This window comes from Oncorhynchus tshawytscha, linkage group LG03 (assembly GCF_018296145.1).
Source record: "Oncorhynchus tshawytscha isolate Ot180627B linkage group LG03, Otsh_v2.0, whole genome shotgun sequence".
NCBI classification, from domain to species: domain Eukaryota; kingdom Metazoa; phylum Chordata; class Actinopteri; order Salmoniformes; family Salmonidae; genus Oncorhynchus; species Oncorhynchus tshawytscha.
The window spans coordinates 63,357,518-63,429,606 of NC_056431.1; the positions used below are offsets into that span (position 1 = coordinate 63,357,518).

General features: G+C 41.7%; 3 protein-coding genes and 1 long non-coding RNA gene across 7 annotated transcripts in view; 2 read left to right on the forward strand and 2 right to left on the reverse strand.

Moving 5' to 3' along the window:
* Positions 1 to 2,372: 2,372 nt before the first annotated feature.
* Positions 2,373 to 20,732, reverse strand: nr1i2 (nuclear receptor subfamily 1, group I, member 2). 3 transcript variants are annotated; one of them, XM_042319819.1, is made up of 9 exons: positions 20,485 to 20,732; positions 15,257 to 15,429; positions 13,427 to 13,557; positions 11,590 to 11,777; positions 11,096 to 11,475; positions 10,866 to 11,011; positions 4,122 to 4,238; positions 3,359 to 3,464; positions 2,373 to 3,213 (listed from the first exon to the last, which is right to left on the reverse strand). In XM_042319819.1, exons 2-9 carry the CDS (start codon positions 15,421 to 15,423, stop codon positions 3,066 to 3,068), a joined length of 1,383 nt encoding a protein of 460 aa, XP_042175753.1. In that variant the 5' UTR covers positions 15,424 to 15,429; positions 20,485 to 20,732; the 3' UTR covers positions 2,373 to 3,065. The 3 variants fall into 3 exon arrangements, with proteins under 3 accessions (XP_042175753.1, XP_024265105.1, XP_042175754.1); XM_024409337.2 differs by having other exon boundaries at positions 11,590 to 11,756; positions 20,485 to 20,731; XM_042319820.1 differs by having other exon boundaries at positions 20,364 to 20,496.
* A 2,035-nt stretch (positions 20,733 to 22,767) lies between these two features.
* On the forward strand, positions 22,768 to 25,856 carry LOC112245957. The gene is made up of 3 exons (XR_002952837.2): positions 22,768 to 23,097; positions 23,202 to 23,266; positions 25,512 to 25,856. It is a non-coding gene; the product is annotated as an uncharacterized LOC112245957 (long non-coding RNA).
* Positions 25,857 to 48,228: 22,372 nt separating this feature from the next.
* On the forward strand, positions 48,229 to 52,010 carry si:ch211-214p13.9 (cell surface glycoprotein CD200 receptor 1-A). Of its 2 annotated transcripts, XM_024409351.2 has the most exons (7): positions 48,229 to 48,719; positions 49,883 to 49,963; positions 50,335 to 50,640; positions 50,802 to 51,089; positions 51,479 to 51,587; positions 51,693 to 51,726; positions 51,821 to 52,010. In XM_024409351.2, the coding sequence occupies exons 1-7, from the start codon at positions 48,602 to 48,604 to the stop codon at positions 51,911 to 51,913; spliced, it is 1,029 nt and encodes a 342-aa protein (XP_024265119.1). In that variant the 5' UTR covers positions 48,229 to 48,601; the 3' UTR covers positions 51,914 to 52,010. The 2 variants fall into 2 exon arrangements, with proteins under 2 accessions (XP_024265119.1, XP_024265126.1); XM_024409358.2 differs by lacking the exon at positions 49,883 to 49,963.
* A 19,877-nt stretch (positions 52,011 to 71,887) lies between these two features.
* si:ch211-214p13.7 overlaps positions 71,888 to 72,089 on the reverse strand; it is a 2,793-nt gene continuing 2,591 nt past the window's right edge. Inside the window, exon 4 of the mRNA XM_042319822.1 lies at positions 71,888 to 72,089. This exon is cut by the window's right edge and continues 350 nt beyond it. The gene's annotated coding sequence lies outside the window, so the exon portion shown is untranslated.

The following is a 72,089-nucleotide window of genomic DNA, read 5'->3' on the forward strand; positions in this document are numbered from 1 at the left end:
TTTGTTTGTTCTGTGAAGGTATCCTAAATGTTCGCCCCTGTAAATACTTCCCCCTGCGTGCCCTGAGGAATAGTTCCCTGGTACTGTCATTTGCATTAAATAAAGAGTAGGATAGCCTGGAAATGAACAAGCCTTGACCTCTGTGTGTGGGTGTGGGTGTGTGTGTGTGGGTGGGTGGGTGTGTGTGTGTGTTCTTGCCCTGTTATGACATCTGTCGTAGAGCTAAGTATGTACAGTAGAACAGCAGGCTATGACTAACAGTAGATGACTAGCCACATGAGGCCACAGCCCATACACTTCATCCAGCCACACAATCTACACCAGGGATGGGCAATTAAGGGATTTCAAAATTCAGAGGATTGCTTTCGGATCGATTTGTTCGTCAAAAGCCATTTGCGGGCCAGGAAAAGGGCAGTTATTTAAAAACGTATAGGTCCATTATAATTTCAACATACTTTTTTTATGTAGTTTTAGGTGTTCCAAGAGTAGCCTGGAGTGTTTTTTTAACCCAAAATACTAATATTCCAAATGACTCAAACCTCCCGTGGGACAGACTGAATGGTCTCCGGCCCATGGGCCGTATGTTGCCCAGCCCTGTTCTACATGGTTCTGTTATAGTCAAACTTAGATTCCTCTTTATCTGAGGGTTTGATAGAAGAGAGCAATTCAGCCTAACATAATTTAAATGTATAACTTTTATTTTAACATACAAAAGAGCTTAAAAATAACTGTCCAGTGTTTCCAGATTTCTATGAAATATGACCTATAATTAATTACAATGAGTGAAATAGTTTTCTTTCCCACAAATGGTAATTACTTACGTTAAAAAGCATATTTTCTGTGTTGGAATGGAGTGGGTGTATACCGGTCATTCAGAAAGTGCATGTGAGTAGACTGCTGATAATATAACATTTCATCAGACTTTTTAATCGAAAGCGACTTAGTCATGCGTGCATACATTTTACATATGGGTGGCCCCAGCGGGAATCAAACCCACAACCCTTGTAAACACCATACTCTATTGACTGAGACACATAGGACCACCTCAAACAAACACTGTTTGAGATACAAGTTTGAGGTGGGGTGTTTGAAGTGTTCTCCAATTTATGCTTTGTATAGGATGAGTCAACAACATTATTTGGGTATGACGCATGAGTTAACAGAATATGAACTTTTAAAAAGTGAGATTTTCAGTTGAGACATGAAAATGCAAATGCATTCACCATTCTACTCAACTGTTTTCTGGATGAGTTACATACACATGCAAGGCAGACATCTTGTGTGTGTTTTTATTTTTTATTTTTTTTACAGATTATCATCCATTATCCAACCTGGTCGCAAAGCATTTCCTATTATTCTGTACGTAAATCTGAGACTCTCCATTTAGTATGATATGTATTCATTTGTGGTTGTCCATCACCCATTTCGTATAATATGTTACAAATTAGAAAAACGTACAATGTGCTGCGAATTTGCATGCTGTAGAATATGTTACGAATTCTAGGTAGTTGGCTAACGTTAGCTAGCTGGCTAATATTAGCTAGGCTAGGTGTTAGGGTTAAGGTTAAGTTTATGAGTTAGGTTAAAGGGTTAGGGGAAGGGTTAAGATTAGGGATAGGGGAAGGGTTAGCTAACATGCTAAGTAGTTGCATAGTAGCTAAAAAGTAGTAAGTAGTTGAAAGGTTGATAATTAGCTAAAATTGTCCGTGATGAGATTCGAACTCGCAACCTTTGGGTTACTAGACTGTTGCGATATACACCAATCACCCTACTTTTGTTTTTGCCTGAAGTATCCATCTGTCTTATGTAACCATACCAAATGTAACCTATCATACTCATTTGAGTGTCCCGTATTTGCTTTTAATATGTTACATCTAGTCTACGAGACCAGGCTGCATTATCTGATGACGTCCATTGAAAAACTATTGTCTCAATCCATACATTTCAGACACCAAATCTTTGTGTGGCCGTACACTAATAGAAGGAGGAAAGCCTAAGGAATTGTAGACCTGAGCTCATGGGAGGTAGGACTAGTAGGTCAAAACAAAGTTCAAAGGTCATAAAGTTCTAGCCATGGAGGTCCTGTGTGTCTACTAGTGTTACAGCACACAGAAAAATAAATATTTAAGGCAGAAAACACCAACGACAACCATGACCCAACGCTCACACAGCCAAACACACGTCTGTACATGTCTAGAAAAAAACAACCAAACATTCACGTAACAAGGCAAAAACACAAATACACTAAAACACAGAATACAGGTACCTGCATCATTTGTAACGTTAACAATACATATAAGATGATGTATATCACATGTAGATTCTGATTGTACTGTTCTTTTCACCTGTGACATGTCTGTGATGAGGATAAATTGATATGTACAAGATTTATTTTGTGTCACACTTGACCAGCTTTAGGAAATACAGCAGCCCAGTTCTGTTTTTCACAGAAAACACAACCACTCCTTAAACCTCTGTAGAACCATAGGGGACATCCCCTCGTTCAGTCCTGTAAGATGATTTTGCATTAGTGCTTTAAACACAATTGTCTGAGTCTCTGACAATCATTTTGCGTTGGCAATATGCATAATTGAATGATGAAAGAAAAAAACATACAACCAAGCACACATTAAAAAACTACGTATAGCTCTTTTGATATATTTTGAATAAAATAAAATAAAAGCTACATACTTGAGAGGGAAAATGATTCAATCACCCCATAGGCAGTTTTACATGTCTCTGTTGAAGCCTGTCACAATTATTTAGGCATCCGTTCTGTATATCGGGCTGAGGAAAGTGGATTAACCTGTCTGAAAGTGATTTAGGTCCTTTTCTCAATTACATACTCCTTGCGTCCTTTCTTCTCGCCTCCTTCTCAAAATCCATAGGAAGAGAAGGTCGGAAGGGAGGGACCTCTGGCTCTTTCATCCAATGGGTTTTGAGAAGGAGTCGAGGAGAGAGGACACAAGGAGCATGTAATTAAGATTCTCCCTCAATGTCCTTGTTGAAACCTGACAGAAAGTGATTTAGGCATCCCTGCTGCTGCCTGTCTGGGTGTGTCTGTCTCAGGGGTCCTTGCTGACCACCTCCAGGATGAGTGGGTCAAATGAGTTGCCTGGCTGGATGTCCTGAATCTGCAGAACCTGTTTGGTATACTCCTCATTCATAGTCCTCATCTCCGTCAGACACGCCAGAATCTTAGGGTACAGCAGGCTGGGGGGACAGGGAGGACAGGGACAGGGGGACAAGAGAGACAGGGATATAGGGCCCAAGAGGTCACTATGAAGACAGTATTCCTAGGCACATTATCCAACGTCATGCCTTACGACAATGAAATTCAATATTTAGACAGACTCACTGTTTCTCAGGCTTGGCCCTCTTGGAGTCGATGTGGACCTTCAGCGCAATAGCCAGCTTCTCCTGCAGACTATCAATCACACCATGATTGATCACACCCGGACGATCTGCCAATCAGGACTCAACATTTTCAACCACATAAGCATTTGGGGAGCCAACTACCACTGTCTCACGAAGTCATTTAACACTAATTTCAACAGTCTTTCTTCAGAAGTGCGGATGTATTTAAAGGTCTAATGTAGCTGTTTTTATCTCAATATCAAATAATTTATTGGTAACAATTACGGACCATACTGTAATTGTTTTGAAATGAATGGTCAAAAATAAACAAAAATAGCTTCTGGGTAAAGAGACATTTATCAAGCAGTACTTTTGCTAGGACTGTCTGGGAGTGGTCTTAGTGGGGAGGGGAAAACTGAAAACTAACTAACTAACTAAAACTAACTGGCAGAAAGGTTTGGAATTCTTTCTTATTGGTCTATTAACTCATTTATGGCCTGGTGATGTCACCAGGCAGGCCAAAACTCCATCCCACCAAAACCAGCTGAACATTTCAGGCTATCTTCAAACAGCTCTTACACTATAAGGGCATTATCATCATTTTCACAATTTCACAGTATTATTCCAATCTCATAGTGTGGAAATATAAAACACAGGAATATCACGTTTTGACAGCACTGGGCCTTTAAATGTATTGAAAGCAGGAAGAATGAAGCAAAGTCAGAGCGTGGTATGGAGTCTGTGTGTGTGTGGCATAATGTTACCTGGAGAGAAGAGGGAGATGGCCTGCATGAGAACATACTCCACCTCCTGCAGCTGTAGGTTCCTCAGGGTGTAGTGGAACCGCATCAGAGGGTCCAACAGGTGGCGCTGAAACCCAGCTACAACAGAGAGGGGGATGAGGGGAGGGAGTAAGAGAGAGAGAGAGAGAGAGAGAGAGGGAGGGAGGGAGGAAGGGAAAAAAATAGAGGAAGATATGATATGGGAATGGGTGGGAGTGAGGAGGGGGAGAGGGGGAGAGAGGAGAGAAGTGCGGTATATAGAATTGAGAGGGTGTTGTGTCTAAGGAGATAGAGAAAAGTGTGGGGGATGGGGTAAAAGGGAGAGACGAGAGAGAGACAGGGTGATGACAAGAGAGAGACAGGGTGATGACGAGAGAGACAGGGTGATGACGAGAGAGAGACAGGGTGATGACGAGAGAGAGACAGGGTGATGACGAGAGAGAGACAGGGTGATGACTAGAGAGAGACAGGGTGATGACTAGAGAGAGACAGGGTGATGACTAGAGAGAGACAGTGTGATGACGAGAGAGAGACAGGGTGATGACGAGAGAGATAGGGTGATGATGATCGTCTACAGTCATGTGATGTGATAAAGGAACTAAATAAATCTAATAACCCTCACGTACAGGGAAAACAACAGGGAACACAGTTTTATACCAACATCCATTAACAGCTAGGTCAAGGACGAGTCTACACGGAACCATAGAAACATCCAGTAATAACAGCACAACACACTGGAATGAAAGTTGACCATTGTGTAACCTCACCAGGCTGTTCATCTACCTTGATTATATCTAACTTGACACTACTTATTTGATTACATGAGAAACCTTCATCACATTATCCTGACAGTATCCTTACTCTGACAGGGGTCACTGATTGGCCAATTATTTCCTTTCAAGTGGACACCACTTTTCCAGATTGGAAAACATAAGATATCATACAGCTGCTCCTCCAGCTGGTCGTCAATGGCAACAGTAACAGGAAGGCTGATGCCCTAATCACAGCATTCTATCTATAATGTAACGATGGTTCTTTTGACCAATCAGATCAGATATTTTGCAAATAATTGGGCAATATATCAGAATTTGGCTGCCTGTGTAAACACAGCCACAGAGACATAAACAAACAGATGGGCAACACCTGTTGAAATGGGAGGGGCTCATTAAGGTCCCCCAGGGCTTAGTGAAAATAAAACATAAAGCTCTTATATTCTTATTACCAGCTTTTATTAGCGACGGCTATAAATTAGCAGCAGCAATGAGGCTGCTAGTCAGGTGAGTAACGATCTGGCTACATGTAGCTTCGTCAGTTGTAGAGCTCAGAGACTAGTCTCTATTGAACAATGACTACCAGTGCAGGTAAACTGTGTCTTGGGTGGGCCAGTCAGCCTAATGATATACAACTGTAGACAGACAAACATTTGATTCAAGTACAAGACATTGGGATTGAATCCACTTCAACGGAAAGCAGACACAGCAGAAGCTGTGAATGCCTGAGTCCAATTTGAGCTTCATCTAGTTACAACACTGGTTGGTAATAAGAACGGGTTTGGGCACATTCTGATTCGAACAGCAGCATTCATAGAAAGTATGTCAACTCTGTCATGCAACTGTCTGTCTCTCTGACCCCATTAGCATTACATCTGGTATTAACATACAGTTCATCCTGGGATCCACATGAACATATTCATATTCTGGATATAGTGCACAATGTGGCTTAGCCAACAGTAGTTCACTTTATAGGCAAAAGTGCGATTTGATTTTCCTTCTACAGTTACTATATCCTCACAATGTAGATTACAATGTGTAAAGAGCATTACTACTTTGTGTGTGTGTGTGTGTGTGTGTGTGTGTGTGTGTGTGTGTGTGTGATATATCAGCCCGATTAACCGGTGCCCCCGCACATTAGCAACCTGGACTGTTTGAATTGTGTCCCGCCCCCCCCCGGCAACCTCTTTTACGCTGCTGCTACTCTCTGTTTGTCATCTATGCATAGTCACTTTAACTATACCTACATGTACATATTACCTCAATTACCCCGACTAACTGGTGCCCCCGTACATTGACTCTGTACAGGTACAAACTGTATGCCGGGAGAACGCTACCTGCCTGAATGCATGGTGCAAACTGTACAGTTTGGTGGAGGAGGAATAATGATATATATATATAATAGTTTTTCTGTAGCTGCATATAAAACAGGACTATGATAGCTATTACTTCCATAATAAACTAAATAGATTTGTTGAGGACTGAAAAAAGCCAAAGGTTGTGTCCAGGGCCAGATTTTTTTTTAAATGGCCCTGGAGATCTCACCTTTTTACCACAGCAGCAGTTAGCTCTCATCTCGCCTTGGCACTGCTTCAAACAGGTGAAGCAACTGCACATCTAGCTAATCTCCTTCCCTAACCCCTCTTGTCTTGATTCTACAGGGAGCTCGCCTGTTCTTCTCAAAATATTATTAGCAAGCTAGCTAACATTAGCCAATTTGAGAAGCGAGCTCAGCTGGCTAACATTCAAAGCCAACCAACTACACACCACATATACATAGAGCAAATCATTATTTTCTAAACTGTTAGTCTCAACCAAATAACAAGTACATAGCTAGACTAATTCCTCTGTTACACAATGTAAGAACCACTAGATACAGGCTAACCAGACCGGAACCCTGTGAAACGTGAAAGCACGTTCAAGAAGGATAACACCTCACCTGATTGGTCAGAATAATCCCTGTCCACCAGAGCTTGTGTTTTTCTCTGCTGCTTGCTCGCAAAATTGTTTTTTACAACTACAAAACTATTGGCAGAGGTTAGCCGCTAAATTAGTGGCAAAACTCTGAGCACACAGATTTGACATCGGCAAATATAGTTTTGATTCGCAGAAAAAGATTAAACAATCGCAATTTTAGTAAATGAGTTGCATTCATTCTCAAATGATGTTGCATGCTTGCAAATCTTATTGAATTTATTCACATATCAACTTACATGTTTGCAAGTGTTGTATTTATTAACACATCAAGTTATGCGCTTGCAAGTGATGTTGCATTTATTCTCAAAATAAATTACAAAACTCATTATTCAGGTGCAACTCATATTTGACATTTGCAAATCATACTTTACATGGTTGTAAACTTAAGTCACTATTTTACCTCCATAGTAGAATATGTTGTATGGCTGGCATTGTATTAGAGGGTGTTGAATTATTAGAATAAAAGTATAATAATCTATTTGAAAAAATAAATAATATGCATCTTGTGATCAGTTTTGTGCCTATATCTGGTGACACCCAATCATTCTACCCCACAACATTCTGCCTTACTGCACGTGGCATGTGATATGAACTTGTGGTTGTAACATGGCAATGTAATCCAATCACAATGCATACGTAGGATATACATTTGATGCATTTTACTGCCAGGTGCAGACACGAGGTGCACAGACAACGATCCAACCACATGTGCTTGGTCTTTAAAGAAACAACTATTTCACCTTTATTTAATTAGGCAAGTCAGTTAAGAACACATTCTTATTTTCAACGACGACCTAGGAACGGTGGGTTAACTGCCTTGTTCAGGGGCAGAACGACAGATCTTTACCTTGTCAGCTCTGGGATTCAATCTTGCAACCTTACGGTTAACTAGTCCAACGCTCTAACCACCTGCCTTACATTGCACTCCATGAGGAGCCTGCCTGTTACGCGAATGCAGTAAGAAGCCAAGGTAAGTTGCTAGCTAGCATTAAACTTATCTTATAAATAACAATCAATCAATCATAATCACTAGTCAACACATGGTTGATGATATTACTAGTTTATCTAGCGTGTCCTGCACTGCATATAATCGATGTGGTGCGCAGTTGCAAAAAAGGACTGTCGTTGCTCCAACGTGTACCTAACCATAAACATCAATGCTTTTCTTAAAATCAATACACAAGTATATATTTTTAAACCTGCATATTTAGTTAATATTGCCTGCTAACATGAATTTCTTTTAACTAGGAAAATTGTATCACTTCTCTTGCAGCAGAGTCAGGGTATATGCAGCAGTTTGGGCCGCCTGGCTCGTTGCGAACTGTGTGAAGACTATTTCTTCCTAACAAAGACAGCCAACTTCGCCAAACGGGGGATGATTTAACAAAAGCGCATTTGCGAAAAAAGCACAATCGTTGCACGACTGTACCTAACCATAAACATCAATGCCTTTCTTAAAATCAATACACAGAAGTATATATTTTTAAACCTGCATATTTAGTTAACTTCTTGGATATAGGGGGCGCTCTTTTATTTTATGGATAAAAAACGTGCCCGTTTTAAGCGCAATATTTTGTCACGAAAAGATGCTTGACTATGCATATAATTGACAGCTTTGGAAAGAAAACACTGACGTTTCCAAAACTGCAAAGATATTATCTGTGAGTGCCACAGAACTCATGCTACAGGCGAAACCAAGATGAAACTTCAAACAGGAAATGAGCAGAATTTTTGACACTGTTTTCCATTGTCTCCTTATATGGCTGTGAATGCGCCAGGACTGAGCCTGCCCTTTCTGTCGTTTCTCCAAGGTGTCTGCAGCATTGTGACGTATTTGTAGGCATATCATTGGAAGATTGGCCATAAGAGACTACATTTACCAGGGGTCCGCCCGGTGTCCTTTGTCTAAATTGGTGCGTAATCTACAAGCTGCACGCAGTCATCCAGTGATTGAGAGGAGAGAGGAGGCTTTCAACGAATGATATATCATGAAGAGATATGTGAAAAACACCTTGAGGATTGATTCTAAACAACGTTTACCATGTTTCAGTCGATATTATGGAGTTAATTTGGAAAAAAGTTTGGCGTTTTGATGACTGAATTTTCGTTTTTTTTTTTTTTGGTAGCCAAACGTGACGCACCAAACGGAGCGATTTCTCCTAAACAAATAATCTTTCAGGAAAAACTGAGCATTTGCTATCTAACTGAGAGTCTCCTCATTGAAAACATCCGAAGTTCTTCAAAGGTAAATGATTTATTTGAATGCTTTTCTGTTTTTGTGAAAATGTTGCCTGCTGATGCTAACGCTAAATGCTACGCTAGCTACGCTAGCTGTTACACAAATGCTTGTTTTGCTATGGTTGAGAAGCATATTTTGAAAATCTGAGATGACCGTGTTGTTAACAAAAGGCTAAGCTTGAGAGCTAGCATATTAATTTCATTTCATTTCATTTGCGATTTTCATGAATAGTTAACGTTGCGTTATGGTAATGAGCTTGAGGCTGTATTCACGATCCCGGATCCGGGATGGCTAGAATCAAGAGGTTAAAGAAATCCAGGTTAGCAGGCAATATTAACCAGGTGAAATTGTGTCACTTCTCTTGCGTTCATTGCACGCAGAGTCAGGGTATATAAAACAGTTTGGGCCGCCTGGCTCGTTGCGAACTAATTTGCCAGAATTTTACGTAATTATGACATAACATTGAAGGTTGTGCAATGTAACAGCAATATTTAGACTTGGGGATACCACCCGTTAGATAAAATACGGAACAGTTCCGTATTTCACTGAAAGAATATAAACGTTTTGTTTTCGAGATGATAGTTTCTGGATTGGACCATATTAATGACGTAAGGCTCGTATTTCTGTGTGTTATTATGTTATAACTAAGTCTATGATTTGATAGAGCAGTCTGACTGAGCGGTGGTAGGCACCAGCAGACTCATAAGCATTCATTCAAACAGCACTTTTGTGCGTTTTGCAAGCAGCTCTTCGCAATGCTTCAAGCATTGCGCTGTTTATGACTTCAGGTCTACCAACTCCCGAGATGAGGATGGTGTAACCGATGTGAAATGGCTGGCTAGTTAGCGGGATGTGCGCTAATAGCGTTTCAAACGTCACTCGCTCTAAGACTTGGAGTAGTTGTTCCCCTTGCTCTGCATGGATAACGCTGCTTCGATGGTGGCTGTTGTCGTTGTGTTGCTGTTTCGAGCCAGGTAGGAGCGAGGAGAGTGATGGAAGCTATACTGTTACACTGGCAATACTAAAGTGCCTATAAGAACATTCAATAGTCAAAGGTATATGAAATACAAATCGTATAGAGAGAAATAGTCCTATAATTCCTATAATAACTACAACCTAAAACTTCTTATCTGAATATTGAAGACTCGTGTTAAAAGGAACCACCAGCTTTCATATGTTCTCATGTTCTGAGCAAGGAACCTAAACGTTAGCTTTCTTACATGGCACAAATTGCACTTTTACATTCTTCTCCAACACTTTGTTTTTGCATTATTTAAACCAAATTGAACATGTTTCATTATTTATTTGAGGCTAAATTTATTTTATTGATGCATTATACTGTATTAAGTTAAAATAAGTGTTCATTCAGTATTGTTGTAATTGTCATTATTACAAATAAAAATACAAATAAATCAGCCGATTAATCGGTATCGGCTTTTTTGGCCCTCCAATAATCGGCATTGGCGGTGAAAAATCATAATCGGCCGACCTCTACCAGAGAGAACTAAACCTGCTGACACACCTCCCTCTCCCTCTCCTCCACCTCACACCAGAGATAACTAAACCTGCTGACACACCTCCCTCTCCCTCTCCTCCAACTCCCACCAGAGATAACTAAACCTGCCGACAGACCTCCCTCTCCTCCACCTCCTATATTCTCCTCGTACCTGCATATCCATTCAGCATGGCTATGTATGCTATGTATGTAGGTTTGGCTATGTAGTATGAAGGTTCACTCACCCCGGACAGCGTCGTCCATGCAGTACGTCAGGGGACCACACTCCCAGATGCCCGTCTTGACATTGAACATCATGTTGAAGCGGATCTGCATCATCTCAAACATGGCCCCCTTCAACAGAGAGATCTGGTCGTCTATGGCCAGGGCCCTGTCAGACACACCCACACACCCTCACAGGTAAGAGAGCGATAGAGAGAAGGGGGGACATACACAAATATGCAAACAGACACACCTGAAGGAGGGGAGTCCTTTGGCAAAGTTGATGATGTTTTGGATCATGTAGGTGGTGAGGTCAGCTATGTGGGGCAGAGTGGTGAAAACCGTATTCTTCCCCCCATCACTCCTGTCCTCCTTCTTCTCCTCCTCCTTCTTCTCCTCCATGTTGGTGGTAAGGTCAGCTACATCGGGCAGAGTGGTGAAAACCGTATTCTTCCCTCCATCACTCCTGTCCTTCTCCTCATCCTCTAAAGAACAGGAGGAAGAGGAGAAGCTGGTGGAGGTGGATGTGGAGTAAGATGATGACAAGTTATCCATTCTTCTAGTCTGTTTTACACTTTGTCCACTGGCAGTCTGGTTCCACACAGACATGGGATTGAGGTCTCTGTCGATGGGCTGAAACAGACACAAACTCAATCAAATATCATCCACCCAATATGCAACACAGGACACAAAACACAAATGCACGGACGCACACACACACACACACACACACACACACACACACACCCTGAACTGGAAGTGGGAAAAGGTGATGTCGAAGGTCTTTTCATGGGCGTTGAACAGTTCCTGTATGACAGCTTCCTGTTGTGGCGAGAGGACCGGGGGCTCTTCAACCATCCTGTTCCTCCTGATCTGACTCCTCCTCTTCTCCACAGCCTCCTTTGACATTATCACTATGGCAACAGAGACAAACGCTTTGCCACCACGGCAGACCTGGGTTCAAATACTACTTCAATTACTTTTACCTACATTTTTAAGTTCAAAGAAGAAGTTTAATATATTGGAATACTGAGTATATAAAAAACATTAAGAACACCTGCTCTTTCCATGACATAGACTGACCAGGTGAATCCAGGTGAAAGCTATGATCTTGTCACGCCCTGACCGTAGATTGCTTTGTATGTTTCTATTTTTAGTTTTGTTAGTATTCTATGTTGTAGGTCTAGGTTTTCTTTTTCTATGTGTTTGGCCTGGTATGGTTCTCAATCAGAGGCAGCTGTCTATGTCTACTTAGGTAGCCTGTTTTCCCATTTTGGTTGTGGGTGATTGTTTTCTGTCTCTGTCTCTGTACCAGACAGGACTGTTTCATTTGTTCCGTTTGTTATTTTTGTTCTAGTGTTCAGTGTATTAAAAGATCATGAACACGTACCACGCTGCACCTTGGTCCTCTCCTTCTTCCACCTACGACAATCGTTACAGAACTACCCACCACCAAAGGACCAAGCAGCGTGGTAAGGAGGAGCAGTGCTATAAGGAGGAATGGACATGGGAGGACATTCTGGACGGCAAGTGTTGCTACACATGGGAGGAGATCCTGGCTGGAAGGGGGAAAGGGGGAACAGGTGGAGGCGGAGGCAGCAGGAGAGGTGAACCAGCGGTACAAGGAAACACGGCTGGCAAGGAAGCCCGAGAGGCAGCCTCAAAAATGTAGTGGGGGGGGCACACGGGAAGTGTGGCTAAGTCAGGTAGGAGACCTGAGCCAACTCCCCGTGCTTACCGTGGAGATAGGTTGACCGGGCAGGCACCGTGTTATGTGATGAGGTGCACGGTGTCCCCAGTGCGCAGGCATAGCCCGGTACGCTACATCGTACGCTACACTGGTGCGCTACATAGCTCCTCGTATCGGCCGGGATAGAGTGGGCATCGAGCCAGGAGGAATGAAGCCGGCGTCTCCCGCCTGCCCGGCGCTGCCAGAGTCTCCCGTCTATTCGGGGAACGCTGCAAGGGTCCCCACTCCAAAGGCGCCACTTAAGTGGGCCAAGACTATGGTGGAGTGGGGTCCACGTCCCGCGCCAGAACCGCCACCGCGGACAGATGCCCACCCAGACCCTCCCCTATGGGTTTAGGTTTTGCGGCCGGAGTCCGCACCTTTGGGGGGGGGGTCACGCCCTGACTGTAGATTGCTTTGTATGTTTCTATTTTTAGTTTGGTCAAGGTGTGATGTGACAAAATATTAGGAAGGTGTTTCTAAAGTTGTGTACACACAGTATATATGGAAATACACTTGGAATGTATTGGCATGTATTTAAACACAAATATTGAAATACTCTGGTCTGATTGGTCCTAGGGTTATTTGAAATAATGTATTTGGAAGTACGTCTTAGAAAATATTTTCAAATAGCAGTCTATTTATAGGAAATTATTAGAAAATACGTTCAAATACTTGTAGTAGAAGTAGTTGATTCAGCATCGCATTATTTGAAAATACTCAAATACAAAGAATATGAGTATTTAAATAACACGTATTTGAACCCAGGTCTGCATGTCACTACAGAAAGATTAAAAAGCCAACGGTAACCCAGTGTATGGGCGTAAGTGTGTTTGTGTTAGTGTGTGAACTCACACTCTTTCAGCATGCCTATGGACTGGCATTTGTGGAGTCGACAGGCCTGGCACTGGCGGCGGTTGTTCTTGGTGATGACACAGACACCCTGCCGCGGGCAGCAGAACTTAGTGGGGTGCTTCATGGCACGCCTGGCACAACATCAGAGGCACATGATACACATACTATAAATATACTGTAAATATACTAAATATACTATACTGTATGTGGAAGAGGTGAGTTTCAGCCACAGATTTAAACATAATTGCTGTCAGGTTTCAGGTATGACCCAGATGCAGACAGTGTTGAAGAAACAACTGTTTATTTCTAGTACAGGGCCAGGCAAACGACAGGTCAAAGGCAGGCAGAGGTCAGTAATCCAGAGAGGGTGCAAAAGGTCCAGAACTGTAGGCAGTCTCAGGGTCAGGGCAGGCAGGGGTCAATAATCCAGTGCAGGCAGTCTCAGGGTCAGGGCAGGCAGGCTCAGGGTCAGGGCAGGCAGGCTCAGGGTCAGGTCAGGGCAGTCTCAGGGTCAGGGCAGGCAGTCTCAGGGTCAGGGCAGGCAGTCTCAGGGTCAGGGCAGGCAGTCTCAGGGTCAGGGCAGGCAGTCTCAGGGTCAGGGCAGGCAGTCTCAGGGTCAGGGCAGGCAGGCTCAGGGTCAGGGCAGGCAGTCTCAGGGTCAGGGCAGGCAGGCTCAGGGTCAGGGCAGGCAGAACAGTCAAAACCGGGAAGGACTAGAAAACAGGCGCAGGGGAACAAACTCTGGTAGGTTTTACAAAATGAACTGGCAACTGACAAACAGAGAACACAGGTGTAAATACACAGGGGATAATGGTGAAGATGAGCGACACCTGGAGGAGGGTGGAGACAAGCACAAAGACAGCTGAAACAGATCAGGGTGTGACAATTACATGGATTCAGCTATTATCTTAACTATGCTTTTTAAGAAAATACATGTGCGTGCGTGTTAATAAGAGAGAGATTGTGTGTGTGTGTGTGTGTGTGTATTTTAATGAGCTAATTTGACGTCTGCTTATCTTCATCGCCAATGGATACCACTGATAGACATGCCTATTTACCGCTAATGAGTACTTGGAGCATATAGAATACAGAGCTCAGATAGCCAGCCCATAGAGAGTCTCAAACAAGCAACACTGCCCAGCAACAAAGAGCAATCAAGTCAACCAGCAACAAAGAGAGTATATATGAAGTGAGTCAGAGTAATATACAGATCCAAATGTGGAAAATGCAAGGAAATGCAAAGGCACAGAGAAGGTTTAAAGGTGCACTATGCAGAAATCGCTCCGCCATTTCTCGGTTGTTAGAATTCTAGTAGTACGCCTAATTTCAGTTTATGTGACAAAACAAGCAGGTATAGTGTAAAGAATCATTGTGCCATCTAAACTGCTGTGAAATATATTTTTCATAACCCAAAATATTGTATTTTGAGCTATTTGAAGTTGGTGTACAAAACCAAAAGGTGCAAAAACAAAACATTTTAACAACATCTTAGACTTGCTTTCGATGAGAATGACAGATCTATAACTCACATTTCTATGTGAATTTTGTCAGGTCCCCCAAAAAGTTACATATTGCAGCTTTAAAAGAGCTCTAAAAGTTTGTAATTTCCACTTTAAAATGTCAGACTAGATTTGCCCAAATGAAAACTATATCAACCATTAATTATATTCCACATAATTCCGGAGATGTATCTACTGCTCTCACCTGTGAGAACCTATTGGCCACAATGTATTAACCACATGATTTGTAAAACACAAACGTTCTCAAACACTCAGTTCCTTGTTTATGCTAACACAGCACTGAATTATTGAGTGTGTGTGTTTCACTTACCTGAAGAATCCCTTGCAGCCCTCACATGTCATGGCGTTGAAGTGATAGCCTGTAGCCTGATCTCCACACACCTGACACACCTTGGGCTCCCCATCATCTTCCTCCTCCTCTTCCTCCTCTGTAGAGGTCTGGGAAGGGGGCCAGTCGCTGAGGTTCTCCTTACTCATTCTGACCTGAGGGAGGTGTTATAACAGAGCCCTCAGCAATGGTACTAATGACAGTGGAATAGATTTGATACACTACTGCTAATAAATCCTATCCAATCTATTCCAATTAGACCAACTACTGACTATTCAATTTGAGATGAATATCATTTTTAAGTAATTGAAGTAAATATTTTTTTCAAATATTAAATTTCAGGTAAACATCACAGTCTTATCAGGTCAAAACAGATCAACATTTCTATTATAAGAGCTTTGGTGTGATCTTATTTACAAATTTAAGGGTCAGTCGGTTTATCTAAATATAGCAGTCATTAGATCTATGATGGAAAATAAAATTGTCTCCTGCTTCTTAGAAGGTCAGGCATTAAACAGGTGGTTCATGGGTTTCTGTCTTGAAAGAGTCGGTCCTACATGTCTGTTACATAATATTCTGAATTATATATAATAATAGAATGAACAGACATGCACTTCTTTGTCAGTTCTATAGAATGCATTTCTATTAATTGCAGCATGCAGAACAGGGACACAGCTTCACATTAGATGGGGCAAATGAACAATTACACAAAACCAATCATTTAATAAACTGAAAGTCACATCAAAATCAGACAGACTGACAATACGTCTAAATGTCTAAAGAAAACTGAACATTTGAAATCAACTAACAATCAAACTGGAGATAACTAATCCATCCACTGACCCTGTCAAAAAAATACACAGCTGACAACTACTGAAACCAACACAATCCCAGTCCCACACAATACCTTTGTTATTGGGTCTTTAGTTTGGGCATGCCTTTTTGTATTTTTACTTTATGTACATATTTATGTTTCGTCACCATCTGAACACATCTGTTTGGACTGACCGACCAAGTGGTCAAGACGGAGCTGGCCCTGGACCTAAGTTAAGGTGGCTGTCTCCTGGGCACACATTCAACACCTAGTGATCACACACACTTACTTCCCACATTTATGCACACATCACATCAGGTTACATACAGTTGAAGTCGGAAGTTTACATACACGTAGGTTGGAGTCATTAAAACTCGTTTTTTAACCACTTGACAAATTTCTTGTTAACAAACTATAGTTTTGGCAAGTCGGTTAGGATTTCTACTTTGTGCATGTGTAACAGTATAACTTTAGACCGTCCCCTCGCCCATACCCGGGCACGAACCAGGGACCCTCTGCACACATCAATAACAGTCACCCTCGAAGCATCGTTACCCATCGCTCCACAAAAGCCGGGGCCCTTGCAGAGCAAGGGGAACCACTACTTCAAGGTCTCAGAGCAAGTGACGTCACCGATTGAAACGCTATTTACACATGACACAAGTAATTTTTCACATGACACAAGTAATTTTTCCAACAATTGTTTACAGGCAGATTATTTCACTTATAATTCACTGTATCACAATTCCAGTGGGTCAGAAGTTTACATACATTTAGTTGACTGTGCCTTTAAACATCTATGAAAATTCTAGAAATGATGTCATGGCTTTAGAAGCTTCTGATAGGCTAATTGACATAATTTGAGTCAATAGGAGGTGTACCTGTGGATGTATTTCAAGGCCTACCTTCAAACTCAGTGCCTCTTTGCTTGACATCATGGGGAAATCAAAAGAAATCAGCCAAGACCTCAGAAAAAAAATGTGGACCTCCACAAGTCTGGTTCATCCTTGGGAGCAATTTCCAAATGCCTGATGGTAGCACGTAAGTATAAAAAAATTGCAAATCAATCCCAGAACTACATCAAAGGACCTTGTGGAGATGCTGGACAAAACCGGTACAAAATATTCTATATTCACAGTAAAACGAGTCCTACATCTACACAACCTGAAAGGCCGCTCAGCAAGAAAGAAGCAACTGCTCCAAAACCGCCATAAAAAAGCCAGACTATGGTTTGCAACTGCACATGGGGACAAATATTGTACTTTTTGGAGAAATGTCCTCTGTTCTGATGAAACAAAAATAGAACTGTTTGGCCATAATGACCCTCGTTATGTTTGGAGGAAAAAGGAGGAGGCTTGCAAGCCGAAGAACACCATCACAACCGTGAAACACGGGGGTGGCAGGATCATGTTGTGGGGGTGCTTTGCTGCACGAGGGACTGGTGCACTTCACAAAATAGATGGCATCATGAAGGAGGAAAATTATGTGGATATATTGAAGCAATATCTCAAGACATCAGTCAGGAAGTTAAAGCTTGGTCGCAAATGGGTCTTCCAAATGGACAATGACCCCAAGCATACTTCCAAAGTTGTTGCAAAATGGCTTAAGGACAACAAAGTCAAGGTATTGGAGTGGCCATCACAAAGCCCTGACCTCAATCCTATAGAACATTTTTGGCCAGTACTGAAAAAGTGTGTGCGAGCAAGGAGGCCTACAAACCTGACTCAGTTACACCAGCTCTGTCAGGAGGTATGGGCCAAAATTCACCCAACTTATTGTGGGAACCTTGTGGAAGACTACCCGAAACATTTAACCCAAGTTAAACAATGTAAAGGCAATGCTACCAAATACTAATTTTGTATGTAGACTTCTGACCCACTGGGAATGTGATGAAAGAAATAAAAGCTGAAATAAATCATTCTCTCTACTATTATTCTGACATTTAACATTCTTAAAATAAAGTGGTGATCCTAACTGACCTAAGACAGGGAATTTGTACTCGGATTAAATGTCAGGAATTGTGAAAAACTGAGTTTAAATGTATTTGGCTAAGGTGTATGTAAACTGTACCATGTAGCTAGGCCTACAACCCCTAGCCATAAGGAGAGAAGAAAAATCAATAGGCTAGTTATTGGTTTTGTAACGACACACACATGTACACACAGTCAAATTCAGACAAACACACAACAGGAGTGGGAAGATCAAAGATATATGTAGAGAAAGTGTTTTTATTTTAATTTCACCAGATTATGTTTTGCTTCTGATTCAGTTCTCTTCCTTCTCAATCTCTCTCATAGTTGTTGTCCGAAGGACAGAGAGCTCCAATGTCAGGCAAAATGAAGAGCTGGAGAGATGGAGAAAAACTCTCACTCTTTGCATGAGAGTACCTATATGTTGCACCACGGATGACTCTCTGACACAGAATTATTTTATTGCTTTGTAACAAAACTGTAATAGCAATATATTAGGGAATGTAATGACATGTAATTGATATTGTGTAATAACCTGAGGTTAATGACATTATGTTGGTGTCCAGTGTGTGTGGGTGAGTGAGTGCGAGAAACAGAGATTGAAGTGGGGTACACTTGGTTTCAGAGCATTTTGTAATATTCTGTATGTAAATCCAATGTGTTACATTTTGTATGGTATCGTTGGGTTCTGAGAATAGGAAATATACTTATTCATGTCACTGAGGGAGAGAGGGTAATGTATAACGTTTCATTATGTTAGGATATGTTATTGTTAGCCATCAGGGATCCTCTGGGAGGAGAAGAGACACAGTCTGGTACCAGTCACCATGACAGCTGTGAGTTGGGGAGGAGTGAACACTTTGGGGCAGAGGTCAGGTCAGATGAAGTGAGGAACAACAGATATCACTAGAGTTTCTGTCTAGCAACAGAGATGCATTGGCTGTACAGATGTGTAGGAGACTCAGCATAGGAGAAAGGGTTAAATACTGGTGCTCGTGTGAATATGTTTTCGTTGATTCAGCTGTTCGATCCTTTGGGAAGAATAAACTTGAGTTCTTACTATTATTATTAGAACCTAACAGTAAGTATTAATTTGTGAATGTCCATTACCCATTTCGTATCATATGTTACAAATTAAAATGTATGATATGTTAGGTTAAAGGGTTTAGGTAAGGGTTAACTAAAAGAGTTAAGGTTAGGGGAAGGGTTCGCTTAAAGGGTTAAGATTAGGTTTAGCTAACATATTAAATAGTTTCAAAGTAGATAAAAAGTAGTAGCTAATTAGCTGAAATGCCAAAGTTGTCTGTGTGAGATTTGAACTCGTAACCTTTAGGTTGCTAGACGTTCGGATTATACGCCTAGCCATCCACCTCGAACAACCCCCCCACCTCGAACAACCATACATTTTACATTAAGTAACCATCTGTCTTACGTAACCATGCCAAACGTAACATATCATACTAATTTGGGTATTGAGGATTTAAGTTTACTATGTTACGTCTAGTCTATGAGACCAGGCTGGTGGGGGTGGTCTGCCCAAGACCTGCTGCCAATCACAACCCTTTTAGTGCCTTTGTTTAATGTACTTTAATTACATAGTACCATTACCAACACATTATGGGGACATGTCACTCAAAGAGTGTAATTTAACTTTCACTGGTTCTCTACTTGGCCTTCAGTGCTCTCCCTATCTAGGACTTCATTCATGTTGAAAAATGTCAGTGTGCCACCTTGTGATATGATTCAAATTACATGTAGACAGGAAATAAATTAGTGTTCTGAATAACAGCACACACAGAGGGAGAGAGAGAGAGAGAGAGAGAGAGAGAGAGAGAGAGAACAGCAACTGGAATCTGGACTCGTAATCCAGGTCATACCATTGTGAGAATAACAATGGTATAACTATGACACAATTGCCACACACACAGATACAAAGACAAAGCACATGTGCGTACACACACACTTCTATGCCAAGGCTCGGGTCCAAAGTTCTGTGTAAACTTTTGAAACAGTTCTCTGAACAGAGACAAGCAGGTGGTATAGCAGCCTACGGTACTTTGGCATGAACACTGATTGCAGTGACACAAAATGGTCCACTTCACAAACGTAGCAATAGCCAAAACATTGCATTTTACCAGTGAATGAATGTTGCAAAAAATATGACAATTACTACTGCAGCCGTGAGCGATCCAAGCTGTGAATTTCACTACAAAGTATCCTGTGTATACACGGAGTAGAGCACGAGCCTATCCTACGGTGTTTCTTTTTAAAGGCAACATGAAGCATGAAAGACTGATTTACTTACAAATACATTACAGCACTAATATCATAATCCCCGGGTCTTGGAAGGCGACTTCCCGTGGGACTATTTTCAAGAAAACATAGCTGCGACTTTCAAGTGAAAGTGTTTATCAAGAATCACTCACTGAGAAGCGCACTCCTCCACACCAAAGATCCCCTCGTCTCCACGCTCCCACTCACTTCCTGGTTACGCTCTAGGTTGAAGATGACAATAATAATGTTTTTTAAACCTATGTTTAATTGACATTAACGCCTCAAAAGTTGAATACAACAAAAGCACTGTATTAGTAATTCAGGTTTATTAGTTATGCTGTCTACAGTATCAAGGCTAAATGCCGAGCTCGCTCAACATGAGACGGACTGATTTCTCAGCCAATGGCCTATCCACATGCAGGCTTTCCCACACACTATACTCGTGATAGGAGGATGACGTGTTGTACATATGTAGGATCACCCTGTTGCAGGAGAAATTTCCTGCAAAACAGGATATTTTAAACCTGTAGTGTATTTGAAGTTTAATAGTCTTCTGAAGATTGTAATTTCCATTTTGAAATTTCAGTCTTGATTTTCATTCACCCCTACAAACATGTCCATTAATTATAATCCACATAATATTTCACATTTCCTTTTTTGCAGGATTTAATCCCTGCTGTAGCAAACTGGCTCGAATTAAGATCCTACATCTGTAGCAGCCTGTAATTAGTAACTGTAGTAACACGACCTATACAAGAAAGATCGTAAATCTACTCAACCATAGACCCCTGAAATCTCAGAATGTATAGAATTCGAATCAATTCACTTCAATTTCAAGCACAGCACGAGAAAAACAAGCCAACCCCAATGATCTGCTGAGCTGCCTGGAGGTTATTTAAAAACATTTTTTTTTAATTATTATTATTCATAATACAAAATGATCAACAATTTACATCACTACATCAAACGTCTAACAAAACTAAACACAGGTATAAACATGAAAATACTAAATACATACAACAACAAAATATATATATATATATATATATATATATATATTAATAATAATAAATAAATACAATTTGGGTGCAATTGTATTCACTCTGAAAAAATCTCATTAATGATTTAGGAAGATGTTATTCTTAGTGTTATTCATTCATAATGTCTTAACAAGATGATTAAATTCAATCAAAAATAATTGTAATATTGGTATGGAATTATGGAATTGTTGTTTGTGTATAAAGTTTTTGGCAACAAGAAATAAAAACATTCGCAATAATTTCAATGGTCTTGTTATCATTGCAATATTAACATACTATTATACTATATCCTTCATGTCAAAAACATGGGTAGTGTTCAAAATGGTAAATAAGTATTCTGCAAGGTTTTTCCCAAATTTCTAACACAAATGTACATTCATAGATCAAGTGAGTCAGATTTTCACCTTTTTCACAAAAAAACGCAGATATCATCAATAGCCACAAATTTGGACAACAGAATTATATGGATATATCTTATGTAGAATTTTAAAGTGCACTTCCTTCAATTTGTTAGGTATACAATATTTGTAAGGCATTAATTAACACAGTTTTTTTCCAAACAATGTTAGGAATAAGCAAGTTCCAGAAAAATGTTCCTCTAATTAAAGTTGGTACCGTGAATGGAAAATTTGTGTTATGTATTTATTACAACTAGATTTCTCAAGTAAGCCCACGCCTCCCAAACTGAGTTCTGGATAAGCTCTGTGAACATCACCAAAGCTGTAGTTAGACCACTGGGAATGGCTTTGATCACAGAAATAAACTCTCTTAAAGTTATTGGAAACTCATTCAATGTTAGAAATTGTTCATATTCAAGAATATTACCCCTGTTGTCAAAAATATCAAGAACAAAGTGAATATTCCTCTCATGCCAGCTGGGGTAGAACAATGACTGATTCCTTACAATTATGTCTGAATTATTCCACAAAAGAGCTTTATGTGGGCGACAATTGTACAGGAAACATATTTTCTGGACAATTAAAGCAACAAGCTTGGTGAAACCAAGCCAATTTAGCTGGTGATCTTTCAGGAATATAATTACAGTAAAAACTGAAGACCTCCCAACCTATTAAACACATTGTTTGGAATGAAATACAAATTGATTCTGTATTGGACCAAACATCTTTTCAACCAATTGATCTTGAAAGTGTTATTTATGTCAATAAAATCCAACAGCTTCAGAACTCCTTCAGCGCTTTTATTTGAGAGGACTGACTTCTTTAGTTTGTGAGACTTATTTTTCAAGATGAAGTCAAAGGCCTTGTTGATCTCTTTACAGGCAGAGATATTTACAAATAAAGATAACGAGGTGTACACAAAGCGAGACAGTTCCTCTGCCTTGGACAGATGCACTCTCCCAAGTATATAAAGATCCCTTTGTTTTTTACTGTCTAGTGAACCATGAGCAGCAGACCAATGCAGCAGTTGCTATGGCTACTCACACGCAGAGCGGGGGACAGACAGACGAGCAACTAACATAATACATTATTTCTGATTTCTGCGAATAAAAATGAGCACGGGAGGGGAGTGATTCTTATCGGGACAGGACTGGAATGTTATAGAACTGTTTCAGGATCAGGACAATACGGGGAAAAACTGACAGGACAAGACAAGACATGAATTGATTTTAACTCCCGTGTCAACTTCTAGCAGCGATGGAGGGAGAGGGCGAGAGAGAAGAAAATGGGAGGGGAGGGGAGAGAGAAGGAAAGAGAGAGAGGGAAGGTAATATTATGTTATTACTGTGTTACTGTGCTATGATGTATTATTATTGTGTGGTGGGGATAGACAACCCACCCCTGTCTCTGACTTTAATCTTTTGGAAACAGGTTCCGCTCAGGTAAGCCCAACCATAAATGATCCGCGTTATCATCATACTGCAAGCCCGCAACAGGTAACCCTCATTGACTCTTGTTTAAATCTACATCTTCGTTCAAAGCGTAGGCCCAATGGTACAGTTTTAGCCTATTTTGTATCTGAACCAATTCAACCTATCCCTTTGGTATTTTCAAATAAGGTGTATTCAACGGAGCATAGTATGCTTGTATTACAGACTGAAATCCTGCAGCTGCGTCATTGATTCATGTCAATGCCAGAAGTTTGATCTCGAAAATCTTTAAAAAAAAATTTAAACTCTGACCTCTCAAATCAACATGGACATTCTGTTAATATCTGAAACTTGGCTAAATAAGACTGCTGGATACAATTCGTCAAATTCGTCATACTTCTTGAACTGTGTATCTGAGAATGGTGGGAATCCAGCTGCCTTCTGGAATGTAGTCAAATCTCTGTCCGTTCATTATCCCAGCAGGTTATGACAACCTCTGGTCTCATAACAGATAAGATGGACATTTGTGGTGCTTTTAATAACCACTTTGCCTCAGCGGGCCACCTATTTGATAAAATAGCTTCTTAAAACGTTGATTGCAGCAGAGGAAGTCCTTTATTCACCCCAAACCAGGTTGCAGGGAACAATACATTCCCAACACATTCCTCATTTTCATTCCAAGCATTTGATGTCTATGATGTACTAAGTGCCTTATTGAAGATCAATGTAAAACAATCCACTGGGTCTAACTCAATTGATCAATTTTTTGTTGCAGCTTTCTGCCCCACTAGTTGCAGAATCATTGATTGTCAAGTAAAACATGTTTGTTTTTTTACTTGACAACTGTTTCTGGGGTTATCCCTAAGATCTGTAAAACGTCAGCAGTCCTCCCCCTAAACAAATGCGAAGATCCTTCTGACTTTGACGACTACCGTCTAATATCCAAGCAATCTTACCTCGCCAAAGTTTCGAGTCCCTGGCGAACTCTCAGTTTAGAACTTTTTTTACTTCTCATTCTATTCTTAATGAGCACCAGTCTGGTTTAAGACCTGGACACAGCACTGTTTCAGCAGCTACACTTGTCTTAGATGATGTGTTATATTGTTTAGAGAATACAAATCATTGTGCTGCCTTATTTATTGACCTGTCGAAGGCATTTGATATGGTTGACCATTTCTTACTTCTTCAAAGGTTGTCTGAAATAGGCCTAGATCAGGCATCTTGCAATTGGTTCAATAACTACTGAACAGGCAGAACACAATGTGACGATATCAAATCAAGTTTCCTCGATATTACATAATGTGTGTCACAGGGGTAGATTTTAGGCACTGTTCTCTTCACTATTTATATAAATAATATTGGTCTATCTGTTAAAACCTGTAACATTCATCTCTGTGCGGATGATACAGTTATTTACTCATGTGCCCACTCAGTACAGCAGGCCATTTATGACTTTCAGCATAGTTTTGACTGAATTAAACAATTGCTTACTGATCTTAAACTAGTGCTAAATGCTAATAAAACCATGTTTATGTTGTTCTCTAGGTCTCGTAATATTGACCCTGATGACCTGCATATTTGCACATTGATCTCAAAATGAGCAAGTTTCCCATTATACAGTTGAAGTAAGAAGTTAACATACACTTAAGTTGGAGTCATTACAACTCATTTTTCAACCACTCCACAAATTTCTTATTAAAAACCCCTCTAGGGTATGTGGGACGCTAGCGTCCCACCTCGCCAACATCCAGTGAGATTGCAGAGCGCCAAATTCAAATACAGAAATACTCATTATAAAAATGTAAAAAAGATACAACTATTTTACATAGGTTTAAAGATTAACTTCTTGTGAATCCAACCACAGTGTCAGATTTTTAAAATGCTTTACGGTGAAAGCATACTTTACAATTATTTGAGAACATAGCCCAGCAGACAAATCATTACAAACAGTAACCAGCCAAGTAGAAGAGTTACACAAGTCAGAAATAGAGATAAAATTAATCACTTATCTTTGATGATCTTCATATGGTTGCACTCAGAAGACAATGCCAACTGTATATGTTTGTGTGCATGTCTGGCACTATTATATGTATGTGTGTGTGCTTGTATGTGTTTATTTGAATGAGAGTGTGTATATATGCAAGTGTACAAACACCTGCACTGCATCAGCCTCAAGGAAAACCGGCATTAGTTGTAAAAACACTGCCACTTAGTGTAATTCAAATGTACTTTTTATTATGTTAAAATATATATATATATATATTTACATTTTTACTTTTATCTTTTGACAATCATTCTCTCTCTCACACAGCAACTCTACTCCCACTTGTCTACAATTCCACATACCAACCCTCAGCTTCCCTCAGCACATCCCATCTATCTCTGCTGGCCACCCACTTCGGGATTCTACGCAACACATACCTTTCAACTATGCTGTGATGTTTAACGTACAATTTCAATCTATCTAATCTAACAGTATCCACAGATTGCGAGTTGAAGATAAATACTTTTACTAAGAGTATTGGTATATTTGTAATTGACTGACCCGGTCTCTCTAGATCTCATAACAGTACTTCTGGGTCAATTTTAGATCAATGCTATGCATTTTCAGTGATTCCTGAACCTGAGACCAGAAACAGGCTACCTGAGGGCAATACCAAAATAAATGGTCTGTTGATTCTGTATTATCACAACAAAATCTGCAGAGCTTCGATGATTTTATGCCCCAAATATTCAACATTTTGTTGGTGGCAAGAATTCTACGTAATACTTTTAACCGAAAAGCACAAAGTCTTGAATCTTGCGTTGTTTTATATATCAACTCATACACCCTGTACCATGGAATCAGTACATCAAACATCTCTTCACAACTATTTTGCAATCTGTATGGCAAATGAAACTGGTATACTTTCCTATTTATGCTATTTTTATTCCTCCACCAGTTTTGATCCTTTATATTGGGCAGACAGACCAGTTCCCTACCTCCCCCTACCTACCTGTAATATTTGTTCTATCTTTTCAGGGAGATTACATTTAAATTATAGCCAGCTCTGCAATGCTTGTTTGAAAAAAAGTATCATTTTAAATTAATCGAAAATGAGACATGGCAATCTGCACAAAGGCAAAAGGCCATTTTTAAACAATGGATGAGCTTTTCTTAGTAATCTACTTGAGAACCATTTAGGGTTCAAATAAAACTGTTGAATGAGTGAAGCTTTTAGAGAGAGGTTTAGTGCTTTTATATTTAATTATCTCAACCCACCCTATTCATTAAATCAATATGTCACGACTTCCGCCGAAGTTGGCTCTCCTGCCTGTTTGGGCGGTGCTCGGCGGTCGTCGTCACCGTCCTACTAGCCACTACCGATCCCTTTTTCGTTTGTCTGTTGGTTTTGTCTTATTAGTTTCACCTGTGTGTATTTTAGTTTAATTAACATCCTTATATGTAGTAGGTTGTCCCGCCCTTGTTTTGTGCGGGATTGTTTTTGTATTCATGTCATTTGGTGTAGTACTTGTGTTTTATTGTCCGGTCTATTTTGATCCTGTGTTGGATTATTCACCCTGTGTGTTGGGTTGACCGTGTTTTTTGTGCGCCGGAGAATAAACTGTCGAATCACTGAAACCTGCTCTCTGCGCCTGATTCCACCCACCTTGATAAAACGTGACAGAATCCCGCACCCTCCATGGAATCAGCAGGAGCAGCCGCTTCTCCTCTCCCATCGATGGAAGAGAGGGTCCTCCATCACACCAGCATGCTTCACCGGATTGGTTCTGCCATGGACCAAATGATGGAGAGGATGGATCGATGGGGGAGGAGTGGCCTAGCACGCCATTCTCCAGCACCTCCTGTTCCTGCGACCACATCTGGCTCCGGGGCTCTTCGGTTGACACTCCCACGGGAGTATGACGGAACGGAGGCTGGGTGCCAGGGTTTCCTCCTTCAACTGGAACTATACCTGGCTACCGTGCGTCCTGCTCCCTCCGGAGAGGAGAGCGTGAGTGCCCTCGTCTCCTGCTTGACTGGGCGAGCCCTCGAGTGGGCCAACGCAGTGTGGAATGGTCCGGACTCGGCGAGGGATAATTACCCAGAGTTCACCCGCGATTCCGAGCTGTTTTTGACCATCCACCAGAGGGTCGGGCGGCGGGTGAACGGCTGTTCCACCTGCATCAGGAGACGAGGAGCGTACAGGACTTTGCTCTGGAGTTCAGGACCTTGGCCACAGGAGCAGGATGGAACGACAGGGCCTTGATCGATCATTTCAGATGCAGTCTCACCACACACCACATTCACACGGATGAACTCATTGACTTGGCTATCCGTCTCGACAACCTGCTGGCTGCCCGCGGGCGTTCGGATCAGGCCCTGTCGTTTCCACTTCCCAGCCCTCCTGCCCCTATCCCTATGGAATTAGGAGGGGCGGCTTCGAGGGGGAACAGAGGAGGAGTGTCCTCCTGCACCAGTTGTGGTCGACGAGGGCACACGTCCGACCGGTGCTGGAGGAACTCTTCTGGGAGTCGGGAGGGCAGGCGGAGCACTGCTCGATCACCCCAGGTGAGTAAGCACCAGACTCACTCAGAGCTTCCTGTCGGTCATGTGTATGTGTTGACTTCTTTCCCTGGGTTTTTTCCCTCTCTACAGCATAAGGCGCTAGTCGATTCAGGCGCAGCTGGGAATTTCATGGATCGTGGGCTTGCGATAAGGCTAGGGATTCCCCTGGTGTCGTTAGACCTACCTTTCCCCGTGCACTCCTTAGATTGCCGACCATTAGGGTCAGGAGTAATTAGGGAGGCTACGGTGCCGCTGGACATGGTAACGCAGGGGGATCATAAGGAGCAGATTAGTCTGTTCCTTATAGATTCACCTGCGTTTCCAGTGGTGTTGGGGGTTCCCTGGTTAGCTCAACACAACCCGGTGATTTCCTGGCGACAGGGGGCTCTTAAGGGGTGGTCAGAGGAGTGTTCAGGTAGGTGTATAGGAGTTGCCGTTGGTGCGACTACGGTGGAGAGTCCAGAGCAAGTTTCCACCGTGCGCATTCCCTCTGAATATGCCGATTTGGCTATCGCCTTCAGTAAGAAGAAGGCGACCCAATTACCACCTCATCGTCGAGAGGACTACGTGATAAACCTTCTGGAGAACGCTGCACTTCCTAGGAGTCACGTGTATCCATTGTCCCAGGAGGAGACGGTAGCGATGGAAACATATGTTGCTGAATTGCTGGGACAGGGGTACATTCGGCCCTCCGCATCACCCGTATAATCTGGTGCGTATCCGGGGAGGAGATGAGTGGAAAACCGCATTTAGTACTACATCTGGTCATTATGAGTACCGCGTCATGCCATACGGGTTGAAGAATGCTCCAGCCATCTTCCAATCCTTCGTAGATGAGATTCTCCGAGACCTGCTCGGGCAGGGAGTGGTAGTGTACATCGATGACATCTTGATCTATTCTGCCACACGCGCGGCGCATGTGTCTCTGGTGCGTAAGGTACTTGGGCAACTGCTGGAGCATGACCTGTATTGCAAGGCGGAGAAATGTGAGTTTTTCAAACAGTCCGTTTCCTTCCTGGGGTATCGTATTTCCACCTCCGGGGTGGTGATGGAGGATGACCGCGTTACAGCCGTGCATAATTGGCCGACTCCGACCACGGTGAAAGAGGTGCAGCGGTTTTTAGGGTTTGCCAATTACTACCGGAGGTTTATCTGGGGTTTTGGTCAGGTGGCTGCTCCCATCACCTCACTGCTGAAGGGAGGACCGGTGCGCTTGCGCTGGTCAGCAGAGGCGGGCAGAGCCTTCAGTCGTTTGAAGGAGCTGTTCACCAATGCGCCCGTGTTGGCGCATCCGGACCCCTCTTTAGCGTTCATAGTGGAGGTGGATGCGTCCGAGGCTGGGGTCGGAGCCGTGCTGTCCCAACGCTCGGGCGTGCCACCCAAGCTTCGCCCGTGTGCTTTCTTTTCGAGCAAGCTCAGCCCAGCGGAGCGAAACTATGATGTGGGGGACCGGGAGTTGTTAGCTGTAGTCAAGGCTCTGAAGGTGTGGAGGCATTGGCTTGAGGGGGCTAAACACCCTTTTCTCATCTGGACTGACCATCGTAATCTCGAGTATATCTGGGCAGCGAAGAGCCTAAATCCACGTCAGGCTAGATGGGCCATGTTTTTTACCAGGTTCCAGTTTACCCTCTCATACCGGCCAGGCTCCCAAAACACCAAAGCCGACGCGCTGTCCCGCCTCTATGATACCCAGGAGCGGTCCGTTGAGCCAACTCCCATCATTTCACCGTCATGTCTCGTGGCACCGGTGGTATGGGAGGTGGACGCGGAGATAGAGGAGGCCTCACGGTCAGAGCCGGCCCCCCCCTAACTGTCCAGTGGGGACTCAGTACGTGCCGAGGGGGGTCCGGGACAAGCTGATCCGGTGGGCTCATACTCTCCCCTCCTCGGGTCATCCTGGCATCGAGAGGACAGTGCGGAGTCTGAGAGGGAGATACTGGTGGCCCACGCTGGCTAAAGACGTGAGATTTTATGTCTCCTCCTGCTCAGTGTGTGCTCAGAGCAAGGCTCCTCAGCACACTGCCTAGAGGGAAGTTACAACCCCTCCCCGTTCCACAACGGCCGTGGACACACTTATCGGTGGACTTTCTTACCGACCTTCCCCCGTCCCAGGGAAGTACTACGATCCTGGTCATTGTGGATCGGTTTTCTAAGTCCTGTCGTCTCATCCCGTTGCCCGGTCTCCCTACGGCCCTGCAGACTGCGGAGGCCTTGTTTACCCATGTCTTCCGGCACTATGGGGTGCCTGAGGACATCGTTTCTGATCGGGGTCCCCAATTCACGTCCAGAATGTGGAGGGCGTTTATGGAGAGACTGGGGGTCTCGGTCAGCTTAACCTCAGGTTTTCACCCCGAGAGTAATGGGCAGGTGGAGCGCGTAAACCAGGATGTGGGCAGGTTTCTGCGGTCCTATTGCCGAGACCGGCCTGGTGAGTGGGCAAGGTATGTTCCCTGGGCTGAACTAGCTCAGAACTCCCTACGCCACTCCTCAACTAACTTGTCCCCTTTTGAGTGTGTGTTAGGTTACCAGCCGGTCCTGGCCCCATGGCATCAGAGCCAGACCGAGGCTCCTGCGGTGGAGGAATGGGTACAGCTCTCCAATGACACCTGGAAAGCCGTTCAGGACTCACTACGGTTAGCGGGTGAACGGCAGAAGAGGAGCGCTGACCAGCACCGCAGTGAGGCCCCCGTGTTTGCACCGGGGGACAGGGTCTGGCTCTCGACCTGAAACCTGCCCCTCCGCCTGACCTGTCGGAAGCTGGGGCCACAGTGTGTGGGGCCGTTCAAAGTCGTCCTGAGGAGAATAAACGAGATGTGTTACAGGTTACAACTTCCTAGGTATTACCGTATTAACCCCTCGTTTCATGTGTCTCTCCTCAGGTTGGTGGTGGCTGGTCCCCTGCAAGAAGGTGAGAGGCCTGAGGTCCCTCCGCCCCCTCTGGACATCGAGGGGTCCCCGGCGTACACAGTTCGGGGCATTCTGGATTCGAGACGCCGGGTGGGGGGCCTACAGTACCTCGTGGACTGGAAGGGGTACGGTCCGGAGGAGAGATGCTGGGTTCCGGTGGGGGACATTTTGGACCCTTCTCTCCTGAGAGATTTCCACCGCCTCCACCCGGATCGCCCAGCACCTCGTCCTCCGGGTCGTCCTCGAGGACGGTGGTGGCACACTGCGGGGGCCGCGCGTCAGGGGGGGGGGGGTACTGTCACGACTTCCGCCGAAGTTGGCTCTCCTGCCTGTTTGGGCGGTGCTCGGCGGTCGTTGTCACCGTCTTACTAGCCACTACCGATCCCTTTTTCGTTTGTCTGTTGGTTTTGTCTTATTTTAGTTTTTTTAGTTTAATTAACGTCCTTATATGTAGTAGGTTGTCCCGCCCTTGTTTTGTGCGGGATTGTTTTTGTATTCATGTCATTTGGTGTAGTACTTGTGTTTTATTCTCCGGTCTATTTTGATCCTGTGTTGGATTATTCACCCTGTGTGTTGGGTTGACCGTGTTTTTTGTGCGCCGGAGAATAAACTGTCGAATCACTGAAACCTGCTCTCTGCGCCTGATTCCACCCACCTTGATAAAACGTGACACAATAGGTATGTTTTATTTTGTCTGGTTTAGCATCCCAGATAAAGCAAAATATTTTTTGCTCATATGATTTGAAAAACGAATAATCAGGAGTAGGCAGCGCCATAAGTAAGTGAGTAAACTGAGATATGACTAAGGAGTTAATCAGGGCAATTTTTCCATAAATAGACAGGTATTTACCTCTCCATGGTTGCAGGATCTTGTCTATTTATACACGTTTTCTATTGAAATTCATTGCGGAGAGCTTATTTATATCTTTTGGGATATGAATACAGAGTATGTCTACTTCACCATCAGCCCATTTTATAGGTAAACTGCAGGGTAATGTAAAATTTTAATTTTTTAAGGATCCAATACAAAATATTGTACACTTATAAGTAGGTTTTAGTCCAGAGAGTCCAGAAAAGTCATCTAGATCTTTAATGAGACATTGCAGGGATCTAGCGTTCGGACTTAATATAAAACTTGAGTCATCGACATACATGGACACCTTTGTTTTTAAGCCTTGGATTTCTAATCCTCTAATGTTATTAATGGATCTGATTTTAATAGCTAGCATTTCGATGGCCATTACTAATAGATATGGTGACAGCGGACACACTTTAACTCTGCTTGACAATTCAAAACTCTCTGAGTTTTGACTATCTCTGAGTATTTTCCACCTGGGGTTGCTATACATTACAGAAATTGAAATTGAAAAAGTCCAGGCATTTATAAATAAAATCCAGTCTTAATTCATCAAATGCCTTTTCAAAATCCGCTATAAATACCATTCCTGGCTTCTTATGTTTCATGATGTTCTACTTTTCTAGTAGTTGTCGTATATTATCATCGATGTAAAAAACATCTCTCTGATCAGGATGAACAATACCTGGTAAAACCCTTTTAATTCTGAGTGCTACGCATTTTGCTAGTATTTTTGCTGACAACACTGACGTGTAAGGGGCCTCCAGTTTTTTAGATAGACTGGGTCTTTATATTTGCCATCTAGGTCTTTTTTAACAATAGAGAAATCAAACCTTCCTGCTGACTACCTGGCAGACAACCATTTCTATAGTAGTTAAAACAGTCTAACAATGGAGCTTTTAGTATATCAAAAAAGGCTTGATATACATCGACCGGTAAGCCATCAAGCCTTGGGGTTTTTCCAGACTGAAAGGATTTAATAGCCTCAAAAAGTTGTAATTGGGCCTTCGCACTGATCTTTCTGTACATTTGTTAATTTTCCATTTTTTATATTATTTGGAAAGAATTCCTTAGAGGATGAGACGGAAAAGAGAACATCTGCCTAAAATAATTAGCTTCCTCTTTTAAAATATCATTCGGAGAATCATAGATGACTCTGTCTTCAGTAACGAGTTTCTGCAAGTACTTTTTGTTAGCGTTGCTGTATTGGAGATTCAGGAAGAATTTTGTGCATTTTTCTCCATATTCCATCCAGTTCGCTTTATTTTTGTAGTAGATTACATTAGATCATTCTTGAATTAAGTTCCTCATGTTCTTTTTGTTTTTCCTCTAACTTCTTCTCTATCTCTGTAGTATCGTTTTTATTGCTCTCTACCTGTACTGTTAGTTCATGGATTCTCCTTGTTAGTCTTGTCTCCTTAGCCAGAAACGGCTTTTTTAAAATTATTGATGAATATTGAATTGAATGACCCCTGAAGGTACATTTAAAGGTATCCCAAACAATAAGGGGATTTGCAGAACCTATATTATACTGGAAAAATTCAGTTACAATTTTTTTTTTGTCTTAGTTAAAAATAGTTGTCCTCCAATAAACTTTGATTAAATTTCCAATATCCCTGTCCACGTGGAAAATCTATAATAATTATGTGAATTCCAATTAGATGATGATCCAATCGCATTCTGTCTCCTATTAAAACTTTTTAAACCTTTGATGCAAGAGAGAAAGAGACAAGAAAGTAGTCAAGACGACTAGCCCACTGTTATGTCTCCTCCATGTATATCTCACTCGGTCGGGTTTTTTTAGTCTCCAAATATCCACTATTTCTAATGTGTCAATAGTATTTGTGATTTCCTTAAGGGCACGGTGATGATAGTCTGTAGAGTGATTACCTTCACGGTCCATTGAGGTCCTTAACACTGTGTTGTAGTCTTTTACCATAATGATTAGATCATTTGTTGCCTGAAAGTTCAATTAATTGGTATAATTGTTTTTGAAGAAGTGTGGATCATCCTGATTTGGACCATATAGATTAATGAGCCAAATCTTTTTTTCGTCCACTTTCATATTCAAAAGGATCCACCTTCCTTGCTGATCATTCCTGACTATTTGCACATTCAGATCAAAATATTTGTTAATTAATATCATCACACCCTTTGAGATCCTTTGTCCAAGACAGAAAACTATTTCACCACCCCATTCTTTTTTCCATGCAACTTCTTCTAAGGACGTAGAGTGAGTTTCCTGTAAACCGTATATTTTACTGATCTTTTTTATAATCTGCTAAACCGTTACAATTAGAACTGGCTATACTTATTTCACCCCTTACCATAACTTGATACGTGTATGATATGTGTATGATGTTGGATGTGATATAGTGAGAGTGTGTATGATGTCTGTATAAGAGTAAGACTATAATATGTGATGTCCAAATAAATAATAACTCCGCCAATTTTAATGGTTGAGTGTCTATGTATGTAACATGTAGTCCGTATAGCCTTAATATTCATGATGATAATTGTAATCCAGATCGTATCACCATCATAGTTGCAACAAAATTACCTTTAACATAATTGAAAAACATAACCAAGCAATTCCATAGCAAATGACGTTTCACATGATCATGAAAGAGACCTTGCATTACTCTAGAGACGGCTTCACTACAGTGCAAATGTATTCTGTACAATATTGTTATGTTATTATTCCCCAATGCCCCTATTATGATTTATTCCCCTTGCTTGTCATAAACATCTGAAAACTTGTAGACAAATACATAAAAAAGATAGACAAACAATAAACACATTCAATTATAAAACTGTTCTCGACAATAGAGAGAGAGGGAGAGAAGAGAAAAGAGAGAAAGAAAGAGTGAGAGAAGAGAGCGAGATCAGGTGTGTGTGTGTGTGTGTGTATGTATAAGTTCGCATATGTAAGCAATCATGTAAATGAGTACGTGTGTGTTCATATCCAAGTCATAATGTTCAGATATTTTTACAGTTCCCATATCTTCTTTTTTTTCGTAACCTGAAGTCCCTGTAGAATTTTGTACAGCCACGGTGTAATGGAGCTGTCTTGGAATAGCTGTCCATCTATAAAGAGTTTGTCCACATGATAAAGGCACGCTTACCATTCCCTCTTTGTTGTCTTTGTACCAGATACAGTCTCTTACGACGTTTGTTTATCTCCGTTGGAAATTGGTCATTGAGACCTAATTTGGTCCCTTTAAGCTCCTTTCCCCTGCTTTTGATCAGCTCCTTTTGTTGGCAGTGTTCAAATTTTGCTATGATCGGTTGGGGACCGTTGGTCTTGTCGCTCCTAGCTCCAAGTCTGTGTACTGGGTGGAAAGCCACCTTGTTTACAGTCTCTGTAGGAAGTTTCAAGGTGGATTGCATGAATTCTCTGATCTCTCCCTCTGGATTATTGAATGCGTCCTCAGGAATCCCAGAAAACATTTTTTTTCACACACGCTACGACCTTGTAGGTCTTGTAGAGACTCCTTCATCACCCTGTTTTCTCTGAGTAGACAATCCATGTTGGAATTGTGGATTTTTACCTTGGTGTGAGTGTCTTGTTTTCTCTTTGGAGCGTGAGAATTTCAGTCTGGCTGAACTCCAAACTCCCCTCAGCCCTGCTACCTCCTCACACAACTTGTCCAGTGTTGCATGGATTCTAGCCAGAGCACTAGCCTCTATCTCAATGGTAAGTAAATCGTCCGTGTCTGTAGATTAATCTGTTTTTCTTTTTTTGTCAGGTTAAAGTTATTTTGTGAAGTGGTCGGATCTTTCCATGATAGACTATGTTGTTCCTCCATAGCGTAAAGCTGTTGGTACTCGTCGATTTCCCTCAGGATGTCCTTAGTATCCAGGTTGGCTCTTTACTGCAACCAGTTGTTTTACAAAAAGATGACAATGAGTCTTTCCCACGACGATGACAGGTGTCTGTAGTACAGCCAACTAGCACTCACGGAATCCATGCAAAAAAAGGAACACAAACTTGCAGTCCCAGCCGTAAAGGTTAATCGCGTCGTGGAATCCTTAGCAACAAAACTTTCATTTGGATTAAAATCGATTTAATGAATTTTTAAAAATATAAACAACAGAGTGTAGACAGAAAAATGTTCTGTTGCGTGCTATGATGACATATCTCGCTCTCAGTCAATCATCACTGATTTGTGTAAGTCTGTGACAGTGTTTCCTAAGTCTGTGACAGTGATTCCTAGCCTCAGTGCAGTTGGCAGCAGGGAGGAGGTGCTCTTTTCCTCCATGGACTTCACAGTGTCCCAAAACGTTTTGGAATTAGTGCTACAGGATGCAAATTTCAGTTTGAATAAGTTAGCCTTTGCTTTCCTAACTGACTGTGTATATTGGTTCCTGACTTCCCTGAAAAGTTGCATATTGCGGGGGCTATTTCATGCTATTGCAGTATGCCACAAGATGTTTTTGTGCTGGTCAAGGGCAGTCAAGTCTGGGGTGAACCAAGGGCTATATCTGTTCTTAGTTCTACATTTTTTGAACGGGGCCCGCTTATTTAAGATGGTGAGGAAAGCACTTTTAAAGAGCATCCAGGCATCCTCTACTGATGGGCTGAGGTCAATATCCTTCCAGGATACCCGGGCCAGGTTGATTAGAAAGGCCTGCTCGCTGAAGTGTTTTAGGGAGTGTTTGACAGTGATGAGGGGTGGTCGTTTGACCGCAGACCCATTACGGACGCAGGCAATGAGGCAGTGATTTCTGAGATCCTGGTTGAAGACAGCAGAGGTGTATTTAGAGGGCAAGTTAGTCAGGATAATATCTATGAGGGTGCCCATGGTTACGGATTTAGGGTTGTACCTGGTAGGCTCCTTGATAATTTGTGTGAGATTGAGGGCATCTAGCTTAGATTGTAGGACGGCCGGCGTGTTAAGCATATCCCAGTTTAGGTCATCTAATAGTACGAACTCTGAAGATAGATGGGGGGCAATCAATTCACATATGGTGTACATGGGGGCTGAGAGGTCATCTATACCATGTGGCGACAGTGGAGACTTATTTCTGGAAAGGTGGATTTTTGAAAGTAGAAGCTCAAATTGTTTGGGCACAGACCTGGATAGTATGACAGAACTCTGCAGGCTATCTCTGCACTAGGATTGCAACTCTGTCCCCTCTGGCCGTTCTATCTTGTCGGAAAATGTTGTCGTTGGGAATGGAAATTTCAGAATTTTTGGTGGCCTTCCTAGCCAGGATTCAGACACGTCTAGGACAACGGGGTTGGCCGAGTGTGCTAAAGCAGTAAATAAAACAAACTTAGGGAGCAAGCATCTGATGTTAACATTCATGAAACCAAGGCTTTTATGGTTACAGAAGTCAACAAATGAGAGCGCCTGGGGAATAGGCGTGGTGCTGGGGGCTACAGGGCCTGGATTAGGATAACGGTGCGACTAAAGGCTATAAGAACTGGTCAATGGTGACCAACCCTTTATAAATAAAAATGCAACCTAAAACAAAGTGTGCTAAGGTGCAGATAATCATAGCAAGGGGTGAAGCAAGTTCAAGTGTTCAGCAGTCTTATGGCTTGATAGATACTGTCTCTGAGCCTGTTGGTATCGGACCTCATGGTATGGGAATTGCTCCTGGTATGTGGCATGCCGCCCCAGGTCCTCACCAGATACTACAGCTGCACCATTGAGAGCGTCCTGACCAGTTGCATCACAGCATGGTATGGGAATATGAGCAATTCCCATACCATGCTGTGATGCAACTGGTCAGGATGCTCTCGATGGTGCAGCTGTAGTATCTGGTGAGGACCTGGGGCGGCATGCCACATTTCTTCAGCCACCTTAGGAAGTAGAGACGCTGTTGTGCCTTCTTGATAAGAGTGGTAGTGTTGTTGGTACATGACAAGTCCCCTGTGATGTGGACGCAGAGGATCTTAAAACTCGACCCACTGCTACATTTCCATTGATGTGGATCGGGGCATGTTTCCTCCTCTGCTTCCTGAAGTCAACACTCAACTCCTTTGTCTTGCTGACATTGAGGAAGAGGCTGTTGTCATAATATCACAATGCCAGTTCACTTACATCCTCCCTATAGGCTGACTCGTCATTTTTGGTTATCAGGCCTTCAACCATGGTGTCTTCAGCAAACTTGATGATGGAGTTGGTGTTATGCAAAGCCACGCAGTGGGTGAACAGGGAGTACAGCAGAGGACTGAGGACACACCCCTGGGTGGCTTTGGTGTTAAGAGTCAGTGTGGAGGAGGTTATGTTGCCAATCCTCACCGCCTGGGGTCTGCCGTTTAGGAAGTCCAGGATCCAGTTGCACAGGAAGGTGTCCTCCATGGATCTGTTGGAGCGGTAGGCAAATTGGAGTGGATCCAGTGTGCCTGGCATGCTGGCCTTGATGTGGGCTTTGACCAACCTCTCCAAGCACTTCATGATGACCGAGGTGAGTGTGACCGGGCTATAGTCATTTGGACATGACACGTTTTTCTTGAGCACTGCGACGATGGTGGTCTCCTTGAAGCAGGTTGGGACTACAGCCTGGGACAGAGACAGGTTGAATATGTCAGAGAAGATGCCCGCCAGCATGCATACGTGTGTGTGTGTGTTGTTCTCTCTGTCTCTGCAGAGCTAGTGTGAGCTGTGTGTCTGCTTTTTTGAGCTCCTGGTCTTCTCTCTGTAGGACGTGAGTGGTTCTCAGCTCCAGACACTTCTCCTTCCCCTCAAACATCTGAACACACACACACAGATAGACAGAGATGGACAGAGATAGGATGGAAATGAATGGTTTGTCATAGAGGTTGCTCTTCAGTGCAGATCTATGATCAGCTTATCCTTCTCTTCATAAAAACACACCTGGTTCAGAAAAGTCTTCCTCTCTGCAAGTAGATGACAGCCAGCTCTCTCTCCTCGTCCCCTGGAGACCGAGGAAAGACAGGGTGAAGTCATACGCTACTGATTACATAGGGAGAGATACGGGGTCCATCTCCAGATAGTGTGTTGAGACAGACAGTGCTGTACCTCAGGTGGCTCGTCCACCACGGGGGTCTGTCTGGTCGAGGAACAAGTTTCTCTTTCTTGAAGAGGACATGCATGGTCTTCTTCTCCTTCTGCAGATGGAGGCACAAACAGAGTTATAGACTGGCCCACTGAGGAAGTAAACTTGGCCAGTGAGTGTATGTGTGTGTGTGTGTGTGTTATTTGGTGTGTCCTCATTAGCTCCATCTCTCTGCATGTGTAGCGTTTGACAAAGCCCTTGTCGGCTTTGGGTAAGTGGACCTTGATACGTACGTAGCTCTGTCAATGAGACAGGAAGTCCCGCCTCCAACTCCAGCAGACCTGTGATTGATAGGTAGACAAGTGGGAGCTAACTGCCTTTTATCTTAGAAACACGTGATACTCTAGCACTATTAATATGTCATCACTTTGAGGACATCAGGAAGAATAGCTGTTGCTTCTGCAAAAGCTAATGAGGATTCAAATAAACAAATAAAGATTCAGGGCCCATATTCACAAAGCATCTCAGAGTAGGAATGCTGATCTAGGATCAGGTCCCCAATGTCCGTGTAATCTTTTTCATTATGATGTAAAATGTTAAACTGACCATAGATCAGCACGCCCAGACCTTCCTAGGTGTCGAGGTAGAGGTTCTTCAAATCAAATCAAAATGTTATTTACATGTATTTAGCAGATGTTATTGCTGGTGTAGCGAAATGCTTGTGTTCCTAGCTCCAATGGTGCAGTAGTATCTAACAATTCACAACAATACACACAAATCTAAAAGTAAAAGAAAGGAATTAAGGAATGTAGAAATATTAGGATGAGCAATGTTGGAGTGGCATTGACTAAAATACAGTAGAATACAATATATACACATGAAATTAATAAAACACTATGTAAACATTATTAAAGTGACTAGTTTTTCATTATTAAAGTGACCAGTGATTCCATGTCTATGTACATAGGGCAGCAGCCTCTAAGGTGCAGGGTTGAGTAACCGGGTGGTAGCCGGCTACTGATGGCTATTTAACAGTCTGATGGCCTTGAGTTGTTTTAAGTCTCTTGGTCCCAGCTTTGATGCACCTGTACTGATCTTGCCTTCTTGATGATAGTGGGGTGAACAGGCTGTGGCTCAGGTGATTGATGTCCTTGATGATCTTTTTGGCCTTCCTGTGACATCAGGTGCTGTAGGCATCCTGGAGGGTAGGCAGTGTGCCCCCGGTGACGCGTTGGGCAGACTGCACCAACCTCTGGAGAGCCCTGCGGTTGTGGGCGGTGCAGTTGCCGTACCAGGTGGTGATACAGCTTGACAGGATGCTCTGATGAGAGTTGCATCCTGTTTCCATCGATCATCCTTGAGATGTTTGTACAACTTGATTGGAGTTCACCTGTGGTAAATTCAATTGATTGGACTTGATTTAGAAAGCCACACACCTGTCTATATAATGTCCCACAGTTGACAGTGCATGTCAGAGCATAAACCAAGCCATAAGGTCAAAGGAGTTGTTCGTAGAGCTCCAAGACAGGATTGTGTTGAGGCACAAATCTGGGGAAGGGTACCAAAAAATGTTGGCAGCATTGAAGTGGCCTCCATCATTCTTAAATGGAAGAAGTTTGGAACAACCAAGTCTCTTCCTAGAGCTGGCCGCCTGGCCAAACTGAGCAATCAGGGGAGAATGGCCTTGGTCAGGGAGGTGACAAAGAACCCAATGGTCACTGTGAGAGAGCTCCAGAATTCCTCTGTGGAGATGCAAGAGCTTTCCAGAAGGACAACCATCTCTGCAGCACTCCACCAATCAGGCCTTTATGGTAGAGTGGTCAGACAGAAGTCACTCCTTAGTAAAATGCAACTGACAGCCCGCTTGGAGATGGCCAAAAGGCACCTAAAGACTCTCAGACCAGGAGAAACCAGATTCTCTGGTTTGATGAAACCAAGATTGCCCTGAATGCCAAACATCAAGTCTGGAGGAAACCTGGCACCATTCCTACGGTGATACATGGTGGTGGCAGCATCATGCTGTGGGGATGTTTTTCAGCTGCAGGGAGATTGGAAGACCAGTCAGGATCGGGAAAGATGAACGGAGCAAAGTACAGAGAGACCCTTGATGAAAACCTTCTCCAGAGTGCTCAGGACCTCAGACTGGGATGAAGGTTCACCATCCAACAGGACAACGACTCTAAGCATACAGCCAAGATAACGCAGGAGTGGCTTCGGGACAAATGTCTGAATGTCCTTGAGTGACGCAGCCAGAGCCCGGACTTGAACCCGATCGAACATCTCTGGGGATACAAGAAAATAGCTGTGCAGCGACACTCCCCATCCAAACTGACAGAGCTTGAGAGGATCTACAGAGAAGAATAGGAAAAACTCCCTATACAGATGTGCCAAGCTTGTAGCCTCATACCCAAGAAGACTCAAGGCTGTAATCACTGCCAAAGGTGCTTCAACAAAGTACTTTTTTTATTTGTAATACATTTGCAAAATGTTTTAAAAACCTGTTTTTGCTCATAGGGTATTGTGTGGATTGATGAGTCAACATTTGAAAACAAAATCCATTTTAGAATAAGGCTGTAATTGAACAAAATGTGGAAAAAATAATGGGGTCTGAATACTTTCCGAATGGACTGTACAAGCAGTGAGTGGAGTTAGAAATGGACTATACTAAACAAGTTAAATGTCATGCCTGTGATGAACTGTTTCCCACACACATACTGTAGCTACATGTTGCCTACTTGGACACCGGGTCCCAACATTTTCCACTCTCCCACATCGAATAGCCTGAAGCAGCAGTGTTCTTCTCGTAGGTTCTATTTCCCTATGTGGGACCATTGTAAACCCGTGGGTGGGGACTCTTTACCTGGTTACATCTACACATACATCAACAACAACATAGCAGCTTTTCAACATGCTTTGTTATTTCTGTATAACAAAAAATCTAAGATGAAGTTGTCTCTTTTACATTGGGGGTCAGTTGGAAGTAACTTTTTTCCTCCCAACTGGGGTGGTAGAGGGGAATTCCTTATTATTATGTGAATTATGTGAATATCGACTTGGAGTATAAGTACTAAGTTTCGGCCACATTTGTTTCACTTTTGAGCACAATCTTAATTTCAAATTAAAAACAAAAAACAATGTTTTAAGTGAGAAGTAGGCAATGGTCTGAAGCCATAAAAGAAAGGAAATTGACATGAGCACCACAATGCCTACTCCACCAATGTTCTACCAAGGCTTTCCAGCACACAGTGTTGACCTACTACAGTAGCTATGTTGGTCTATTGTACTGTGTAAATATGTATATATTTGTATGAACATAACAAGATTCAACAACTGAGACAGAAACTGAACAAGTTCCACAGACATGTGACTAACAGAACTTGAATAATGTGTCCCTGTACAAGGGGGGGGGTCAAAATCAAGAGTAACAGTCAGTATCTGGTGTGGCCACCAGCTGCATTAAGTACTGCAGTGCGTCTCCTCCTTATGGACTGCACCAGATTTGCCAGTTCTTGCTATAAGATACCCCACTCTTACCCCACTATTCCACCAAGGCACCTGCAAGTTCCCGGACATTTCTGGGGGGAATGGCCCTAGCTCCAACAGGTCCCAGATGTGCTCAATGGGATAGAGATCCGGGCTGTTCGCTGGCCATGGCAGAACACTGACATTCCTGTCTTGCAGGAAATCACGGAAAGAACGAGCAGTATGGCTGGTGGCATTGTCTTGCTGGAGGGTCATGTCAGGATGTGCCTGCAGGAAGGGTACCACATGAGGGAGGAGGATGTCTTCCCTGTAACACACAATGTTGTGATTGCCTGCAATGACAACAAGCTCAGTCCAATGATGCTGTGACACACTGCCCCAGACCATGACGGACCCTCCACCTCCAAATTCATCCCGCTCCAGAGTACAGGCATCGGTGTAACTCTCATTCCTTCAACGATTAACGCTAATCTGACCATCACCCCTGGTGAGAAGAAACCGTGACTCGTCAGTGAAGAGCACTTTTTGCCAGTCCTGTCTGGTCCAGCGACGGTGGGTTTGTGCCCATAGGCGATGTTGTTGCCAGTGATGTCTGGTGAGGACCTGCCTTACAACAGGCCTACACACCCTCAGTCCAGCCTCTCTCAGCCTATTGCGGACAGTCTGAGCACTGATGGAGGGATTTTGCATTCCTGGTGTAGCTCAGGCAGTTGTTGCCATCCTGTACCTGTCCTGCAGGTGTGATGTTCGGATGTACCGATCCTGTGCAGGTGTTGTTACACGTGGTCTACCACTGCGAGGACGATCAGCTGTCCGTCCTGTCTCCCTGTAGAGCTGCCTTAGGCGTCTCACAGTAAAGTACATTGCATTTTATTGCCCTGGCCACATCTGCAGTCCTCATGCCTCTTTGCACATTCCTAAGGCACGTTCACAGAGATGAGCAGGGACCCTGGGCATCTTTCTTTTGGTGTTTGTCAGAGTCAGTAGAAAGGCCTCTTCAGTGTTCTAAGTTTTCAAAACTGTGACCTTAATTGCCTACCCTCTTTAAGCTATTAGTGTAATAACAACCGCTCCACCGGTGCATGTTCATTCATTGTTTTTGGTTCAAGCATGGGAAACAAGCATGGGAAACAGTGTTTAAACCCTTTACAATAAAGGTTTATGAAGTTATTTGGATTTTTACAAATTATCTTTGAAAGACAGGGTCCTGAAAAAGGGACATTTCTTTTTTTGCTGAGATTATATGAAAAATTCCATATGAAGACTAAAAGAAACAAATTAAACATCCTAACTTGCATTTTTTTCCTTCACATAGAAAAACTGCTCTGGCCTGTTGTATTTGGGTCAGAAATGCCTCTGTCTTTCCTACAGTTTGGCTGAAGTAATCAAGAACGACAAGCTGTGTTCAAAGGAAAGGAGGGCACAGTGTCAACCAAATGGAAACATGACTAATTAGTGGTTACGCATCTCTGCAACATCACATAGTAGGGCCTATGTGGATCATGTCTTTGAAAAGAATAACACACCCACCCACACACAAATAATTTCCAACCACACTCTACCAACAAACGCTATGCAGTTACTATAAATGACAATACATCGTGTCAGGAACATAAGGGTAAAGTCAGGGACATCAGGGTAAAGTTTGCACATGTCTTAAGTCTAAGTCTGTACACAAGGCCACGGTTGGAAGTAATCTTTTTGATGTTTTGCTGAATCTTATTTTCATTTTCAGATGTTATAGGTGCTTGTGATAGCTGATATCAAGCCACTACTTATGTTAGCTCCTTGGGGACTCTCCCCATGTCCATGCAGTTGTATTGTCCCTGTGGCTTTTGTGATTAACATGGCAGACTCATGGCATTGTGTCAGTTCTGAGAATAGACTGTGACTCTGCACAGGAAACTGCCAAGCTATATCAGAGAAACAGAGAGTCTCCACACACACATGTATGCAAATGAATGCAAGACATTTTGTGCCACCGCCTCCATCTTGGCACTCCCTTGGGCGCTATAGAAATTCATTTATTTATGTCTACATGAGTTTTTCCCACATTTATTCTATTACAAATACCTTCATGCATACTTTTAAATTATAGTGTGTAATTTTTTTTCTTGAAACAATTTTTTTTTAGAGATGACTTATGTTACTGTCCCCACTACAACAACAACAAAAAAATACGGAAATACATGTAATTTTGTCCTAGAAACATTTAATTGAAATACTGTAGAAATCCTTTCATTCCTATGGAGCAGTGGTTCCCAAACTTTTTATAGTCCTGTACCCCTTTAAACATTTAGCCTCCAGCTGCATACCCCCTCTAGTACCAGGGTCAGCTCACTCTCACATGTTCTTTTTACCATCATTGTAAGCCTGCCACACAAACACTATATGATACATGTATTAAACATAAGAATGAGTGTTTTTGTCACAACCCGGCTCGTGGGAAGTGACAAAGAGCTCTTATAGGACCAGGAAACAAATAATAATATACAGTGGGGTCAGCCATCAATTGTGCAAGTTCTCCCACTTAAAAAGATGAGAGAGGCCTGTAATTTTCATAGGTACACTTCAACTATGACAGACAAAATGAGAGAAAACAAATCCAGAAAATCACATTGTAGGATTTTTAATGAATTTATTTGCAAATTATGGTGGAAAATAAGTATTTGGTCACCTACAAACAAGCAAGATTTCTGGCTCTCACAGACAAGTAACTTCTTCTTTAAGAGGCTCCTCTGTCCTCCACTCGTTACCTGTATTAATGGCACCTGTTTGAACTTGTTATCAGTATGAAAGACACCTGTCCACAACCTCAAACAGTCACACTCCAAACTCCACTGGCCAAGACCAAAGACCTGTCAAAGGACACCAGAAACAAAATTGTAGACCTGCACCAGGCTGGGAAGACTGAATCTGCAATAGGTAAGCAGCTTGGTTTGAAGAAATCAACTGTGTTGAGCAATTATTAGGAAATGGAAGACATACAAGACCACTAGCATTATAGCATTACGGCATGCACTGTTGGGATCAACGCTCGGTTAACATTTCATCTTATTCGTACATACAGTGGGGCAAAAAAGTATTTAATCAGCCACCATTTTTTTCCACCATAATTTGCAAATAAATTAATTAAAAACCCTACAATGTGATTTTCTGGATTTTTTTCTTCTCATTTTGTCTGTCATAATTGAAGTGTACCTATGATGAAAATTTCAGGCCTCTCTCATCTTTTTAAGTGGGAGAACTTGCACAATTGAAGGCTGACTAAATACTTCTTTGCCCCACTGTATCTCTTACAGCATTTTACCTATTTATTTAACCAGGAAAGTCAGTTATGAACAAATTCTTATTTTCAATGACAGCCTAGGAACAGTGGGTTAACTGCCTGTTCAGGGGCAGAATGACAGATTTGTACCTTGTCAGCTCGGGGGTTTGAACTTGCAACCTTCCGGTCACTAGTCCAATGCTCTAACCACTAGGCTACCCTGCCACCCCAGCATGCATAGCTGGGTAGACTTATACAGAGACATCTAATTTCAACAAAACACATGACACGATTTTCATCCTGCGCTCAGCGCGATTGCAATAATAAACATTCCATATGATACTTTCCATTAAAGCATAATTGCACTTTTGTTCTATTCTTCACATTCTTTTACATCTATTTATCTTCAATCTTTATATTCAACCTTTGCTCTGCTGTGTCCCTCCTCCTAAGTGAGTAACTTAACTATTTTTAGGGGGTTTTGATGCCAGCTGCCCAGCATAGGGTAAACTGTCATCCGCATCTGGCTCTGAGGAGCTTTTCTCAGAGATGAGGCCTACCCCAACCTATTCAATAAAATAACATATTGTATTCTGCCTTTGTCATTCATTAACCCTGTACTCAATTAAATGTAATTACGGAAGTTCAATCAGTTAGGCTGGTCAAAATGGATCTTCACTTTTTATTCATCTAGTAAACTCCATAAAACTCACTCATCAGCATAGCAGGTATTTATAAGGTAGTGTCTATAATGTTACCTCATCAGTATAGCCAGTATTTATAGGGTAGTGTTTATGATGTTACCTCATTAGCATAGCAGTTATTATATTGTAATTATTATAACTTTACCTCAGGCATATCAGATATTTATATGGTAGTGTCATAATTGTACCTCATCAGCCTAGCGTCACGTCATTCCACTTCCTTTATTATTAGCAAGCGTGCGGAATGTCATTCAACAATTAACTTCAGCCTATGAGCAAGGCACACTAAGGCAATTCCACCAGGCTTTCTGATTAACCAATGCAGTAGGTCTTTCAAAATGTGGCTGCCAGGTAGAAAGAAAGCATGACGTTTTGTGAATTGCTTTGACTGGGGTTTGATATTACACTGTGAGACCAGAACAAATCCAAATGTATTAATATACTAAATGTAAATAATGTACACATGGATTTATTTATAGAACAGTTTAGTACAATTTCTGAACACTGAACCACAAGGCATATTTTAATATTATACTCTAATCCTACCTATACCCATCCTTAGTTAGAACACAAGGAGTTACAGAACATCAATTCACATACAAGATATTACTGGACTGTCACGATCGTCATGGGAAGAAGTGGACCAAAGCGTAGCGTGGTATGTGTTCATTCTATTTATTTATTTAAAGAACACCGACAACAACAAAACAAATATGAACGTGACGTTCTGCAGGGCAAAATAACAACCAATGCAGAAATAAGATCCCACAAATGAAAGAGGGGAAAAGGACTGCCCAAGTATGATTCCCAATCAGAGACAACGATAGACAGCTGTCCCTGATTGAGAATCATACCCGGCCAAAACAAAGAAATAGAAAGCATAGACTTCCCACCCGAGTCACACCCTGACCTAACAAACATAGAGAAAAAAGGATCTCTAAGGTCAGGGCGTGACATGGACAATGCCAAAAGTTATTTTGGTTGTGGCCAGGGCATACGTTTTAGACTCGGCATCAGATTCATAATCATCAGCTTTTTTTTTTTTTTTGCCAGCTTGCACACAATCAAGTCTCCAAAGAACAGAGAAGTGACACAGACAAAACCAAGCCCCCCTCATCTCAACATCTTAGTCTTCTATCTGGGGTTCAGAAAAACAGTGCTGATGTCAACAGGATTGCAAGGGGTAAAAGGTTATGGGTTGTTGTTCTGCTAGACTATATCCTATCTGTTGATGGTGTTAATAACTGTTGAATGTTAATTAGGGGTATTTGTTACCACATCCTGTAAAACAGCATGTCTCTGTCAAAACCGCACAAGCTAAATGTTTGTTCATGTTCGTTAATCTCCCCATCTGAAAAGCTCAATGTGATAGTCATCAACATCTTCCCTCTTTTGTTAACACACCGCAGTAAGTGTTACATTATCTGTGCAGAGTGAGATAACAGTCATAAACTGCAATTTAAAAAAATCTTAGCTAGATATCTCTTCCCATTAGAATGCATTGACTTGTCTTACTAAGGTAAATTATCTTAGTGCTCTGGCAGATAACATTGCTTTGTTTAAGATACATTATCTTCAAGTTATTTGATCTTAAAAAGACATCATACCAAGACAAATGATCTTAGTGCACTGGCAGCTCATTTTTCCTACTTTAACCTAAACAAGTTTCGAAACAAGTCAGAATATCTTAAAACAATGAAAATGATCTAGATGCATATTCTGGGTTAGCTAAGTCAACTCAAAACAAGTAAATGCATTTTCTTGGTGAGTGGGATCAACTAAAAAAATTAGTTTACAATACAAAAAAATATCTAGGTAACATTCACACTGTTTGCAGTGTACGGAGAGTGTTTGTTCAACACAAACACGTATGCACATATAGCATAGGCCAGCTTAACATCTATTAGCTGGTAATGACAGTGTTCACTCTGAGCTGCCAACATGACATTAGGAAAATGACATGACTTTGACTTAAAGTAACAAGTCAAGTAATGTAAGGACCTCAATGACCTATTGGCTGGTCTGCCACTTTTGAGTTTCCAATCTGATATTTATATGACATGCATAATAGTATTTCATTACGAAAGTAATAATAACTTAGAGAAAGAGTTTCCTCTACATGTTAGTGCCCATTGAACAAATTAAATTCAATGACTTGGAACAGAATGACAGTAAGAACTAGGATTTGATTTGAATCTCCCACACAACAGTTATTGCTGTTTCATAGAGTTTAGAGGCTGTGTTGTACTCTGTGGTCATGTGACAGGCACGAGAGGAAACAGGCGTCACCCCTGTGTGGGAGATAGTCAGAAAGAGAGATGTACAGAGGAGAAAGGGGGAGAGGGAAGGATTATTTAGTTTATTTAGGGGCGCTTGTTACAGTAGAGTAACGTCAGTAAAGGCATGAAAGGTGTAGATCAGGACAGAGACATACAGGTTTTATGAGAGCAGAGAGATCAAGTCAGATTTAGAGTTTGGGGTACAGAGGCAAGGCATGACAAACCGTACAGTTATAACAAATTGAGACGAGGAGACCGAATTGAACAAAAATAGAGGCCACTTTGGGGTTCAGGGATAAGGGTATAGGGACCAGGGGGAGAGTTTAGGGTTTATTTTTGTTTTTTGGGGGGTGGGGACAGGTGGAACGAGCAGCAGTGTCTTGATGAGTACAGCATTGCTGCCAGGAGTCATAGAACGAACAACCACAGAGATGGGGAACACATGGATTATAGGATTCATCTCTCTCCTGGCTATTTCTGCTACCTGGAGTTTGGAAACCGGTTTGGGCATCTCATTACTTCATTTTGTTTATCCGTCTGGTTTTGGTTTCTGTTGACTACCACGTTAAGAGATAAATTATTCATAAAACATTCAAAGCATTGCTATAGCTTTAATCTGATCTGATGAAATATCATACAGTCAAAATGTGTATTTAATGACTGAATAATATAGCTGAAAACTATGCTCTGACTAGGGAGACCCTTGCTTTGAATTGTAGACTGTGTGGGCTGCTTGTTGAATCTCCGAGGGCTGACGATTACTGTGACATGAATTGAGAATTCTGCTCTGATTGTTATTTTGAGGTCAAACTAAAAACCAAGTCAGTGGAACAGATTTGAATGATTATAAAAAAACCTAATGGAACCTTTAAAAAAAATTGTTCCATTTGATTCTACCAATGGAAGGAAAATGCAGAGTGCCACATAGTAAAGACTAGAATATGTGGGTGGTGGCATGCTTTACAGAGGAAGGAACGCATGTTTTCTCCTGTGTTTGAGAGGAGATTGAGACAATGCAATGATACAGCTTTTCTCCATGATGGGGGGACTCTGAGGAGGAAGTGATATTACTAGTCAGGCACTGTATGGGGGTCGTGTGGCTTTCTGTAACCACCATAGAGGTTGCACCTGTCGAAAGTAAACATAGACAATAATAAAGGAGAACGCTGTGACCCAGAAAAAAAAACACTTCAGAAAGTTTAGTAACCTAACAGTCAACCTTCCATGATATCATGTCTTAGGTATGACACGGGGGGTTGTTTAAGAAGTGGAAAGTATGGTTATAAGCATACCTACAGTATATGTCTTGGAAGCTAGATACTGTATGTAATATTTTATTTCCTCACAAAAACAAAAATCTAAAATACTTTTACTAACAAACTAATGAACTTTTCAATAATGGCTGAAATAATATCACTGGACATTTATGTAAAGTCAATAATTAAGTCAACCTACTTCCCTTACTCAACACTTTTTCTGATGCTGAGCCTTATAATCAACTGTTTTGATTCACTCTTCAATCAGTCCCATGCTTCAATGATTGCTGGATTGTTGATTGTTTGTGCACTTGATGAAATCACTAACTGTGTATGCTAATGACTGCCACAACGTTTTTCTGACATGCTACTGTATACCACTAACATGCACATTGATCCGTCTCTCAGGACATAACAACCACATTTCTGTGACCTCTCACACTACCCCTCCTTCCACTTCAATTACATCTACAGAACTTCGACTGCACGGTAAAAACCATTATGTCTAACCAAACCTTCACTGGTGCCACTCTATTAGCCTAAACTGGCATGGGGTCACATTCATGTTAAGAGAAGAATGGAACTTTATTTTCAGAAGAGTAGAAAAAGGAAATTATCTGTATTAGTTTCCTGTTCCTGGGACGAGACCGGTTAGTCTGCATGACTCTCAGAGATAAGGCTTTTAGACCGGCATAGCCCAATCAAGCTTTTCAATATACTGTAGACCAGTCTTGTACATTTTTACAGTGGTATCAAAATATGATTTTCAGATACCATAGAATTAATTTGCATTTATGCATTTAGTCATCTTTTTATTGATTTTGTATTCAATGTTAAGTCTTTTAACATAATTTCCCCAGTTGCCAGAAGTGAACATTTTCGTCTAGGCCATGAGGTCATCTTAACGTGCTGCAATAAGACTTGGAGTGAAATGATCTACACCATCTGGAAAATAGACCGGGGTGGAACGGTGTGTCAAATATCATCAGGTGTTAATGACCAACCTCTTGACTCATGCAATGATGGAAAAGTCATGCTAAACACAACCAGTGGTGAATCTTACCTACGCATTCCTGAGTTCTCAATCAGTGATGAGGGATTCTATTACTGTGAGTCAGTATACAGAGGAGGGAGCAACTCTGCAAACATTAATGTATCAGTTATAGGTAAGAAACGTTTTTTTCTATGGATTAATCTGTAGCCTAGATTTTAGGATTATGTGATGTATGTCATATTTTTATTCCAAGTTAGTGTAGCCTGTGTTGTGTAGTGTAGGACTATACAGTAGGGCTGATTCTTCCCGCCTTCCTACCCCCTGTGTGAACAGTAGCTCCTCCCACAGTGTCTGCCTCGCTGGAGTGGGAGGGCAGTAAGAGGGTGGCTGTGTGTTTAGCTGAAGGGGGGAAACCAGCTGCCTCCATCTCCTGGAGGAACACATGGAACTCTACTTCAACCACAGCCGGCACTATAAAGGCCATACAGAACCAAGACGGCTCCTACTCTGTGGAGAGACGGTTGGTCCTGCCTGATGTCATCCCTATGGGCAACCTGACCTGTGATGTCAGACATCCCTCCTGGGTTGAGGTGCATACTGTGACACTACCGATCCCTGAAGGTAGAGACTGCTATTGTGAACCACATTGTTTGGGTCTATAAAATGCAGGTTGGGCAGAAGGATACTTACTGTATGACTAATATATCAGTATTTTAGAATAGGAGTGAACATCATATCCTTTTTTTGTCAGAATGATCAGATTATTATTATTATGAGGCATTATGAAGTATGGGAGTTGGGAGAGATAATTAACCCCAATTCTCAAATGTCTATTAGAGGACGTTACTGCATTGGCATATTATTTGAAATTAATGCATTGTGAATTTCACTGTGAACATGACTTAGAAGTGAAATCTCAATGTTTATCAGATTGAATGTAATTGAAATACAATGGGATGATAATAGGTTTATTATGACTATTATTATTTCTAATTGCATCTCCCTTTCAGGGGCCTCAATACCCTGGCTACATGTCATCATCTCCGTAGTAACCATCAGTGTCATTATGGCTACTCTGGGTGGTTTATACTTCACACAAAAACACCTCTGCAGAATTAGGTATGAATACAAATGATTCTGTTTTTTTTACATCATTAATGAACACAAATGTTTTTTTCAATATCATTGCTTGTGTAATAAAGAGCTTTATCTGTGTATTCACAGCCCCTCCACACCATCTGAGTCCAAGGCTCCTCAGGTATGTAGAGTATGCACCATATCCTGCATTATGTTTCATGTCTTAGATAGCAGTTTACTGTAAATGGTGATGATTGTGTGTGTTTCTCTCTCAGTCACAGGACTATGTGGAGGAAGTAGAGCCCTATGCCAGCTACGTGCAGCGTGTCAACTCCATCTACAACTCCTCTGCAGACCTGTTCACATAACACCCACACACACACAGACAGGCAGGCAGACAGACAGACAGACAGACAGACAGACAGACAGACAGACAGACAGACAGACAGACAGACAGACAGACAGACAGACAGACAGACAGACAGACAGACAGACAGACAGACAGACAGACAGACAGACAGACAGACAGACAGACAGACAGACAGACAGACAGACAGACAGAGACAGACAGATGGGACAGACAGAGAGACAGACAGACAGACCTCTGTACACCACTCTTTACAAAGTTGGAGGTTGATGAAACTGAGAAAAGCCACAATGAGCCAGTAAATGACACAGGTAGATAATGGAGGACATGACGCAGAGCTTCAGGTAGGAGAGGAAACCCTCACAGAACACGCCGGCCTGTGGAGGCAGATGAAAAGGGATTCCACCCAGCAGACGTGTGGCACCACTGCAGACACAGCCCCCACTCCCCTGCATCTCTACCGAACCACAGGCCTCTGTCTCAATGATAACCATGAGAACTTGCCTCACAACTCCTAAACTTTCCTTACAGATAACTATATAATAATGACATCCTGGAGACGTGAGAAGATGGCCAAAGATTAGACAGTTCTTCAGAGATTTCTACAACCAAAGTGACATGTGGGCAGATCAGAGATGATCTTTCCAGTTTCCTAATTTGCACACTGAGAACTATGACTGTGTGTAGTCTGTGTGTAGTCTGTATACCACAGCTCTCATAACACACACATTTGACTGTTCCCAGACACCTGTGTATCATCTGCTACTCGTGGGCAAGAGTGCAATTTTGAGATGTTTAATCAAAATCAAAATGTATATTACACTGAAGCATAATTACATTGTTTTTGTTGAGTTAATATTTATGATTGAATTTAAATATCATGTTTATTATATTTCTTTATAATAACAACAGATTATTTACATTAGAAACTTACATCCTGAGCTGATGGGAAAAGGAGGTGAAGCACACACCACATTCTCTGTGGTTTGATTCAGGAGAGAATAGTTTGAATCTGAGAACTAACTTTACAACGAAGCTTTTTAATTGAGTCAGTTGCTTTCGATTTAGAAAATGTGTGTGCTTGTTGCAGAGTGCCAATTATACTGTGACATTCGGTGGAGCCTCTATTTAAAATTGTCCTGGGCCTAATAGTAAAGACGTAACTTAATGCTAAAAATGTATTACATTTTAATGTGGCATGAACACAACAACAACCATGTTGTCATCTGTTTGTCAAACAAATCACTTCCAAAAGTAAGCTACTTGCGGCTGCCCACGTTCATCCCCCAAAATTCCAGAATCCAAACAGTGCACTGTGCTCGCGCCATTTGATTCATGGAAGGAGACATCGGTAAGGAGACATCGTAAGGAGACATCGGTAGTGCTATTGGTAGTGCTATAGTTCCAGGGATGTGTCAGAAATATTTTTTGGCCATTTTCACAGCCATAATTATGAGCGCAATAGCTGGAGGTGGTGCAAAAGGTCTGACTTTTGATGAATAAACAAGTTGTAGGTGTGATGAGGGCTTGGACACTCACTGGACAATCAACACATTCCATGGCTTAATACTGCATGTGTTTTTCTCAAGTGTTGTAGGTTATTGACTGTCTTTGCATTGTCATAAACTCCAATTCAGCTGGGGGCACGGAATATTTTTGTTCTGGTCCATTGTGGATTGATACTACAGTTTATTATTTAGCGTACAATAACAAATAATAGCAACAGTAAAAAAAGAATAATCCAGTACTCAATAGCCTATGTTTGGAGCGTTGGCAGTCAACATTGTTGTAATTGGCTTCAATGAGCCTAGCCTACATGTCTTTACGCATCACACTTCACCTAAAATAAAAACTACTAAACTCCTGTAAATGTTGTATTGCATGTGTAAAGCTAACGAAAGCATACAGGTCGCAGTGGTGGGTGGTTTATGGGGCTTTGGTGACAAAACGGATGGCACTGTGACAGACTGCATCCAATTTGCTGATTAGAGTGTTGGAGGCTATTTTGTAAATGACATCGCCAAAGTCAGGGATCGGTAGGATAGTCAGTTTTAGAGGGTATGTTTGGCAGCATGACCGTCCAGAGTAGTGATACTAAATTTACGCCTATACGCTAAACAGCTGCAAGTGGTCCTACACAACCCAAATTAACGCCTACAGATGCTAAGTATACACCTACACATGCTAACTTAACACATTCTTTAATATGATCATTTTACCAGCCAAATTCCCTAGCTCCTCCTTTCATTAAATCGGTGTACAGTCAGTTTGATGCAACAAAGAAGGAACTTCCTTATCCACTGCAAACAGACCCTAAATGACTGCACTCGGCTTCTGCTCTCCGATAATACTGAACCTGATGCCCTTCAGTACAAGTTAACAAGGTTGGTTTTTAAAAATACTATTATTACTTAATCATAAAATTGATCTGCTAGCTAATACAGAGGACGGATCTGTATATGGCTATGCAGCTATGTGGGAGGCTCAGACACTGACACAGCAGTGTAAGTAACTTAGGCCTACAGTATGTGTCGCTAATATTGTAAGTCTGATTACGCCAAGGGAGTATATATTTTATTGTAATGAATGCTGGTATTTATGGGACCACGCAACCGTCATACCACTCAGGAAGGAGACGCGTTCTGTCTCCTAGAGATGAACGTACTTTGGTGCGAAAAGTGCAAATCAGAACAACAGCAAAGGACCTTGTGAAGATGCTGGAGTAAACAGGTACAAAGATATCTATATCCACAGTAAAACGCGTCCTATATCGACACAACCTGAAATGCCGCTCAGCAAGGTAGAAGCCACTGCTCCAAAACCGTAATAAAAAATCTGACTACGGTTTGCAACTGCACATGGGGACAAAGATCGTACTTTTTTGGAGAATTGTCCTCTGGTCTGATGAAACAAAAATAGAACTGTTTGGCCATAATGACCATCGTTATGTTTGAAGGAAAAAGAGGGATGCTTGCAAGCTGAAGAACACCATCCCAAGCGTGAAGCACGGGGGTGGCAGAATCATGTTGTGGGGGAGCTTTGCTGCAGGAGGGACTGGTGCACTTCACGATATAGATGGCATCATGAGGGAGGAGAATTATGTGGATATATTGAAGCAACATCTCAAAACATCAATCAGGAAGTTAAAGCTTGGTCACAAATAGGTCTTCCAAATGGACAATGACCCCAAGCAAACTTCCAAAATTGTGGCAAATTGGCTTAAGGACAACAAAGTCAAGGTATTGGAGTGGCCATCACAAAGCCCTGACCTCAATCTTATGGAACATTTGTGGGCAGAACTGAAAAAGCGTGCAAGGAGAACCACAAACCTGGCTCAGTTGTACTAGCTAGGAGGAATGGGCCAAAATTCACCCAACTTATTGTGGGAAGCTTGTGGAAGGCTACCCAAAACACTTGACCCAAGTTAAACAATTGAAAGGCAATGCTACCAAATACTAATTGAGTGTATGTAAACTTCTGACCCACTGGGAATGTGATGAAATAAATAAAAGCTGAGATAATTCATTCTCTCTACTATTATTCTGACATTTCACATTCTTAAAATAAAGTGGTGATCCTAACTGACCTTAGACAGAGAATTTTTACGAGGATTAAATGTCAGGAATTGTGCAAAACTGAGTTTAAATGTATTTGGCTAAGGTGTATGTAAACTTCCGACTTCAACTGTATGTTATATGACTATATACTTCAATTAGATATGAATTATTGGCGAGGTATTCGAACGGTGACTGTTGCACTCTGGTCACATGCTTCATGTCATTAAAATAGGAAAATATAGACTGACTGCATATATATATTTTGTGTTGATGAAAATAATATATGACTGATTTATTTGTAATTTTTTATTTATTTAAATGTTATTTTGGAGTGGGGTTTGTGGTTGCTCTCGTCTCCATGCCCGGTGTCTCGAGGCGGGTGGGGTCGAGCGCACCTGCTGTCAACTTGTATGGAGCAGAATTGGATTTTCACTGATATTTGATTAAGAAGCCAGCTGTTATGAACAAATCTATTTTATTTCTTAATTTTATTGTGTTATTATTAAACTATGAGCTTGCTTGTTTGAGGGAAGTTTGCAATGATGCATTTTCCTTTCTCCTCCCAAGCCCAATGTTATTATTATGACTTTATCATTGGTATTATTAGGCTATAATTAATTTATCAAATAGTAAATTACCTGTTTTAATTGCACTTTCATTTTGGAAAATGTCTCCAGGAAGGCAGATGGTTACATGGTAGCTAATGATAAAATCTAAACATTTATTTGGACACACTGGAAGATGCTCATAGTAGACAATGACCTAGACCACGTTATGTTTATTTCCAGATGCGGTCAATGTCTTGTAGCTTAATGTAAGGTTAGAATTGGGAGGATTGAGAGGTTGCGTCCATGCGTCTCAGCTCAGTGAACAGTTTGGGCAAGAGAAATGATTAGAATTTTCAAGACTTCACCTCCATGCCGGCTTCAGTATCATGTACTGATTCAATCTTTGTCAGGTGTTTTTAACTTATGTAAAGTTGGATGTATATGTTTTGTTTATATCTTAATGTTTGACAAATGTGTATTTATTAAGGATCCCCATTAGCTGTTGCCTTGAGCAGCTAGTCTTCCTGGGGTCCAGCGACATTATTAAGGTAGTCATATACAATAAAAAATATTACATGACATTTAATTTCATAACACTTTTCACAACACATTAAGTGTGTGCCCTAAGGCCACTACTCTACTATCACATATCTACAATGCAAAATATATGTGTATGTGTGTAGAGTGAGTGTGTTATCATGTGTGTGTATGCATGTCTCTGTGTCTTTGTGTCTGTCTTCACAGTCACCGTTGTTCCATACGTTGTCACACCCTGATCTGTTTCACCTGTCCTTGTGCTTGTCTCCAACCCCCTCCAGGCGTCGCTCATCTTCCCCATTATTCCCTGTGTACTGTGTTTGTCTGCTGCCAGTTCGTCTTGTTTGTCAAGTCAAACAGTGGTTTGTCTCAGCTCCTGCTTTTTCCCAGTCTCTCGTTTTCTCGCGCCCCTGGTTTTGACCTTTGCCTGTCCTGTCTTTAAGCCCTCCTGCCTGACCACTCTGCCTGCCGTCCTGTGCCTTGGCCCCTAACCTGGATTACCGACCTCTACCTGACCTGAGCCTGCCTGCCGTCCTGTGCCTTTGCCCCTAACCTGGATTACCGACCTCTACCTGACTCTGATCCTGCCTGCTGTCCTGTGCCTTTGCCCCTAACCTGGATTACCGACCTCTACCTGACCTGAGCCTGCCTGCCGTCCTGTGCCTTTGCCACTACTCTGGATTATCGACACCTGCCTGCCTTGACCTGTTGTTTGTCTGCCCCTGTTGCTGTAATAAACATTGTTACTTCAACAGTCTGCATTTGGGTCTTACCTGAAACATGATATAAGATGTATTTTATATATTTTTTCTCATTATATTGCTTGCATCAGTTACCTGATGTAGCCATGGCTCTATGTAGCACTGTGCACCTCCCATAATCATCTCTGGACTTTGAGACTGTGAAGAGACCTCTGGTGGCATGTCTTGTGTGGTATGCATGGGTGTCTAGTAGTTTAAACAGACAGCTCAGCATGTCAATACATGTCAAAACAAGTAGTGATGAAGTCAATCTTACCTCTACTTTGAGCCATGAGAGGTTGACATGCAAATGATTAATGTTAGCTCGCTGTGCACATTGAAGGGCCAGCCATGCTGCTCTGTTCTGAGCCAATTGTAATTTTCCTAAGTCCCTTTTTGTGGCACCTGACCACACAACTGGACTGTTGTCCAGGTGGAACATAACTAGGACCTGCTTTGTTGATTGTGTTAAAAAGGCAGAGTAGCGCTTTGTTATAGACAGCTTACTCTTAGCTACTGTTGCATCAACATGCTTTCACCATGACAATTCACAATTCAGGGTTACGCCAAGCTGTTTAGTCACTTCAACTTGCTCAATTTCCACATCATTCACTACACTTAGTTGAGGTTTAGTGAATGCTTTGTCCCAAATACAATGCTTTTAGTTTTTGAGATATTTGGGACTAACTTATTTCATTCTACACTCATTCTGAAACTGAATGTTGCAGTAATTTTACACACTGTAGTAGCTGACGTGTTTAATGTTGCGTCATCACATAGACACGCTTTACTCAAAGCCAGTGGCATGTCATTAAAGATTGAAAAAAGTAAGGGGCCTAGATAGCTGCCCTGGTGAAATCCTGACTCTATCTGGATAATGTTGGAGAGTCTGCCATTATTAAAGAACACCCTCTGCGTTCTGTTAGACGGGTAACTTTTTATCCACAATATAACGGGGGGTGTAAAGCCATAACACAAGTTTTTTCCAGCAGCAGATAGTGTCAAAGGTTGAAGTCTAACAAAACAGCCCCCACAATCATTTTTACCATCAATTTCTTTCAGCCAATCATTAGTCATTTGTGTAAGCGCCATGCATGTTGAATGTCCTTCCATATAAGTGTGCTGAAGGTCTGTTTTCAATTTGTTTACTGTAAAATAGCATTGTGTCTGGTCAAACACCATTTTTCCAAAAGTTTACTAAGGGTTGCTAACAGACTGATCGGTCAAATCAAATTGTATTGGTCACATACACATGGTTAGCAGGTGTTAACGTGAGTGTAGCGAAATGCTTGTGCTTCTAGTTCCGACAGTGCAGTAATAACCAACAAGTAATCTAACAATTCCACAAAAACAACTACCTAATACACACAAATGTTAAGGGATGGAATAAGAATATGTACATATAAATATATGGATGAGCGATGGCCGAGCGGCATAGGCAAGATGCAATAGATGGTATAAAATACAATATATACATATGAGATAAGTAATGTAAGATATTTACACATTATTAACGTGGCATTATTTAAGGTGACTACTGATTCATTTATTAAAGTGGACAATGATTTGAGTCTGTATGTAGGCAGCCGCCTCTGTGTGTTAGTGATGGCTGTTTAACAGTCTGATGGCCTTGAGATAGAAGCTGTTTTTCAGTCTCTCTGTCCCAGCTTTGATGCACCTGTACAGACCTTGCCTTCTGGATGGTAGTGGGGTGAACAGGCAGTGGCTTGGGTGGTTGTTGTCTTTGATGATCTTTTTGGCCTTCCTATGACAAGCCACATTTCTTCAGCCTCCTGAGGTTGAAGAGGCGCTGTTGCGCCATTTTCACCACACTGTCTGTGTGGGTGGAGTATTTCAGTTTGTCCGTCATGTGTAAGCCTAGGAACTTAAAACTTTCCACCTTCTTCACTACTGTCCCGTCGATGTGGATAGGGGGGTGCTCCCTCTGCTGTTTCCTGAAATCCACGATCAATCATGTCCTTTGTTTTGTTTGATGTTGAGTGAGAGGGTGTTTTCCTGACATCACACTCCGAGTGCCCTCATCTCCTCCCTGTAGGCTGTCTCGTCGTTGTTGGAAATCAAGCCCACTACTGTTGTGTCATTTGAAAACTTGATGATTGAGTTGGAGGCATGCATGGCCACGCAGTCATGGGTGAACAAGGAGTACAGGAGGGGGCTGAGCACGCACCCTTGTGTGCCCCAGTGTTGAGGATCAGTGAAGTGGAGATGTTGTTTCCTACCTTCACCACCTGGGGGTGGCCCGTCAGAAAGTCCAGGATCCAATTGCACAGAGCGGGGATGAGACCCAGGGCCTCAAGCTTAATTATGAGCTTGGCGGGTACTATGGTGTTGAATGCTGAGCTGTAGTCAATGAACAGCATTCTTACATAGGTATTCTTCTTGTCCAGATGGGATGGGCAGTGTGCAGTGTGATTGCGATTGCATCGTCTGTGTACCTGTTGGGGCGGTATGCAAACTGAAGTGGGTCTAGGGTGGCAGGTAAGGTGGAGATGATATGATCCTTGACTAGTCTCTCAAAGCACTTCATGATGACAGAAGTGAGTGCTACGGGGCGGTAGTCATTTAGTTCAGTTATCTTTGCCTTCTTTGGTACAGGAACAATGGTGGCCACGTCAGCCATGGAGAAGGAGAGGGGTGGGGGCATAGTCCTTGGTAGCGGTCAGCGTTGGTGGCACTGTATTATCCTCAAAGCATGCAAAGAAGGGGTTTAGTTTGTCTGGAAGCAAGATGTCGATGTCCGTGATGTGGCTGGTTTTCTTCTTGTAGTCCGCGACTCCACTTTTTTCCCTATACCGTCATTTCGCTTGTATGATTGCCTTGAGGAGGGAATAACTGCACTGTTTATATTCTGCCAAATTCCCTGACATCTTTCCATGTTTGAATGTTCTGGTAGAATTTAGGTAGCCTTTTTTCTCTAATCCTTATCTGTTATTTGAGTCAGTAAAGGGTGCTTTACTATTCTTGGGTAGCGGAATTACTTTTGCTTCCCTCAATGCCTGAGGGCACACACTTTATTGTAGGAGTAGATTGAAGATATGGCAAATAGGAGTGGCAATATCGTCCACTATTATCCTCAGTAATTTTCCATCCAGGTTGTCAGACCCAGGTGGGCCTATCATTATTGATAGACAACAATATTATTTTCACCTCTTCCACACTCACTTTTCGGAATTCAAAATTACAATCCTTGTCTTTCATCATTTGGTCAGTTATACTTGGATGTGTAGCGTCAGCATGTGTTGCTGGCATGTCATGCCTAAATTTGCTAATCTGGCAGATTAAAAAATAATTAAAGTAGTTTGGAATATCAGTGGGTTTTGTGATGAATGAGCCATCTGATTCAATGAATGATGGAGCTGAGTTTGCATTTTTGCCAAAAATGTCATTTAAGGTGCTCCAAAACTTTTTACTGTCATTATTTATATAATTATCTTTGTATAGTTTGTGTGAAATTTTCTCAGATGGATCTGATTGCTCTTTCATTGCTTGTTGCGAATCTTGTAACAACGACAAACCTCCATGAGTGATTTAAAGGTAACAACAATTAATTTGAAAGAATTGAAGAAGAATTCAAATGTAAACAAATATTGTCTCAGCTTAAAAGAGAAAATGTATAGATTGCACTTCTACAGGAGACACATATGACTAACATGGAACATTAGAAATTAAAGTGAGACTGAATATTCAAAGTCTTTTATTCGTCGTATAATTAGAAAAGCAGAGGGGCTACCATTCTTATCCACAAAAATATCCCTTATTCACTGGATGAGATTGTTATAGATTCTGAAGGTAGATATGTTATTATTACTGACTTCCTGTATGGCAAGCATGTCCAGCTGGGAACAATTTACAGACACCATTCTGTGTTTGAGGAGGAGACTATAATTGTCCATTGAACCCACTGGTCGATCAAAAAACCACCCAACCAGAAAGTATCTAGGAAAACGAAGGTTATCAGTAGTGGTGTGTGGGTAAAATCACTGAGGAAGCCAAGCCAGTAGAAAAGCCATATTACAACGTATGTTGTGATAATTGCGTAGTTTCCTCTATAACCCATTTGTTCATACTAGGGTTGAATGGCGGGAACCCGGTTACCAAGATTTACCAGGATTTATCACCGTAAACCACTCCCTTTTCCAAGGATACATTTCTGCGAGAAACCGGTAAATTATAATAAATGATTTAGATGAACATCATGGCGTGAAATGGAACTGTTAAATTATATGCGATGTCTAAATCTGGCTTTTCTACGGCCTCTGCATGATGAATCATCAACGCTCAGGGTGGGGACAGACAGCCCATCTCAGTATGGAACGCAGTTCAAAATACATGTAGACCTATCATCTCATCATGGTTACTTTATTTCTTGTGGCAGGTACAGTGGTTCCTCAATTAAAGGTTTTGAGATTATGCCGTGGGATTTAGGAGATAATTCGTGGTTTAGTACATTACCCTGCGTCACTACTTCATTGCTCCTGACCACCGCAAGGGAGAGTTAGAGCACTGATTATGCTTTTGGGCACCAAGGCGCTAATGTGTATACCTGAATGAATGCTGCCAATAAATGGGCAATATAAACCAAATAGAAACTGATAATTGGGCACGACTTCAAAATTCAATTTCAATGAACTGAATGATGAGGATGAAGAAGGTGATTGAATTTTGAACACTAGTGTAAGAATTACTATTCCTCTGTCTTTGCACGCACACCCGAAAAAATACACATATTTTTTTGTTTCTACTTGGTCAGAAGAAGCTGGAACTGGACTGTTGCGTATTACTTCCTAAAACTGTTGTTACACTAAGGTTTTTCATCTAAGAGAAAAGAAAATGTTCTATTATATTCCATGATATTCTTAAGATATACAGTTGAAGTCAGTAGTTTACATACACCTTAGCAAAATACATTTGAACTCATTTTTTCACAATTCCTGACATTTAATCCTAGTAAAAATGCCCTTTTAGGTCATGTAGGCACACCACTTTATTTTAAGAATGTGAAATGTCAGAATAATAGCAGAGAGAATGATTTAATTCAGCTTTTATTTTTTCATCACATTCCCAGTGGGTCAGAAGTGGGACCAAGCTTTAACTTCATGACTGATGTCTTGAGATGTTGCTTCAATATATCCACATAATTCTCCTCCCTCATGATGCCATCTATTTTGTGAAGTGCACCAGTCCCCCCTGCAGCAAAGCTCCCCCACAACATGATGCTGCCACCCCCGTGCTTCACGCTTGGGATGGTGTTCTTCGGCTTGCAAGCTTCCCCCTTTTTACTCAAAACATTATTTATTTATTTATTTCACCTTTATTTAACCAGGTAGGCTAGTTGAGAACAAGTTCTCATTTGCAACTGCAACCTGGCCAAGATAAAGCATAGCAGTGTGAACAGACAACAACACAGAGTTACACATGGAGTAAACAATTAACAAGTCAATAACACAGTAGAAAAAAAGAAAAAAAAGAGAGTCTATATACATTGTGTGCAAAAGGCATGAGGAGTTAGGCAGATTAACACTGGAGTGATAAATGATCAGATGGTCATGTACAGGTAGAGATATTGGTGTGCAAAAGAGCAGGCATTTGGAAATTGCTCCCAAGGATGAACCAGACTTGTGTACAATTTTTTGGGCTGATTTATTTTGATTTACCCATCATGTCAAGCAACGAGGCACTGAGTGTGAAGGTAGGCCTTGAAATACATCCTCAGGTACACCACCAATTGAATAAATTATGTCAATTAGCCTATCGAAGCTTCTGAAGCTATGACATCATTTTCTGGAATTTTAAAAGCTGTTTAAAAGCACAGTCAACTTAGTGTATGTAAACTTCTGACCCACTGGAATTGTGATACAGAGATTTATAAGTGAAATAATCTGTAAACAATTGTTGGAAAAATGACTTGTGTCATGCACAAAGTAGATGTCCTAACCGAATTGCCCAACTATAGTTTGTGAACAATAAATTTGTGTAGTGGTTGAAAAACGAGTTTCAATGACTACAACATAAGTGTATGTAAACTTCCGACTTCAACTGTAAATGTTAATTGCTTTTTTTTATCACAGAAACACTGAGAAAATATGGAAAGAATACATTTTGAAATGTTAATTATATAAAGCAGCCCGTGTAATCATCTGCCAGAGAGTAGCCCCAATCGGCCCGAGTCCCAAGTAATACATTTGGGCCAGATAACTCACACTGGATTTGGCCCGAGCTCAATCCCCGCATCCTAGCCATAAGTAATATTTCTGAAGGTGGCCCAGACTCGGGCCACATGATGTCGGCTGAGTCTGACTCTCAGCCGAGTGCCCCGACTCTCAGCCGGGATCGGTCCAGTTCCACTGTGCTAGCTGGGTATCCTATGTATTGGATAACGACACAATCATTTGGGATTTTTTGGGCTTGGGCTCATTAAATGTCTTTAATGTAGGGCTCATAAAATGTATTTAATATATGGCTCATCAGGCTCAGGTAGCATCAGGCTTGATTTTTTAAATCAAAGCTCTACTCAAATCCAAACATGGGCCTATTTCTTTGCTTTATTACGTTTTTGAATGACACTTCCTGGTTACCTGGGAGAAAAGTGATTTATTCTCGGGATGGAACATTTGTAAAATACAGGGAAAATATTCAACCCTAGCTCATATGCCACCGTGATATGCAGTACAATAAGGCCGTGACAACCAAAAGAGAACAATCACACAATGGCAGAATAATTTCAACGACACTGTCACGTTCTGACCATAGTTCTGTTATTTTATTCTTTGTTTTAGTATGGTCAGGACGTGAGTTGGGGTGGGCAGTCTATGTTTGTTTTTCTATGTTGGTTTTTGTGTTCGGCGTAGTATGGTTCTCAATCAGAGGCAGGTGTGGTTAGTTGTCTCTGATTGAGAATCATACTTAGGTAGAATGGGATTCACTTTTGCTTGGTGGGTGTTTGTTTCCATGTGAGTGTTTGTTGCCACAAAGTACTGTTTCGTTCATGTTCACGTTTATTGTTTTGTATTTCATAGTGTTCAGTTTATGTCTTAAAATAAACGTTATGGACACTTACCATGCTGCGCATTGGTCCTCCGATCCTTCTCGCTTCTGCTCCTCAGAAGAGGAGGAAGAATGCCGTTACCGACACATACGTTTGTTTCATCACAAAACCAGAAAGCAACATCTGTCTGGTGAAGTCTACAAATCAAATATTGCATACAAACAGTTATATCACCTGCAGCAGGGTCAAGCAAGTTCATGTTTTCAACAGTTTTCTAAACAACTAGTGATTTAGAACCACAGAGTTACCCCAAGTCAGCACAAAGACAACAGGAGCCCTGCCTCCGCTATTCCAGCACCATTTACACTTAAACATTTAAACATCATCAAATCAATATGGCTATGTATGCTTAGTTTATTACACAGAAACAAACTTTAAAATGCCAAAAACTATTTAGTCCAATCAATGTTGCTAAATATCATGTGGCTGTCCATGGTACTCATTTATTTTATTATACTGCACACATGCACAGAAATCAGTACCATTGACGGTCACATGATATTTAGCAACATTGGTTGGACTAAATCCTTTTTGAGTGTGTGTATGTGAAAGTAAAACAAAAATGTTGACTCATCCTATTTGTAGATTAGTTGACTAGCCAATGCCATCCTCCTCTCTTTCATGTTGGCAAAACAGTCTATGGCTCTGACATATTGTACAATTATTTTGTTGTCATTGGCTACCTAGCTAAAATGCTTGATAGCCTGACTTCCTTGCATGTGCAAAAATGAACAGACTAAGTTAGCTAGCTAGCTAGTTAATGTGAGCCTACTAGGCTATATCTAGGCTACATATTGAAAATTAATCATCTCAGGCCAGTGGCACAACATATTAACTTATGATTAGATCAAAATAGGTGTCATAATCATTGGCCTGTACAGTCAAAGCCACAAGTCCAAATCTCCATAACCATCCATGTCTTAGGAGAGGGCTGATTTAGCTAGCTAGCTACTGCAAGACATCAACACATGCAGACCAGAAAGAGACCATTTTTTCCGAAATGTACCTTTTGCTGATGGGCTAATTATTTTATAATGATTTTTATCAAAGGAGGCTGAATGCTGCTTTCATCAATCAATCAAATGCTGTGGCGACACTTGATTGGAGTCCACCTGTGATATATTGGCTACACATACTGAGACAGATGGGTTCTGTTTCCCTCGCTCCGATGATTTCTCCGGTGAGATTCAGACACTTTCAAATTGCTGGAAAATTTGGAAAACACAGAGAGAGACGAAATAGAAATAATTGTAGTATTTTAATTCATTTATTGGTCAAATATTTGTGGAAGCCTGGCTTCCCTTGGCAGCCATGAATACACACCACTGAAGGTTGGTGCATAATATTTGTAATGATTTCTGTTTGCACGATGCCTGGGTGATTATGTATCCAAATGAGAAGGAATTGACTACTTGTTTGACTTCACAACTGTTTATAGAACGAACACAGGCTTGTGATATATGTTTGTCGGAGCATTACCACGTCAGCATAGTAATTTACCCACTTTACAGAGATCTATCGAACGGAAGGTGGTGTTAAACCCTATGCCATTCAACACACCTGAAGTCACTGTCTTTTTAAATAATCAATGGAATATGTATATGGAGAATAATGACAGCCCCCGACGTCTCTCCTTCAATAATTTGGGAAGCATGCAGGCCAGTTATGAGAGAGAATATAAAAAAACATTTAAACTACAGTTGGATTTCGAGTTAAAAGTAAGGCAACTTAAAGATGAAATTAAAAGGACTTCCTCCTCTTCAAAGAATTACAAGCCGCAAGATCAGCATTAGACCAAGTGTTTACAGAGAAAGCAGAAGCATCTATTTTCCAGGCTATACACACTATTTTCCAGGCTATACACACTATTTTCCAGGCTATACACACTATTTTCCAGGCTATACACACTATTTTCCAGGCTATACACACTATTTTCCAGGCTATACACACTATTTTCCAGGCTATACACACTATTTTCCAGGCTATACACACTATTTTCCAGGCTATACACAGGTTATATGAACATGGAAATAAAACAAGTCAACTCCTCTCAAGACTGTCAAAGAATATAACTGCACCACACTAATATCAGGGGTGGAACAATTCACCACTAGGGAAATAAATACCATTATGAGGGACTACTACCTGTCACTCTACAGCTCAGACCAGCAATCATTTGGCTGACATGCAATCCTTTTTGGATAAACTATCTCTCACAACAATTCATGTGGGAGACAGATCATTTTTATGCAAGGAGATATCCAAAGAAGAAATACAAGAGGCAATTAAAATCCTTAAAAATGGGAAATCGCCACCCCCAGGTGGTGAGGGTAGGTAGCAACACATCTGCCACGCTGATCCTCAACACCAGAGCCACCCAGGGGTGCGTGCTCAGTCCCCTCCTCTACTCCCTGTTCACCCACGACTGCATGGCCAGGCACGACTCTAACACCATCATTAAGTTTGCAGACGACACAACAGTGGTAGTAGGCCTGATCACCCACAACGACGAGACAACCTATAGGGATGGAGGTCAGAGGAGGTCAGAGACCCGGCCGGGTGGTGCCAGAATAACAACCTATCCCTCAACGTAACCAAGACTAAGGAGATGATTGTGGACTACAGGAAAAGGAGAACTGAACACGGCCCCCATTTTCATCGATGGGGCTGTAGTGGAGCAGTTTGAGCACTTCAAGATCCTTGGTGTCCACATCACCAACAAACTAGAGTGGTCCAAACACACCAAGACAGTCGTGAAGAGGGCAGACAAAGCCTATTCCACTCAGGAAACTAAAAAGATTTGGCATGGGTCCTCAGATCCTCAAAAGGTTCTACAGCTGCAACATCGAGAGCATCCGGTTGCGTCACTGCCTGGTACGGCCATCTCATACATGTGACATCATCATGATAAACTAGTGCTCTCTGTATGTGCACCCTCTGCTGGAGAATACTGGTAATCTCAGTTCATGAGAAATGTGTAGATCTACTTTCCCTCATCTCTTTCCTAACCACAAATCTAAAAGAACAGGGGAATAGAATAATGTGAACCTTGGGTGACATTCCTCCATCTCACTTTCATGTTAGAGACCCATTGTTATGACAGATCAGGAAGTAGTGTCGGAGCCTAGTAAAGGAAGACCTGTATAAGTAGGCCCAGTTATACAGAGTGACACTGCTTCACATTACAGGTGTATTGTCACAGTGACTCACCTGGGATTTGAACTAATCACCCTCTGGTTATCAGTCCATATCATCTCGCTTCCTGGACCGTGAATTGATACATGTTTTGGTTCGCATGCTTAGGCTGTAGGCTATCATGTGACTTCTGTATCGGTGGCTAAAGAAGAAGCTAACCTGATCTATTTTGATCTCACAGATCTCACAAAGACTTCCCTTTTTATAGACATTTTCAAAAAAACTACAAAATATTCAATGATTTAATCTTGAAGTTGCAGAAAATAGTCTGCAGTTTACTGTTGCCATTGATGTTATAAACAACATGATACAAACATGGACTTTTCTAACAATGTTGACATTTAATCTATCTTTGTGTCAATAATTAATAGGATAGGTGTATATGATAGGACAATTGCTGGTGATTTTGAGAAACACCTAAAACCAGTTCACAAAACAACTCCAATCCTGCTCTCACATTACTGTCTCATTCAAATAGATTTGTGCCAGAAAAAATAATGATTTATACAATTCAAACGTAATTCAACTACAAATGATAAACATCTCATCTCTCTCTTTTGCTAAACATTCTCTTTAGCACGAGCCCATGGTGTTAGGGGTGTGGTTGATAGCTGGGTCTTTGTCAGAATGAGTTTGCTTTGTAGAGGCCAAATAAACCCATAGATAGTCTCTGAACAAAATCATCTGTTTCTCTCAGAAGGAATCCCCACAGGTTGTGGTTTCATATCTGCTCATGGGTCCTTAAGGTTTTAAAAGAAATGACAACAATTTAACTGGCAACAGTGTCTTCGGAAAGTATTCAGACCCCTTGACCTTTTTCACATTTTGTTACATTACAGCCTTGTTCTAAAATCGAATAAATATTTTTAAAAATCCTCAGCAATCTACACACAATATCCAATAATGACAAAGCGAAAAAAGGGTTTTTAGACATTTTTGCTCATGTATTAAAAATAAAAAACAGAAATACCTTATTGACATAAGTATTCAGACACTTTGCTATGACACTCAAAATTGAGCTCAGGTGCATCCTGCTTCCATTGATCATCCATGAGATGTTTCTATAACTTGATTGGAGTCCACCTGTGGTAAATTCATTTGATTGGACATGATTTGGAAAGGCAGACACCTATCTATATAATGTCCCACAGTTGACAATACATGTACAAAATACAATACAAAAAATCAAGACATGAGGTCGAAGGTATCGTCTGTAGAGCTCAGAGACAGGATTGTGTCGAAGCACAAATCTGGGGAAGGGTACCAAAACATTTCTGCAGCATTGAATGTCCCCAAGAATGCTGTGGCCTCCATCATTATTAAATGGAAGAAGTTTGGAACCACCAAGATTCTTCCTAGAGCTGGCTGCCTGGCTAAACTGAGCAATCGGCAGAGAAAGGCCTTGGTCAGGGAGGTGACCAAGAACCCGATGGCCACTCTAACAGAGCTCTAGAGTTCCTCTGTGGAGATGGGAGAACCTTCCAGAAGGACAACCATCTCTGCAGCACTCCACCAATCTCCCCTTTATGGTAGAGTGGCCAGACAGAAGCCACTCCTTAGGAAAATGACAGCCCGCTTGGAGTTTGCCAAAAGGCACCTAAAGACTCTCAGAACATAAGAAACAAGATTCTCTGGTCTGATTAAATCAAGATTGAACTCTTTGGCCTGATTGCAAAGCATCACATCTGGAGGAAACCTGGCACCATCCCTACGGTGAAGCATGGTGGTGGCAGCATCATGCTGTGGGGATGTTTTTCAGCGGCAGGGACTGGGCCCGCTCAGGTCCGTTCAGGTTATGGATGTGTCACTGCAGCCTTAAAGGTCCTCAATGATGTCACCATTGCCCTTGATTCTAAGCAATGTTGTGCCGCTATTTTTATTGACTTGGCCAAAGCTTTTGATACAGTAGACCATTTCAACTTGTGGGCCGGCTAAGGAGTATTGGTGTCTCTGAGGGGACTTTAGCCTTGTTTGCTAACTACCTTTCTCAAAGTGTGCAGTGTATAAAGACAGAACATCTGATGTCTCTGCCACTGCCTGTCACCAAGGATGTACCCCAAAGCTCGATCCTTGGCCCCATGCTCTCCTCAATTTACATCAACAACAGAGCTCAGGCAGTAGAAATCTCTCTCATCCATTTATATGCAGATGATACAATCTTATACTCAGCTGGCACCTCCCCGGATTTTGTGTTAAATGCTCTACAACAAAGCTTTCTTAGTGTTCAATGAGCATTCTCTGCCCTTAACCTTGTTCTGAATACCTCCAAAACAAAGGTCATATGGTTCAATGAGAAGAATGCCCCTCCCCCCACGGGTGTGATTACTACATCTGGGAGTTTATAGCTTGAGGTAGTCATCTCATACCTCATACAAGTACTTGGGAGTATGGCCACTGTCCTTCTCTCAGCACATATCAAAGCTGCAGGCTAAAGTTAAATCTAGACTTGGTTACACTATCGTAATCGCTCCTCTTTCACCCCAGCTGCCAAACCAACCCTGATTCAGATGACCATCCAACCCGTGCTAGATTACAGAGATGTCATTTATAGAACAGCAGGTAAGGATGCTCTCAGGCGGCTAGATGTACTTTGCCACCAATGCTCCTTATAGGACACATCACTGCACTTTATACTCCTCTGTAAACTGGTCATGTCTGTACACACGTCACAAGACCCACTTTTTGATGCTTATTTATAAAACCCTCTTAGGCCTCACTCCCCCCTATCTGAGATATCTACTGCAGCCCTCATCCTCCACATACAACACCCATTCTGCCAGTCACATTCTGTTAAAGGTCCCCAAAGCACACACATCCCTGAGGCCTTTTGCCTTTTGGTAGGCCTACATTGTAAGTAAGAATTTGTTCTTAACTGACTTGCCTAGTTAAATAAAGATTAAATAAAAAACTTAAACATGACATAGCATGAGAGGATCTGGAGAGAAGAATGGGAGAAACTCCCCAAATACAGTTATGCCAAGCTTGTAGAGTCATACCCAAGAAGACTCAAAGCTGTAATCGCTGTCAAAGGTGCTTCAACAAAGTACTGAGTAAAGGGTCTGAATACTTATGTAAATGTGATATTTCCAGGTTTAAAAAAAATAAAAAATTAGCAAAGCTTTCTAAAAACCTGTTTTTGCTTTGTCATTATGGGGTATTGTGTGTAGAATTCAGATTTTTTTTTTATAATAAAGCTGTAACATAACAAAATATGGAAAAAGTCAAGGGGTCTGAATATTTTCCAAAGGCACTGTATATTAACGTAAGCACAATACATGTCTGTAAAACATAATTAAACATAAATAGAAACCTATACAGTGCCTTGCAAAACTTGCCGTTTTTCCTATTTTGTTGATTTACAACCTGTAATTTAAATGGATGTTTATTTGGATTTCATATAATGGACATTCACAAAATAGTCCAAATTGATGAAGTGAAAAGAAAAAATGACTTGTTTCAAAAAAATTCCCCTCCCCCCAAAAACAGAAAAGTGGTGTATGCAGATGTATACACCCCCTTTGCTATGAAGCCCCTAAATAAGATCTGGTGCAACCAATTACCTTCAGAAGTCCCATAATTAGTTAAATAAAGTCCACCTATGTGCAATCTAAGTGTCACTAAAAGGCATGTGGGAGACTCCCCAAACATTTGGAGGAAGGGACTCTTGACAGATGAGAATAAAATTGAGCTTTTTGGCCATCCAGGAAAATGCTATTTCTGGCACAAGCCCAACACCTCATCACCTTGAGAACCTCATCACCCTGAGAACCTCATCACCCTGAGAACACCATCCCCACCACAAACATGGTGGTGGCAGCATCATGCTGTGGGGATGTTTTTCGTCAGCAGGGACTCGGAAACTGGTCAGAATTTAAGGAATGATGGATGGAGCTAAATACAGGGACATTCTTGAGGAAAACCTGTTTCAGTCTTCCAAAGATTTGAGACTGGGACTGAGGTTCACCTTCCAGCAGGACAATGACCCTAAGCATACTGCTAAAGCAACACTCAAGTGGTTTAAGGGGAAACATTTAAATGTCTTGGAATGGCCTTGTCAAAGCCCAGACCTGAATCCAATTAAGAATCTGTGGTATGACTTAAAGATTGCTGTATACCAGTGGAATCCATCCAACTTGAAGGAGCTGGAACAGTTTTGCCTTGAAGAATGGGCAAAAATCCCAGTGGCTAGATTTGCCGAGACATACCCCAAGAGACTTGCAGCTGTAATTGCTGCAGAAGGTGGCTCTACATTGACTTTGGGGGTGAATAGTTATGCGCACTCGTGTTTTCTGTTTTTTTGTCTTATTTCTTGTTTGTTTCACAATAAAAAATATTTTGCATCATCAAAGTGGTAGGCATGTTGTGTAAATCAAATGATACAAACCCCCAAAATACATTTTAATTCCAGGTTGTAAGGCAACACAATTGGAAAAATGCCAAGGGGAGTGAATACTTTGGCAAGCCCCTGTAATTAGTGAACCACACACTGCATCAAGTTGAGTTTGTAGGCACTGTCACAGGCATCATATCTGTT

What these genes read in the sequence shown, in the direction of transcription:
- nr1i2 (XM_042319819.1), bottom strand. Translation starts at nt 15,423, where the DNA reads ATGAGTAAGGAGAACCTCAGCGACTGGCCCCCTTCCCAGACCTCTACA. An exon ending in GGCTGCAAGGGATTCTTCAG is followed by an intron (nt 13,558 to 15,256) that starts GTAAGTGAAACA and finishes ATGTTGTGCCAG; the next exon opens with GCGTGCCATGAAGCACCCCA. An exon ending in AGGGCCAAGCCTGAGAAACA is followed by an intron (nt 3,214 to 3,358) that starts GTGAGTCTGTCT and finishes CTGTCCCCCCAG; the next exon opens with CCTGCTGTACCCTAAGATTC.
- si:ch211-214p13.9 (XM_024409351.2), top strand. Translation starts at nt 48,602, where the DNA reads ATGAGTACAGCATTGCTGCCAGGAGTCATAGAACGAACAACCACAGAG. An exon ending in CATTAATGTATCAGTTATAG is followed by an intron (nt 50,641 to 50,801) that starts GTAAGAAACGTT and finishes CTGTGTGAACAG; the next exon opens with TAGCTCCTCCCACAGTGTCT. An exon ending in AAACACCTCTGCAGAATTAG is followed by an intron (nt 51,588 to 51,692) that starts GTATGAATACAA and finishes GTGTATTCACAG; the next exon opens with CCCCTCCACACCATCTGAGT.